Source organism: Agelaius tricolor, unplaced genomic scaffold (assembly GCF_023055355.1).
Source record: "Agelaius tricolor isolate 1412-34295 unplaced genomic scaffold, bAgeTri1.0.p SCAF_18, whole genome shotgun sequence".
Lineage (NCBI taxonomy): Eukaryota > Metazoa > Chordata > Aves > Passeriformes > Icteridae > Agelaius > Agelaius tricolor.
Window position 1 is genome coordinate 13,009,653 of NW_027269278.1, and position 72,089 is coordinate 13,081,741.

Below are 72,089 nucleotides of genomic sequence, written 5' to 3' on the forward strand. Positions count from 1 at the left end.
TGCAGAATGGGAGGAATTTCAGCTGTGTTATGTTAAGGTTCAAATTATATTCTCAGTGCCCTAAGAGGTAATCCAAGCTCTTTCACTCCACTGTGTAGAAACTACTGTCACACTCTCTGATCTTTATAAGGACAGGAGGCTCCTGAGATGGTACTTTCTGTCCATTTCAGAAGAACCCAACCATTCACATAAAAATAACCTAGAAAGAACCTCTTCTCACTGATTCTTTGAGCAGAACCCTTGAGGTCTTCAGCCACATCAAACTGGGGAACTTTGCAACCTCTGCTCAGAAGAGGGAATGGCTCTGTGTCCAAGGGCAGGGAGGTGAGTTAAAGAATCTCTTGACATCCTGAATTCAGAGAGTGTGAATTTAGAAGGTGTTTGGGGACAGGAATACAGATTACATTTATTGTAACACACTGCTTTGGAGATTATCTGTCATGTTTAAGACTGGGACATGCAGACATCAAAGCACACCTCCTGTTGCAGAAAAACAGACATTTGGAACTTCTGTTTCTCTTTGAAGGCAGAAGGCAACCAGCCTCACTTTCTTAACACAAGTGATACAGTGGACTGGAGACAGCTCAAATCTGATTTCAGAGCCACCCTTTGGTTTTCAATTTAGTTATGCTGTAAACCTGTAAGGTTTTCTGATTATTGATTGCCATGATTAAAATACAGTGACAGAGGCTCAGTGCTGAGACCTATTCCTAATAGTGAGATAGAAAAAAAATATTTGTGTGTTAAAAGGATAATATCATCAGCATCAAGAAGTAGTTTGTGATGCTTCATGTGCACTGTGGCCTAAGAACCTGAACTCTGATGGGCCCTGCAATTAGCCACCCACAGTGATATTTAGTCTTAGGGTAATGATGCAAAAGGATTTTTTTTTCCCCAGGAAGATGTTTTCTCAGCTATTTATACCAGTCAGGAGTTACTGGCTGAGTCAACCACTTGCAGTCTGACAGCAAATCCTGACAGACCAGGACTTTTCACAAGGTTTCATCCCAGAAGCATGACATAGGCTTATTTTGCAGTAAGAGAGGCTCAGGTATGTACCAGTGAGGTGATACTGGTCTGTTCCTAACCAGCTTTTAAAGGAGAATGAAAAATGAACAGGCTGGAAGGCACTCCTCACCTCCAGCCCCGGCTGCAAATCGATTCTCGATTACCATACCCAGAGAGAGCTTTGCTGTTCAGGTTACTGATGGTGATAAAGGAGGTCGTTAACAATGAGCCAGCACAAAGCAAGTCATTGTAAGAGTTGAAATGTTATCCTCTCTAAAGGAGCCATAATAATAATAATGCAATATTATCGAGCCTTTCTAGTCTGCTGGCATCTGTCATCTGTCTGCCTAAAACTGATAGGGAAGAGTGCATTTGAATTTATTCTGCAGGAAAGGAATGATAAAGCTTTATGGCTGCTCTCTTATTTTCCCTCTGCTTTGCTGCCTGTACCTGCCAACATCTGCGTTTTGTCACTTCTTTTGCTGTTATTTTTTAAAAATCTTACAATATGTGGGAACTCACTGCTGCACAGGACAATGCAGACCTGTTACTATGGATATAGTGGCAAAGGTGACACATCTGACCATAATTACACACAGATATTCTCTTACTGGAGGTAATGAAAGGAGTTGTCCTGCTTAGTGCCTCCTATTGATCTCCCTGTCCACAGCAGAAAGTCCCATTCCCGAAGGCCATGAAGGTGGGAAGTGTTCCTCCCACAATCACTCACAGGTGAGTGCTCTGTGCTGGAAGTGCCAGCAGCACCTCCTTTCCTGTACAAGGGGCAGCTTCCACAGATTTCAGCAAGAACCCTGGATGTCCAGCCTGTCAGAAGAAGCACAGGAAACACTGAGAAATAGCACAAATAGTTTTTCTGTCTGTGGTTACCTACCTGCACACCTGAATGGGCACCGCGGGTTTTCATAATGCTGGAACTTGAAATGACACTGCAAGATTGGATAAGCCCTGAAATGCAACAGCAATGCCATTAATACATCACACAGATAACAGAGGGTCTGGATGACTCGGGACACTGAGCACATCTAATCTCTAGGTCATTGGGGATTTAGATCTCAGTGACTCCCGAATCTAAAGCAGCACAAAATGTAGCTGTGACTGTTCCGTGCATGTTGATTTAAAAGGGACAAACTTCCTATCAATCTTTGCACCTACCTATCATGTATTTATTAATGATTTTTAATGAGGCATAATCTCTTAGTTTGTCGTTATAGACCTGCAATATTAGAAACATAAGTGAACTAATCATGAGAGAATATGATTAAAATCCTGATGCTTCACCCAGAAAGATATTGCCTGGATCTTTACAAAAGAAAGGGCTAGTTAATGTTAATGTATGCAAATACTTATCCAGCCATCTAATTTGATCTGCTTTGGAACTTAACAGAGCCTCCATCATCAGAACCTCTGAGTGACTTTTGTTTAATCAGCTTCCACTGCTTAATGAGTGGGGTGATTAACACACAAGCAGAGGATTTGATGTGCAGTATGTCCGGTGTTAGTGGAGGACAAGACTTAATAGGATTTCTCTTCTCTACTTTTCTCCCTTTCCCGAAATGTGAGGTTTGCCATATGTTAAGCACAGTCCCCAACCCACCATCAATTAGCTTGCTATGAGTAAGGAATTATGGGGCTCCTGTACCTATTAACCTACAGGAACACACCAGTCCAGGAATATGATCACAAATGACTATAAAATACATGAGTACTCCCCCTGCCATGATAACAACTGAAGAACCTTTGTGAGCTCTTACTAACAAACTCATGTCTATCCCAGTCAGATGTTTCTGAGTATGAATATCTGAACAAATTCACCCCATGTCTTCTGCAGGTATCTACTTATGTCTGAACAATTACAGCACAAAAGTACTGGATAGTAAAATACCACCATGTTTGCAGGAGTTCCTGCATGTAGCCCACTGCACACAAGTGCTCAGAAATCACCTGCATAATTATAATTTTATGGCCTACACAGAGCAACTCTTCCAAGTCATCAGGATGGGGACAGCTGGGTGGGTAGAGGATCCTGAGTTAAAATGAACTGATGTACCAGATGTTAAAGACATCTGTGAGTCAGGTCTGCTGTTCTTATGGAGACTAAATATTACACTTATCCCACCAGCTACAGAGTGAGCACAAGTAGTGTCGGGGCAAACAAACTCCCAGTTCAGGAACCAGCCATCAAATCATCTTCAAAATGACTCATTGCAGACTTCTAAAACAGTCTTGGTTTTGTAAGATCCAATCCAGAGCAGCACAAAATCCTGCAAACTGCCCCTCACAACAACTTCAGTTGCAAATCATCAGCTCATGTTCAGCACGTCTCAGCCTTGTGTCTAATTTTACAATAAATACAATGATTAATAGTTCTGTTTGCCAAAAAAATGCCTATACGACCACTTACTCATGTCCTCTAAATGTAAATTGGAGTTCTTCTTGTGTCAGCTAGCAAGTGAGGTGCTTCTTTGCAAGAACTCATGCTTGCTGAGCCAAACCTAACCTTTAAGAACTCCCCGTGGCTTCTAACAGGAAAAAGAAATTAAAAAATGCCCTGTCATCTTGTAAGAATTGAGGTTTTTTTGTTGAGTTATTCATACGTCCTGCTCTAGAGCAGAACACTTATGCCTTGACTTCAGTGCCTGCCAAGAGCAGGTAGCTGGCAGAGATGAGATTTAGTGCTATGAAGAACTGGGACTTGCTCTCTATTAATGGGAAGCAGGAAAATTAGATTTGCTATTTCTCCTCTCATGCAGTTTCAAGACCTTCCATGTTCCCTAACAGTGATCCTGAAAATCTGTAACTCAGAATGTCTGAAACTCTGGTACTTGAATGGAATGTTTTTATCAGGGTTATCCTATGTTATTTTTCAGTTTTCTTTGTACAAGTAGTACCTTTATTTTTCTTAAACTAAGTGGGGTTCCTGTGACCTTTGTATGTGATCCTAACAAGTCCTCTGATTATAATTACTGGGCTTGGTTAAAGCAAATACTTTTAAACAAAAGGTCTCTTAAACCCTTTTTCCCATGAGGTAATATCTGAATAACATGCTCTTTCCAAAGCCTGGAGGCAGCTGATTGCATTTCAAGAAACTCTCCAAATGAGTTTGTCATCTTCATTTCTTGAGGAAGAATTCACTCATACAAAATTATCTCTGCTCATGGATGCTTATCTTCCAAGACCTGGGCACAATTCACTTTGGACTGTGATCACCTTTCCTGGCAGGTTTGTGTCAACGCCTCTCCCACACCAGAGCCTTTTTGGAACTGCTCTCACTTTCACTGAAGAGCATATTTTGAAGCTGTGTTATTGTTACTGCTCATTTCCCCCTCCTACACGGCATGAAATCCTAACACGCAATCAAGCGACTAACCCCAGGACCACTATGTTTCATGTTCTCCTAATGCCTATCATTAAGAAGTATAAATGCCAGTGAGTTGTCTGGGTGCTTTATAAAATAAATATATCCATCTGTGGGGACAAATTATACCAGCTCTCCAAAAGGAGAGGCTGCACAGCAGGGACATTCACAAGGAAACTTTGGCCAAAACCAGCACGATGCTCTGAAATGCCCATGGAGGAAATATCTTTTATTCTACAGCAGGACTGAAATACCTCCCATGCAGTGAACTGCTCAATAATTCATTTATCTATCACATCTTGCAAAGGTACAGGACTGAGTTAAGTCTGCCAAGATTTTCAATAAAGGTGGTTAATATTAACCCAACACATTTCTTCCAAGCCCTATTGTACTCAACAACGAGAAATAACAGCTTGTCTGCTTCCTGTACAGTAGAAGCAAAGAAACAGCAGGGCCTTTAGAAGGAGAATGTGAATGCAAGCCAATCATCCTCCTTCTGGCTCCTGCTGGCTCTTGTCTCCAATTACAAAGGAATAATTCACTATCTGAGCTATTTCTACATTTCAAACTGGGCACTGAAGTATCAAAAGTTATTGTTAGCCCGCCATGCTCTTGAGAAGGGAAAAAAGGAGGAGATAATAGAAAGACATAAGTGACCCAAATCAGTGAGATATTCTTTATGGTTTATCACAAAGGAGTTTCCCAAGAGACCTTCATGCCATGCCCTGTGCCCACGCACTCACACAGCCCAGAAAGATAATAAGGAAGGGCAAACTGCATCAGTACGGACACTGGTTTCATTCGGGACATTTATTCCCCTAAAAAATATATTCCCTTTCTATCTCGGTGTGCATGGCCGTGCTTTCTCCTCTAGGTGACACTGTGCCTGCTTGGAATCCGGAGCTGGAATGCCGGGAGCCCTTCAGCGCTGGCAAAGTCATGTGGAAGAAAACTGCACCAGCACCTGCACACAGGAGTCTTGTCACCAATGGTTTCTGCACAATTCAGAGATGTTGCTTAAGGACTTGAAGCCCCTGAATCTCAATATCTCAGCAGCAGCCAATATTAAACCTGTGCAATTCAAGATGTGAGCAAGGTTGCAGAAAGGATTTGCATTTGTACATGTCTATATATATATACAGTTACCTCTTGCTTTGTCTCTCTGTTTACAAATATCCTGAGGTTTACAAATATCCAGGCTGCAAAGTAATCTGCAATTCCAGGCAAATCTATTTACCACCAGGTAAAATTCTGGGCAGGAGTGGGCTGGTAATATGACAAGCTGGATGAGTAAAACAAACCGGACTGGGACATTGCAGAGTCTAATCCCTGGGCTTTAAACTGCCTGCATGCATTCCCAGATCCTCTGGGGGAGAGAAATTTCACTGGGGAGAAAGGTTTTGGAAATTATGATTTCATCTGAGCTCCCCAGCACACCTCTGATTTCCCCAAGGTTACTCATGATTTATTGGGAAGTGATTTGGATCAGATTCAAACCTGTGACATTCAAATGTATAAATAGGGCAACCAGATTAAATAACAACAAAGCAGGAAGTAAATGCAATGACTCTAAGGGAATTAACAGAAATGCCACTACTTTTAGTTTTTGCCTCAAAGGCTAATAATTCCTAAATTTCTTTCCTGTTTCACCAGAAGAAGGATAAGTTTACGTGCTCCTATCCATAAAATGGCTCCAAAGGATCAAATAGAATTTGGGATGACAGATATCTAAGACAATGATAAAGAGATTTGGGGATATTTTCCAGTTGACATCACTGTGCCATTAGTCATTCTCTAATATGGAATATCTTGCAAACAAGACAGAACACAGGGCCAGCACAGGCAGGGAGGAGGGGGCTGACACAGGAGTTACTTGTCTTCAGAAATTTGGAAAGAGACTCCCCCAGAAGTGGGATGGAGAAGGTGAACTCTGAAGAAGGTTCCTTGGTGACTCATCACCCCCCCCAAAGAAAGAAAGGGACACCTTAAAATTGATTCCTTCCTTCTTTGTTTGTCTGGAAGATGGAAGAGGGAGATTTTTTAGCTTGCTCTGAACGTGTGCTGCCAGCTTCACACTGCAGTGTCAGAAGGCTGATACCAGCCCAGGTGTCTACAAATTGACTCACCGTTTTACTCTGTTTAATGAATAAACAAACTTTCCTCTGTAAGATTGAATTAATGTGGATTTATTTGTCTAGTTAGAGACAGTGCAGATGTTTTAATTTAGGCAGTTTGCACCATCAAAGTGGCTGGGCCGGCGGAGCCTTCGATTTCTGTCCATACACGTAGAATTCAGAGTGGCTGTTGCAGCCTTTTTGACCATGGGAAGGACAATTCAAGCTGAATAGCACCAAGGGAAAAGAAGTTAAGTGAAGTTTAACTAAAGTGCATGGAGTGGTTGCCATAGCAAAAGTGATGGAGCCTCTTTGCTTTAGCTGCTGAGAGCAGGACTGACAAATGCATGTGATACTACACTGTCAGGAACATTTCCGCAGCTGAGATGAGCATCTCCTCCAATTTCCACTTTCCTGATCAAAAAATGAATTGGGAGGGAAAGGGAGAATTGAGGAAGAAAACTTTCCCCTGCAGAAAAGGGACACCAGCTCTGCAGGCCCCAGGGGAGAAGGGAGAGGTTGTGGATTTTAGGGGGAGAAGTTACCAGGTGTTTCCCTCCAACTGACTCCCAAGTGCAATGATCCAGTTAAGAGCTCTTTATGTTGCCCCTAGAGTTGCTTGCCAATGGATGTGCTGACCCAACCTCTCTGTGATTCTATTTTTGGTTTCTTGCCCCAGCAGGATTTGGATTCCAGGACTGGACATTGCTGTTAGTTTACTATTTTCAGCTGAATACTGAGTTTTGGCCCATGAGGTCTAATTCCATTCTGATGTGTTTCTTCTGTCTTTAACTGATAACTTAATAGGGGACTTTGAATCACTTGCTCCTGCCCCATGGAAGAAAAAGATAGCATCAAAGAAAAATGGCTTATAACCTTTTACTGCTATGTTCAATTTTGATATTCCGTCACTTCCTCAAGAATTTTGTTTTCTCAGATCACATCCCATCAGAGAGTCTCATTTGTGGGTGAGTAATAGGTTGTTCTCTGTCCTCTCATCATCTGCCCACACAAACACTCCTGCTTGGATGCAGTGCCATACCATCCTCACACTGTGGGTGGATCTGCTGCAGCTTCTACAGATCTGTAGTAACTGGAAACAATCCAGAGCTGAGGTCTTGCCTGGGCAGTCCCAGCTGGTGAATCTGAGGAGTCTGGGGAGAGCACAGTGCAGGCAATGCAGGGGGAGGCACTCCTAAATCACCAAGAACCAGCTACAGGTAACTGTGCCACGTTGTATTCTTGCTAAACATGTAAGATGTATCTTACAAATTAATACCCATTTTATGTGTTCCCTTTATTCCTAATCAATATTGCAGATTGTTGCTGCCCTGGGAGAGATTTCCAGTAAACAAACAGACTATTTCCTCCTTCTCATGCTAAAGATGGTTTTCAAAGCTAGCACATTCTGGGCTCCTAGTGCTGTTCCCAATCTGGCATCTCCACTAAGAAATTTATTTTGGGGGAAAATAAGTTGCAAGACTGTCTGGAGACGGGTCTCTTGTAAACCCCACTCCTTACAAGTCACACATCTACTTTCCACCAGTCCTTGCCTCTTATCAACCTCTATTTGGCTGTATAACCAATTTTACCCTCTTAAATCTGCATCTGCTCTTCCACCCTGTTTCAGCACATCTCCACAGAAAGGCAGAAGCCAAGGTGGGTTTGAGCTTTACCCTTTCAAAGCCTTTCCTTACTCTCCACTGACTTTTCCCATGCCACTTTATTCTGTTTCTACAGCAGCCCTTGTGTTTCTTGCTTTTGCAGAGTTGCCTCCTTAGCACGGGGACACACACAGGGCCTCTCTCATCAGCACTTATGTGGTCTAAAACATTTAGCTCATCTGCCAGAAGACTTATTCAAATGTTCCACCCATCTGCTGTGGGTTGCTCTGGTGAAAGCCAAGCCAGCATTTTCCCTCTGTCCTGTCAGGCAGGGTGGCCAAAGCCCCTGGTTCCAGCAGCACACAGCAATGCTGTCCCTGCCATAAGGCACAACACCTGCCTGCTCCTTGGGAAGGTGTCAGCTCAGTCCTGTGCAGTGGCTGCTGGAGGAAGCACTCTGCTGACATTTGCCTTTGAGTGCTAAACGTTGGGGAAATCACGAGTGCAGCACAAGGGATTCAGAACAGCATCTTTCAGAGCTTCCTTCACCCTCAGATGCTTGGAGGGAGGCAATTATGGCAGCAGGTTTCCCAAGAGCTGGCTCAAGGGATGGGATCAGCCTCAAGGAAATGTGTGACCCATCTGGCAAACTGGGATCCCTTTTTCCTGGTTTTTATCATCTGATTCTCTGGAGAGCTGTGCAACTTGTTCTTGTGGCTCCCAGAGGGAACATCACAGTTTCCTTTAATTCCCTCTCCATCATCTGGTGCTGTTCAATCTCCCCACAGGTGATCTGTGTTATGTTCCTAAACCTGCATCTTTCCTCAGGGAGTTGGAGGCACTTTTTAAGATGTATAGCTGCCATAATCTGACCAGCCATAGCTTTATGTGTATCTATAATAGTTTATTCACAAAAGAATCCTTCTCCAGCTTGCTGTGAGTGTTGGACTAACAGCAAAATGTGAAATTTTCTATTATCTTCACTCAGCAGCTCTGCAATCCCTCCTGGTCATGGCTACTACATTGAGAAGTAAAGGTAGTTTGATGCTTATTTGTCCTAAGACTCATCTGCAACACAGATGTCCTTGAAAGGAACGGCAGCAAATCAGAAAGAGGATACAGGCTGTGGAGAGAGGCTACAGGGTGAAAACTTGGCCAGGGGAAGATGGATGAGTGCTATCTAAAACGAAACTGCAGCAAGGATGAGCAGCAAACAGAAATACCTTCAGCTCAGTGTCTGGGCAATCACTGTAAATCAACGGAGGCATCTCCCAGAGAAGGCTTAATCACAAAAAGCTGTGCTTGCTCATCTCACCTAATGTGGCTGATGGGTGTTTGCAGTCAAATCCCCATCACAATGATCCTGTTTAGAACCACGGTGCACGGAGGGGAGACCTGCTAACAGTCAGTTCATCTCCCCATTACCAGTGGAATTTACTTTAAGTAGCTCTAGGGATTACTGAGGTATTAAGGAAAGTGCTGTGACAGTGAACTGTATTGCCTGTGCAAGAGGATGGTAGTGTAGTGTTGTCCTCTGTGGAAATCACGATAAGGAGTCCAAGATGTTTATGAAAGAGGTTTTTTCCCTTTTTTTTTCGTGTGTGTATGATGCTGTTTTCTTTAGTTTTTTATGAGGGAAGAAAAAGATCCAGTGCCACTGTCTATATTAGGGATTTAGAAGTGCTTAAAAGCACTAGGAATGCCTTTAAAATGCAGACCTCATACTAGAGATAAAGCACCGACCCAGAGAAGAGATGCTCTGATGCCTAGATGCATTTGTTTGTTTATTTTCGAGGGGAGAAAAGAATGGTGTGTTTTACTGCTAAGCTATTAACCACCAAGATTGCCCAACGGCATCAGCAGGTTCATTCAAAATGCAAATGAGCTTCTCCGGCAGGCGTTCAGCTGTGCAGGCTCCACAGGCTGCTGCTGGGAACATGTGAAATTGGAGGGGTCTTCACGGGGCACAGCTGAACACTGGGGCTGAGCTCCCCCTCTGCCCCACACCCCGTTATCACCAAGGGGAATGGACGCTGCAGTGGCCCCCAGAGCTGCCCTCCAGGTTCGGAGAGTGGCTTTATTACAGAAGGCAGGGGCAATTATCTGAGTCCCTGTGCTGCTTCCCAGCGATCTCCTTGGGAAATACCACTTAGCCCTGCAAACAGCAAACGGGCATTTATTCATGGCCTTCCCACCCCTTTTGGGAAGAACCGTTCTCTTGAATGAATATTTGGAGGCTACTGGCTAAAAGTGAGCATAAACAATGAAAAACAATTGGACTGAGAAAGATTTTCTCTTTTTAATACTAAATTACTGTGTGCCCTGGGCTGACATGGAGGTGCACTCACCAGTGAGATCCCTGCCCAAACAGTACACTGGGAATAACAGCTGAAGGGATGCTTTTGCCTTGGGGTGATACTGCATCAGGGACATGTTAGAGACTTGCACTGTCACTTTTTAAAGTTCTGCCAGTCTTCCCATCCATAAAAGAAGGCTTGGGAGGAGCTCACCCACTTAACAGGAAAGTTGTGCTGTGGTGGATCATCCTGATCCCGCAGAGATGGCTGGTTCAAATCCAAGAATTCCATTGTGCTGCAGTTGTCAGGGTATTGTAAATGCAGGGTCACTGACGAGGGGAGAGAATGATGCATCTGACTCCATCTTAGCAGAAGGCTAATTTATTACCTTATGATACTATATTATATTAAAGAACACTATACTATACTAAAGAATACAGAAAGAATACTTACTGAATGCTAAAAAGATAATAATGAAAACTCATGACTCTTTCCAGAGTCCCAACACAGGAATCCAATGAAACAATCACCTGTGGGTAAACATTCTCCAAACACGATCCAGATGAGCACAACACAGGAGAAGCAAATGAGATAAGAGTTGTTTTCCTTTTCTCCGAGGCCTCTCGCTGCCTTTCAGCTTCCCAGGAGAAAAATCCTGGGCAAAGGGATTTTTTCAGAGAAAGTGAATGCCACATCAGGGTTCTGCCTCTTGGGTTTGTTTTGATGTGGAGCTAAAGACAATGCCATCACTGCTGCTCTGGAGTGTGGTGCTGGCAGAGCTGCTGACACGTGAGCAAGGGTTCAGCTGCAGCAGCACAGCACGCAGTGCTAGAGCTGGTTTGTGGAACAGAGACAAAAGAGACCAGAGAGATGGCTGTTAATACAACTGTAATTAAATGCTTATGTAAATGACCCTTGCCATGGGCTTCTGCTTGGTAAGGCCTGATTGGATTGCCCTTGAAAATCCCACTTGCTCACCAAACCAATGTGTAAGAGCACATTTTTGTGAGTTTGGAACAATGATTTCCCTGTGATGATGAAGATAATGATGATGATCATCATCACCATGAAAATGCAGTATTGCAAATGTCCTGGACAATGTTTGTCAGAGTTTCATGGAGCTTGACTGCACATGACTGTCCTTGTACAAGCACACACCTGTGACCCATGGCCTGAAGTCACAGATGTTTTTAAAAGAGAAGCAGTACCTGCACATTGAATTACTTTTTTAAAAGCATTAAATACAATTGTACTTTTCCATTTCCCTTTTAATATCATTGTACTTTTCCATTTCCGTTTTTTTTGTGTGTGTATGTGAAAATGGCTGCATTTATCAAAATGTGTTGAAGCCCGTTTAGATGAATTGTCCTGCTGAATAGGAAAAGGGTTTCTTGTCTAGAAACAAGCTTCCCAAGTGCACTGCATTTTGTATAAGTAGGGTTAAATAAATCAAAGAAAGCAGAAACACTGAAGAAGATCTTAATTTCTGCTTCTATATCAGTCTTTCCATTCCTTCTGCATATTATGGCTTGCATTCCAGCCTCCGGATAGGACTTGCATAGCCCCTATTAAACATAATCAAGCACTTGTAGAACTTATTTCCAAGTATCTAAAATGGAACCATGATTTGCATGTCATTAAAATAAAAAAGAACCACCATGAATCTTTTCCATCATTTTTCTACATGCTGTATCCAAAAGGAGCTTACCATGCACTTTTGAATAACACTGCCAGTTATCTTAAATGATACCATTTTTTAAAATTTAATATTTCTAATTAAATTACAAAAGAAAGCTGGTTTGGGGACATATTCAAAACTTGAAAAAGCACAAAACCAGAAGCTATATTGTCATTTATTAGCTCTGCTTCTTAAGAGTATAGGAAGCTGCCTGGGATGAAGTTATTTTGGTGGTCGATACTGTGCTGTGAAAGGTTACTGAAGCTCCACCATCCCCCATGCAATGATATAAAGATTTATTGGTGAAAAAGCCTTCTACAGATGATAGAAGAGTCTTAGCTTCAGCATTCAATACAAGCACATTGTATTCTTTTAAAAAATAAATAAGTACTTGTGATGTGACTGCCAAACCAGCTGATCTTATCTTATAACATCAGCCTTGGGATTTTGAAACCATTCTGGCTGTGCTTTATGTCTCTTCTTTGGTGGAATAAAAAAGAAAAATTGTAGGAGTGAAACTCATGGCAAAAGAAAAGAGAAGATGCAAGTTATGCACTTGCAAGGAAAGTTGTCTGCCACAGCAGGGCAAAATGTCCTCAATTACACTTGAAATCCACACAGAACTTCTGCTACTCCACATTTCTATTATGAGCCAAGTTCTCATTGAGTTCCTCATCCTGAATTTTGTGCTGATCCTAGGTAGGTGTCTAGACATTGCATCTCTTTATGCTGATGAACTTGTTGAAAATCCCTCTAACTTGCTTCTCTGTGATGGAATTATACAAGAAGATCCACGGGACATCCTGTGATGTGCACAGGACATCCCAGCTCCAGGGGGAATTTCCCCCAGCAGGACACCCATAGGAAAACCTACATCAATGTGTCTACACCCTCCTTCATCTCTGTTGGTCCAAGTAAGAAAGATTTTATTTATTTATTTCAAGAGACAATGAAGTCACCATTCGTTGGGGCATCTTTTCTTCCTTTTGGATAAATGCTTCTTTTTCACTGTTATTCATGGGGGAGCCCAAACTCTTCCCATAATGTAAGGACAGAACATGCAGCTGTGAGTTCCATGTATCCTTTCTGTGGCATTCCTGATTTCTGTGAGCCTGCAGGGGATGTAAAGGAGCCTCCTCTACCCAATCACTGCTGTTTGTGCCTCTCCTCCTTACCTGAACATCCACCTCTCTGGGTGTTGAGGTGAAAAGGAGAGAGGTTATAAACTTTTCTGCTTAGTTCTTTGCAAACTTCCCTGGGTAGTGAGGGAGCAGGGGAGCTTTCTGCCCGGAGCAGAGCAGAGGGAACCTAAGAAGGTACAGCTGTCCCAGTACCTCCATGAAATAAAAACCACAACACTTCTGGCTCCTTTAAAAGCAGGATACCTCAGTCCCTGCTGCTTACAGCAAGGCTGACATTTGATTTTATTAACAAACCACAGAAACTGGTGCAGAATTAATGGTGGGAGAGATTAGATTATTACAGCAAATTAGATTATTGCAGCAAATATGCTCTGGTGGTAGGAGCGTGGATCTGGAAAAGTGGGAGCTGGGCTCTGCTTGGCTGTACGGACTGGAATGGATTAATCCTCCTCACTGCTGTTTTCCTGCTCACATTTCCAAGCATGCTAACAGCCCCTCAGGAATGGATGTGCTGATCTTTATACATCAGATTTAGGAAGAGGCACTGAGATCTTGAGATAAGTAGGGAAGAGAGAGGGCTAATGACACGGAACCGAATTCCACTTGTATTTCTGGGCAGTAAGTGGATAGTTATAAAACCAGAATTATCTCCCTGTATTTCAGGCTGGCAGAAACTTCTGGGGGAGCACGTACAGGAACACATTGAGGAGGAGCTGCTGCCTGTGGCATTTGGCTGGGGAGCCTGAGCCCTTGCCGTGAAATCACCAGATGGCGCCAGTAGAAATAATGTTCAAATCTTCCTTTTTTTCTCTTTTTTCCTTGTTTTTTTTTTTTTTTTTTTTTTTCTTTTAAGCAATTAAAGCTGGAAGAAGGTTTATTTGTGAAATTGTGACTCAGTTCCTTCAGTGAGAAGTATTTGCATCAGTCAGAATTTGTTGAGTGTCTGAACAGAATAATTCCTCTAATTCAGGGCTTGTGTTGGGAGCCTGTGTGCACACCAGCCAAAGGAAAAACATCGTGTTGTGTAATAAATCACTGCATTAGGCAGTCAGCTTTGGCTGTTCCTGCTACCTTCACTCCAGTTTTAATCAATATTTGCAAGGATTTGTTAAGCTATATGGACAAATCCTGAGGCCTAGACTCAATTCCCATCAAAGCACCATGGTTATTATGAGAATGAGAAGGAGAATTAAGGAGAATGAGAAGTTTGCCTGAGTGACAACCTTATAATAAACCAAAAATTTTGAGATCTGAATTTACCACACTTCACCACTGCTCTACAAACAGATTGGCTTCCCCTTGCAACCCTTCTTGCAGAGAAGTTTGCTCATTTTGGAAGCTGGAGAAGTTCATTTTCAAGTAGGTTAAGCCAAAAGGTGCCAAAAATGCATTTTTCTCCTAGTCTATTATTGTATCTTACACTGTAAGTGAGAAGTAGCTTCACCAAGGAATTGATTTCCTGCAAAAGAGACTGAAGCCATGGCTGGGAGATGATTTTCATAACAGATGCAGCCCTTCAGCAGGGATTCTCAGCTTCTTTCACTGCTGGATAGAAGCATGTCTGGAGTTCAATCCTTCTATTTAAATATTTCATTAAGGGCAGGTATGTTTTCAACTCCCCTCTTAGGGCTCCAACCTTCAATTTCTAACTTATCAAAAAATCCACTTTCTTTTATTTTTAAGTGAGCTCCTCTATTATTTTCCACTTCACCTACCACTCCCAGAGACACACACCACTGAAAATCCCAATATCTGATCTGAAGATTATTTCACATCCTAGCACTCAAGCCATAGTTACAGCTATGTGGGAAATGCAAAAATTAAAACCAAACCCCTCTCCTGAATAGAAATTTAGCTACAGCAGTGATCCTTTTTTTGCCTTTCTCTAAGATTTGGAGACATCCATACAGGGTACTTTTCAGGATGTAACACTAAGAAATACCTCATTTTCATTCAACTACTGCACTCTTATATATATATACATATATATATATATATATATATATATATGTATACACATATATATTTATGTATCTCATACATATGTACATATGCAGAGCTCAAGAGGTCATTGTAATCTTACCTTTCAGGCTGGATAAACTGTTTGTTTACTCTTCCAACTTCACTTGGTTGGATGGCCCATCTGAAAATTCAGGAGAAAAATATCTCAGTTCAAGACAAGGCAAAGAGTTTTGTATTTTTTTTCAACAAAGTGAAAGGATTTTCACCTTTCAAGTCATTCCACATTGCAATGGAAGCCAAAACAAAATAGGAACCAAAGAAAGTACTCCAGAAATCTACTGTATTGTGGTCTCCTTATTTTTCACAGGCTCTTTTAAAGGTCTAATCTTAATTTTGTTCTGGAAATGAAACAAATACTACTCTTTTCCCCCCAGAAAGACTTTTTCACCTGTCTCTATTTCTCACACATTCGAGATGATTTCTCTGGAAAAGAGGAACAGAAATAATTGCCCTAACACAGACCCTTCACACGCTCAATCAGCATTTTGCTCTAGGCGTGACTTAAGTCTCAGGTAGGGATTAGGGGACATTTGTTACTCCTGCCTTCACCTCCCTCCTGTTAATTCACATTTCAAGAGAGCAGAAAAGTGCATTTCATGCTGTGGTCATTAGAATTCCGCTTTGCTGGGGCAGGAGCACTGGGCCATCCTTTTCCCCAAGAGGCCAATTCCTCTGGTGCCTGTCATGCCTCATTACTCTGAGCAGCACAGCTTATGCTAGAAAAACAGCAAGCAGGAGAAACTGCAGCAAAACCAGCAGCATCACTGCAAGGCTCCTGACCCACCAAAACAGCACAAAGATGATGTGAATAATGGCTTGCTTTCAGTTTTAACCAGCCCGGCTCGTTGCATTGATGCTTGTTTGGGTACTTTGGTTGCATTGTTAATTACCTGCTCATTTAAAAAGGGCTAATGATGAGAGAAACCCAGGCAATGAGCAGGGTCAGCCTCAGCTGTGTGTAGCCTACAACAGACTTTGTTAGACAGTCAAGAGCACAACTCACTGGGAATGTGCAGCTACAGGGTCGGGACTTCTGCATCAATAAAATTAATCCATTTTGCCTCATGGATTTTTGTGGAAACTCTTTAGTTTAGAAAAACAAAACTGATCCACATAGAAGTTTAAATAAAACCCTACATTTCATGCACGGCCTCAGCCCTAGGCCCCTCACTTTTAGGACAAGTAACCCCAGCCCTCATGTAAGCTGACTTGAGTGCAAATATGTGCAAAGCCATGAGCAATAACTTGTGCTCAGACTTTGCACAGACCAAAACACCTCCCCACCCACAGGAGCAGGGGCAGCATCAGCAGGGCAGGGACTGCATCCAGCATCCCACACCTCTGCCAGGAGAAGCCACAGCTCTTCCCACAGACAGGAATTACACAAGCCAGCTTAATAGAACCCCAGAGGAAGGACAGTGGGCTTTTCACAGCGGAGATTCTTGATTGGTTCTACTTAAAAAGTGACTTATAAACATTGAAAGAAAGGTGGCAAGGGGAAAAAAAGTTTTTCTTTCTTTTTGCCATTTGGTTTTGATCCAAGTTAGCATGGAGCTGGTGAAATGAACATTTCTCTGTCAGCAGTGTTTAGCCAGGCAGGTTGGAACTTGCTGAGCATCTGCAAGGGTCTGGAAGCCTCTCTTCACCCAGTTGTTGTAGCACCAGCTTTTCCAGAGCAGCAGAATCAGTACCCCCAAGCACTGGAGTCAGCTCCTGCAGCCACCAGAGCATCTGCAGGAACCCAGGAGGGGCTCAGTAAAAGTTCATCAGTTAAAACACATCAAACCACTCTTTTTGTTGATTTTTTTTTTTTATTAAACTGTTTTACCAGAAAAAACTATGAGCAGGTTTACCTTACCTCACACTGTACCTGGCAATTCCCTGCCTCCTCCCTCCACCTTGATGCCTTTCTCTCAGCTTTTTTTTACCTTTCTCCCTTAAAATCCTCTTGCCTGGAAATTTTCAAGTATCAGGAATCTGACCTGTCTTGTGTTTGTGCCCCGCTCCAGTCAATAATCACATTAGCACATCTGTGTGACAGAAATAATGGCTTTTGTCTCCCAAAGATGCAGAGTCTTGTTGCCAGGCAACTCCATCGTGAGGCACCGACCCAGCGAGGAGCGGGAGTGTGGGAGGACCGAGCCCGGCTGCAGGAGCTGCTGCTGGGAGCTATAATTGGGGAAAACTTGGAATATACTGTTTTCACCAGAGAGCCAGGATAGCACAGCACTGACAGGCTCAGAAACTTTCAATTAGGTGGCTGCAGGCTGTGGCTGGCTCTTCCCTTTTGTTCTAATGCTAGAGAAAAGCTTTGGCAGCGCTGCAGACTGGGCTGGCTGCTATCAGAGGAGCTCAGTCCACTGCAGTGGAAAGGTAAACAAGGTCACCCTGTCCAAATCCACACAGAGCACAGGCTGAACGTGCTCTGGGGGTTGATCCTCCTCAGGGACCAGGCTCTTTCCCAGTATTTCAGACTGGTAGAAACTTCCACCAGGGATTTCTGACAGCTCCACCGTCAGGGATTGCAGCAGCTCAGCTGCCCTGGCATTGTTTGTGTGCCCTTTCAGTCACAGCCTGGCAGCCTCAGCATGGTGTGGTTAGAAACAAGCATTTCACCAGATAACCAAGCCTTGATTTATGAAATATTACCCTGCTCATCTCAGAGAGAAAAGGGAGTCCCTAAAATAATACGGTTGGCTGTTGACATAGATGGGATGGGAATTCTTGACAGAGCCTAATTTTGTTCATCTCTGATTTACACTGGCTGGTCCAAGTCAGAGCTTGATGCAGACAAGCACTAAGGCACATATAGGTGCTGCCAGCACCCAGCCTCCTGCCAGGGCAGGACTGTGCTGCCCTAAAGCATTTTGGATTCAGTGCATGAAATACAGCCCCTGCCTGCTGAGAGCTCCTCTCACCTGTACAGTGCTACAGGACAAAGGTTTTGCCCATAAAACAGATGCACATACAGCATTCCTGATATAAAAATGCTGTTTCCTGAAGAAAACCTGTATTTTTACAGCTGGGATATAGCTCAGAACAGGAGCCTAATCTCCACCATCACTTCTGACTCTTTAAACTGGTACTTGGTAAATGCAGTTTCAGCCCTGGGATGTTCACAGCTCTCTCTGTTCTATATATGGGGTGCATATTCTATCTTGAAATGCATCCTTTTGGTCTCAGTTTCACTGGGGGGAAGTGGAAGTTTTGTGACCTAAATGACCTGGGATCAATAGCAATTGAGCTCTGAAATGTCACCATTGGATTCTCACTGCAGGACAGCAGCCAGGCACAAGGATCCCTGTGTGCACAGACATCCATCTAACAAGGGCTGCAGGAAAAAAAACTCAAGAGATTCCTTGAATAAATTATTTAGCATTTGTTATTCAACCTCCTCCTTTCCCACATAAGTCACTATATCTTCACCCACAACTGGGTAAAGAACCGTCTTTATAACCTGTCTGGTACTATAAAGTATCTTTGATACTTCCCACAGAGACATCTGTGGAGTATTTAGGATGGCAAGAGTACACAACCCCACGTCAGGACACTTTTGCTTCCACATGAATATTTGTTTAGCTGGTGCTCAGTGGCTGAATTGCTGAATATACCACATTTTTTACAAGCTGTCTCATCCTTTACAACAGCATTTATTTCTTTTTCTAGGCCCCATATTTTAAAAGGGAAACTATGCTGGGCTCAGCCAGAGCTGGAAAGCCAAGCCATGGATATTAGGCAAGTGTGAACAGTGCCATGTTAGATTCACATCTTGGAAAGCACAGTTGTGGCTAGCCATAAATTGGAATTTTTTTTCCTTCCTTTTGGCTTTCCTTGATTTATGATCTGAAATATAGGCAAGAAAGGAGGTAATATTCATTTAAAGGCACTATATATTAAAGGGTGAAGAGAAATTGTTTCCCATTTTATAAGGAGAAGAAAAGCAGGGATTGGGTCCAAGTCTCAAGGGAGGTGAGACACAGATTTTAGCTTAAAAAGTCAGATGGCACAGGTTGTCTAGGCTTTGCTGCCTGCTGGGAAAACACAAAGACATGAAAAAGCTGAGTGAAAACTGGGGAGCGTGTCAGGAAGCACAGGCAGAGAGAGCACTTCTTGGGCACAAAAGTTTGCAGGCCCTGAGACTTATCAGCCTCTCAGTGCTTCAGAAGAAGTAGCTGGAAAGGAAACCACAGGTATGGGTCAGGGAAACCACTCTGAAGACAGTCTTTGAAATACTACAAAATCTTTTAAAACTGTTTAAGGGAACAACTCTGTCCATGTCAACCACTATTTGCTCTTTCATCAGCCTGGGAAAAAAAAGAAAAATTATAGGCACCCAGAAAGCAAAGATGTGCAGTGAGTTGAAATCGCATGCCTCTAGGTCTCGTTATAATAGTGCTGTAGTTATTTGTTAGCATGAAATGCCTCTCCACTGCAAGGGGGGGCTTTGCTGCAGTACCTAATTTAATCTTTCAATGGATGTATATTCCCTTGAATACAGTGTATTTTGTTTGACAGCTCTTAAACGCTTGGATGAGTCCAAACATTGAGGAACTGGAGTACACACATTATTTTTCTGCAGATTCGTTTAGCAATTCAAGCTAACAGTCAGATTATTAATAACGAGCTAAATAATGCACTTTTCAAAGGCTTGATGGACATTTGAAATCTGGAAAAGAAAATACAACATTTGCTGCTCAGCTTCCCTCTGGAATAGCATTGAAAAGTACCCAGATATCCCTTTAGGAAAGGTTGTTTTTTTCTCAGGTTTTTACATCCATTGAGGAAACTGATTGCAAGGGGGAAATATGAAAGTGACATTAGTAACTTTCCTAACATATGTTTTGCAAAGGCACAGAGCTATTGTTACACCAGAATTTTGGCTGATAAAACAGCAAAAGCGTCCCAATCTCTTGGCTGAATTCCCCCCAAACCAGCAGCAGTTCTGCAGTATTTTGCAGATGCAAGAACTGATGACCAACCCATCCAGAAGTACCTAAATTAGCTTTACAGATTAACTTTAGAGCCCAGCTACTGCTGCCAGCCAGGCTGCAGAAGCAAATCCCTGTGGAAGTAAATTTTTGAGAATGTATCATCTCATAACTCAGCTTCTCTTGTTGGCAGAAGTTGTTCTTGGTCTGTCCTTTCTACTCCAGTGGCTCTTTGGAGAATCAAAGCCTTTAGCCCTACACCAGAATCCAGAAAAGGATTTCCCCAATGACTTCCGTGATTGCATCAGTTAAAATAGATTAAAAATAGTGGACAAGTCATTGAATTCCCAAACTGTTCTGCAAGACCAAAGCACACTCCAAGATTAAGGCAGGAGCCCTGGTTCTGAGTGGTTCAGTTGTGTTTGGGGCTTGCAGGGGCTGAGCAGGAGGGTCACTCACAGGAGGGTCACTCACAGTGTGCAGCACAGGGGCTTCACAGAGAGGCAGCACCCCTCAGATATTGAAAGGTGACAACAGGATCTGGGGAGTGGAAGAAAATAATCCTCTGCAATGAACAGTGGTATCCAACTGAGAATCCAGAATTATTAACATCCAGAGAGCTGCCAAGCTGAGAGGTGAGCCAATGAACACAGCAGCTCAGCAGTTCTGCTGCTGCTCCAAAAGGTCAGGTACAGCTGCTCTGCCAGGCACAGAACCCAGACATGCTCTGACTTAGCCCCTCCTGCACAGCCATGCCAGAGTGTCTGGGCTCCTTGGACATCTTCCTTTCCATCCAGGAACTCCCTCCAGCCAGAATGAGAAGATTTTTTATGTTTGTGCCATAGCTTGGACACAGAGGAGGCACATCAGAGATTCCTGGCTGGGGCCATGGCTTGTGCTGTGGGGAATGGGCACCAAGCCTGAAACCTCCTGGAGGTGTTGGGTTTGTGGCACGTGGAGACATCAGCTCTTTACCTGCCTGTGGTAGGTGAGGGCTTTCCATGGGATCTGTGAACAGGAGCAGCCCCACACACAGGGACACGGATCAGGGAATGCATTTCTGTTCCCACTAAAACCTTCACATCCTTGAAAATGTAAGGTCCAGTAATCTCCTAATTCCAGAATTTCCTAATCCCCTTTTGGCCAGAGATTCCAGTGCACACAGATCCCTTTACCTGTGTCTCTCCCATGCTAATACCTTTTACATCCACACTCGTGCCAGTGTGGCTCACAGGCACAACCTTCTCCAAAAAGCATCCTTGGCAAAGCAGCAAATCTTTTCCTCTTCCCCTCCCTGCCTTTTATTCTGTAGCTGTGTCAGGAATGTTTGCACCTGTCCTCTCACACTCAGCTGCTCTCTATTTTTGCTGAAGATATTTCCTTTTCAGTACAGGACACAAAAACCAGAGGGTTTCATTCAGTAGTGTCTGTGAGAAAAATATTCCTGTCTAAAACAAAGCTACCAGCAAAGCAGAGAGACAGGGAAAGTGAGAGTGTGCCTGCAGGGAAAGCAGCTTAAGGAGAAGTGTAGGAGGAATTCTGATTCTAGACTTGCAGCAGGTCTATTTTTCATAAAGATAACAATAATATGGTGTAATTAGGGCACAAAATCACACTAATTGCTGAGTGTTTGTCTGCAGGGTTCACTAGGAGAGAAGGAAACAAATGGGGCTGAATGGACCCTCCTGGGGTTGGCACTGAGATGAGTTTTCCCAAACCCATCCAAAGGATCTCACTGCTCAAAGTTAGATGTGTATATTGCAATTTCAAACCTTTTTATTTTCCCCCATTATAAATTCCCCTGGGCCAGGTGTGGGAGGGCTGGTGAAGGTGTACTGACCAGAGCAACAAAAACAAACCCATCTGGGACCCTGGAAAAGAAGAATACATAATCCATGTTGCTTCCAAAGCAAGACTGAACATTGAAAACCGGCATCTCTGCACCTCACATTAATATCATACAATTTCTTGTCCTCAGTGCTGGGGAGAGCCTTTGCTTTTCCATTGCTATAGGCTTTGCATCCTCCCAGAACCTCATGAACAATGCCATAAATGTCTTCTGCAGCCAGCGTGGCACAAGAGCCAGTTCCTGTGTTCAAAGGGAGAAGGATCCAGCTCACAGGACCTTCCCATACTGAGATGAGATCTCCTCCTGATTCACAGTGGTTGCTACTGGGCTGAGGAACTTTCCAGAGGGCCATAAAGCACAGACCTGCTGTGATCTCATTCAGCTACTGAACAACCAATTGCCACCAAATTGGATTTATTCCTCGTTGTTTCTTATCCTCTGCTGAAAATTACTTTTTCTTTAATTTTCTACAGTTTTCTTAGGTAAGAACACCAGTATCCCTCAAAGAAGAGTTCACAGTGCCAATTTCTAGCAAGTGTATACCTGAATTTCTGCTCAGATGATCTTCAGGGTTCTTTAACATGAACTGTATCAAAAATACCCACAGTCAAAGAACCTTTCTAGCTGAAGACACTACTGGGTAATCCCCTCCCTAGGGTTGTGGCTGTAAGCTTCATTCAGCTTTAGGTGGTGATTTTCCAGAGATTTTAATCTTTTTAAGGGTTTGTGCTACAGAATCACTGCAAAGTGCTTATGAGTCACAGCTGAAAAGGGAATTTGAGTGGAGCAGTAGAAGCTGGCAAACCTGCAGGCAAGGGATGCAGGCAAAAACCAGTAGCACAAACTCCTAGAGCGAGTGTGATGTGTTGGAAGGAAAGAGACTGCCCTGGTCGTCAGTCCTGGAGCAAAGAGCCTTTGTTTTAAACAGGAGAGGTTTTCCTGTGATATCCTGTGATAGCCCCTGTGATATCCTGTGATATCCTGTGATAGCCCCTCCAGGCTCTCCTCATGCCCAGCCACAGCTGCCTCTGAAGGATTTCTTCCCTGGGTAAAACCTTTTCCCCAGCCTGGGGCTGAGGGGTGCTGCTGGTGGCAGAGGTGTGTGTTATCACTCACAGATGTGCTCCCCCTCTGGATTGCTCAGATTTAGCTCCCAGCTCCCTGGGATGTTCTGGCACACCCACACACTGCCCTGCAGTACACAGAAAGGCCAGTAATAAATCAGGTTTTAGTGTCCAAACACCTAATGACTTGTCACTTGTCCTGAAGTCACCTTACTGTAGACCATGCAAGTTCCGAGGCTCGGAGACAAAACAAGAGGTAAAAGCAAAAAATGAATTTAAGAGATTTTCGTGTGTGTCATCCATGGAACCTGCCAAGATGCTGCCTTGCAGCTGGGATCCAGGCCACAAGCAAAAGCTCCACCTTGAATCCAGCTCTCCCTGGGGAGGAGGATGCTTTGTGCCTACCCTATTGTTATGCACCCAAACTCTCCGTGGCGATTGTATCACCCTCAAGATTCCTCCCCAAGTGAGTCACCATTTAATCAAGGGTCTCTTTTTAACACTCCCCACACAGAAGGGATGACTGCATCTGTCTCTTGATAATAGTGATGCTCTTTCAACATGACTGGGCAGAATTATATGCTAGCCAGAGCATCCTAATGAATGTTTCAGTATTTCATTGTAAGCAGACCTTTACCCACTGCAAATTAAATGTACTTTTCCAGCTGGGGGAGCAATATTTAAACCTCAGTGCATTCCTTTTTATATTAAACTGTAATTTATGTAAAATAGCAATGATTATTTGAGCAAGTTCAGAAAGAGGGATAAGGTGAGCTACTTGTGCTATTTGTGCTATTTGTTACAGGGTTTTGATTGTTATCAGGCAGAACAATTTGGGGCTAGGTGTGTTTGGGAGAGAAAATTCTCCAACCACACCTATGAGAGATACTGTAATGGAAGTTCACATTTTTGTTAAATTAAAAAGAGCTAAGAGATGTTTAAAACTTCAAATGTTGGTTTCTAAAAGATAGTACAAAATAAGTAAATAAATGCTATGCAATGATATTTATATAGAGAAGCAAGGGAAATGTAATGGAATACTTGTTCTCAGTGATGACCTGATGATCCATCTTAGCTTGCTTTCATGCATTCAGGAATCCACAGAAAAGCACAAAAACCCAAAAACAACAACAACAAAAAAGGCATGAAAGTTGTTTGGTTTAAACAAATTGTTTGGTAAGGATATTCTTCTTGCCAGCCAGTTGCTGCTGAAATTAAATTGGTGTCTATGTTTTGAGGCAGTTTCAGACTTGCTCTCACTCGCTGGTCTCAAAACTGTAAATCAATATTGTTACAATAGATCTCCAGGTCCTCACATCTTAACAGCAGCTGCATCATTACTGGCTGCTGAATTTGAAAGTTTCAGAAGGTTCTTCTCAGCCTAAAATCTGTCTTGTGTATGGATTCTGTGCTGCGAGAAGCTCTGCCCAGGTGGATTTGCAGAAAACAACCTTTTGCCATCACTTTAGAGATGATGAATGAAAGGAGGGAGAGATTAAGTGCCTTCCAGTGAGAGCAAATCTTTTGCAGAGCCAGCAGTGAACTCCTGTTATTTGATTCCCTGTGCAACACCTGGGCCCTGAGCTCATCCTGCTGTACTGACATTAATGAAATAACCCTAAATGGGACCACAACAGAACCACAAAATCCTCCTGGTTCAAAGGCCGCCTGCAGGTGAATGCAATGACCTCATCCTGGTGTCCCCTCCTCGTTGTCCATTTTGGTGAGTGCCCAAGTATTAATCAATTAATTATTTCTGAAGTGTAATCAGGGACTGGAGTTGTAATGAAATGGCAACCCAATAGAACAGGGGATGTTTGTCTGCCTGGCTGCCCCTTGGAGCCACTTTAACAATTATCTCTGCTGAGTGACCCCTTGATCCCTCACTGTTCAGCTGAAAGAGATGCATCCAAGTAGCAATTTCACCTTTTGCCTTCATTGTGTGGTATTATTCTAACTGTTTATTAAATTCCCAGCCTCTCCAGAGCTTGCACAATGGGAAAATCGTTACTTAAACCTGCAATTACTGTAATGAGAAGATATAATGAAGTTATCATTAAGGAAGATTAAATATTTTCTTATTTTCCCCTCCCCCTTTATTTATAATCATCTTTTTTTTTTCTCCTTCTCCTCAAACTGAAAAGAAAGAGCATTTCTAGTAGAGCCCACAAAGAAGAATCTGTGAAAAATCAGTAGCAGAAAGAACCACAAGGAAGGAATCTCATGTCAGTTCATCATGAGGTTTTCTGGAACAACACAATTCCTCATGGTTTTGTAAAGGCAGATCTCAAATTCTGTATCTTATTGTTATGTTATCATATGATTATATTCCCAGTGAAAGACAGGGGACATATAGCTGTAAAATGCATTGTTCTGGTATATTTATTGTATCTTTATTTGATTAAAAATCCTTTTTTCCTCACTTCTCTCTGAAGTACCTCTATAGGCAGAAAATATCCTCTCAAAAGCTGGAAGTGAATCACTGGAAAATCAGCCTTCATTTGAGACTAACCATCTAGAAACAGGGAGAAAACACTGAACACTTTGTCAAATGTGGAGAACACATTTCAGCACTGGAAGGACTCTTATGCTTGTGTAAGTTTGCAAAGGCTAAATAAACATGGCAGAAAGAACTAAAATAAGGCCCTTGTTCCCCAAACATTGGTAGCCTGTTGAAAAGCACGTTTTACAGCAGATGCTGAGCACTCTGCCCAGACACTGACATCAGTTAAAGAGATTTAGCAACCTCTGCACTTACACCTTCACAAACTCAGTCTGCTTCTACAGCTCAAAAAAAATCCATTACATGCCCAGGTACTTGAATAAGTGGTGAGCTAAACCCAATTGTCCTGCCAAAGGCACTCTGCTGACATTCTGAGTAAGATATTAGATTGTCTGGGATCTAGATCGCTCTACGGTAGCCAGACTAACACTGTGGAAAATATGTACAAGGTAGCAAAGATATCATCCAAAACATCTCCTCTCAGTTTCCAAACGTTGCTTGTGAGGATTTTTTCCCCAGGGTTGTGGATTTGACCTTCTCCTCCCTCTCAGTTCTACAGTGTGGAAGTAGAGACCCAGAATTCCAATGCATGAAAGGGCAACATGAGGACACAGCACCATCAGAGGGGTTTGAAGATAAATAGCAGCAATACTACAGCTGTATGAAACTGTCATAAGCAATATTCCCATTGGAAAAGCAGTTAAAATACTGACTTTACACTGAGCAATATCCTGGGAGAAGCCCCTGAATTATTCCTTGGGGTACCTTGCTGTTGCAGAGGCATGATGGATGTCCAGGCATTAGTGGTGCCATCTCAAGCCATCAGAAGTGTTGACACAGATGGAGCAGTTTGATTAAGTGTTCTTGCTCAGCTTTCTATATAAAACACTGTATTGGATAGAGAAGCAGAGCTCTCACCTTTGCTCCATCTTTATTTGTATTCTTAAAATGTAACAAAAAATGGAATAAAACCACTGGGAAGACAAGACTGATTGCAACACCACCCTCGTGCTTGCTGGAGGCACAACCTTCTTTTCTTGTCTGTAGATCCATCCAGTTCTAGGGGTCTCAATGTCTTTAAGTAACTGCCTTTTGATGTCTTCTCCATGTTTTAATTGCTCCTCTTGCAACAGATCCTGTGTCTGTGCATCCCCCAGCACAATGGGGGCTCGCTCACTTGTAGGTCTCCTAAATGGATGAATGGATCCTACTTTGAGGCTCCTACTGAACAGGGGAGGATGATCCCTCTCTTCTCTTCTTCTCTCTCCTCTACCCTTTCTGTGATACCCCAGGAGAACAGTCTGCTAATTAGGAGTGGCTGATGTTGATTCTTCATTTGCATCAGAAATTACCGAGGCCCTAAGGAAGAGGTTCTGAGTGACAGCTGATGTGCACAGCTTGGGGAGCTGTGGCATCACACAGGTCAGGGCACTGGTATCTGCCAGGGTCTGTTGTCTCTGACAGGGTTGTTGTGCCAGGTTTGTAGAGGATATTTGCTGCTAATAATTTAACTTTCAACAAGAGCGAGTCTCCCAAAACATAACAAATTAATAGGGCAATAGCTGTAATGAGGCTGTAAAATGAGACTCAACACCCTCACACAGGACTGCATTTTCTGGCTTCCCATTTTCAGGGATCTGATTAAACTTTGTTCTGATATCACCTGAATTAGGGAAAATCATGGGAAATTAGAGAAACAGGAATGCTGCAAGTGGATGTTCTGAGTTTTCTTCACCTGGAGAAGAACAAAGATGATATAAATGCTGGAAAGCACTACAGAATAATCACACCCTTCTAAAATAGAAATGATAACATATATTACATGCACATAAATGGAAAGACTAAAGACTTATTTGGTAAAATAAATTAGTCCTTGGCTCTGTTCCCTTGATCATAAATTACACAGGAAAGAAAAATCTTAATTTCAGTGAGTGTCTCAAAGTGCAGTGAACATATTTCAATAAAAATGCCAAAGAATTTGTTCTTTCACTACCCAGCAGCCTGGAATGAAATTCAGCACCTGAGTGTGGCTGACACAAGGACTGCTCAATTTAATAAATCAGGAGAGCCCAGCCTGACTCCAGATCCCAATCCAACCTCTAATGGACATCCTGAGGTGCAGAGACTGACTGAAATGCAGAGTATCTGTAGCAGACCAAGGAGAGGATTTTAATGACCTCTGGATGTGTTTGAGATCATGGATCAAGAAATACCAGGTGGGGTTTGAAGGAGGATGGAAAGTTAAAACCAAGTGAAGGATTGAGGTCTCTCTCAGCTATTTTGAGGTCTTGTGAAGCTCAGTGCTGTGCTGGGTGACAGCTGCTGACCCATGTTTGTCTCCAGTGCTGCTGTTTCTCTTCTCTGACCCCTCCCTGCAGCCACAGCTCATGTTTGGGAGGTTCAAGCACTCTCCTCAAGCTGCACTGACATCCCCCTGCAAAGCTGCTCCTGCATTCCTGTCTGCTTCACCTGACACAGGTCCCACTGCACTCCAGGGCTGTCACAGGTGTCACTTCTCCTCTTTGAATTCTGCCTTTACAATGCTTACCACAAAACCAAAGCACTAGTGAAAAGAGTGCAAACTTCTCCACTTTCTGTATTTCCAGTGAAATGGCTTGTGTGTCCCTAGAGGGGGGAAAAGATATTTGGATCTTTCTCTCAATTATTTTTCCAGTCTATTAAACTGTCTAAACTCTAGGTTCTCAAAAAAAAAAAGTAAAAATACATAAATAAAATGAAACCTAGAGAGAATAAATGAGAGTAAATGAGAGAATAAATGAGAATAAAATGGAGGGCTCTGCTCATCTCACCCAGAATCCTGGTTGATCATCCCCAGGAGAAAGACAGAGCAGACTGAGAGCAGAGAGGGTGTTACACCTTGGAACAGCAGCCCAGAGAGCCTGGGCTGTTTCTGCCCATGGAAATACTCCAGAGATGGCTTTGAAAGGCCCTGAGCTGTCCTTTTCCATGGCTGGAAAAAGTCTATTAACTCTGAAAGTAGATCTAACCCTGAGCTTGGCCCTGCTTTGAGTGAGGGCTGGATGAGCTAACCTGTGGGCGTCCTTTTCAATGTAAACTATTCTAGGATCCAATGAATCCAGGCAAGGCCATCAGCAAAGCAACTTTCTATTTCCCTGCTTCTATTTTCCTTCCACTTTGCTTGGTAAAGGAGGTTTGTCACTGGACAGCTCTCTCTTGTCCACCATGAGGAAGACCTTGACCAGCCCCTCAAGGAGCTACAATAGCAGTTGTATCCCTATGAAAAAGAAAGGAATTCCTCAGTCTGTGCACAGCTGATGTTATAAATGTGAACTGATCCAACAGAGCAATAAAAGGCAGTATCACAAGTGTATGCTCAGCTTTCCCCCTTTCTTCAGCTGCAGGAAAATATCCTGTAATCTCTGCTTGTGCAGAAGGATGAAAAATGCATCAGCCCTGAGAACAGCGTGCTGGTACCTACAGGAGCACATTAGGTATGAAAAGCCTGCACAGCATGAAGAGAAAACTCAGTTTCAGAGACTGCAGCATGGGTAGCTGTGCTGAGGTTTCTTGTAACAGGTTTGGCACATTTTGCAAAATAGATCATGGCTCCAGCACTCCCCTGAAAGTGCATCTGTCACAGCCCCCCCATGCCAATAAAGCTTTTCACTGGGTGTTGGTTAGAGCTGCATGCTTCCTGCAACAAGAAAAACGGAGTGTTTTAAGTAGTTTTTCACTTTCTTGTCATTTCAAAGAACAATTGGAACAAAATAATGATGAAGGGAATAACAATTTAAAAAAAGAGAGATCCAGAACTAGGTTGGCAAACATAATCACAAGGTACGTTAAAAAGTTAAACATAGCTCAGTGCTTTGAAAATCAAGCACCATGGGAAGCTGAGGATGTGTTGTCCCCTTGGCTTGATGTCACTTTCTAAAAGGAAGGCTGTAATTGAGTAATCAGCTTGCTGGTTGTCATGGAAATCGCTGCTGGCTGCTGCAGGGAACAGCCCCCAGGCTTTGTGTTTGTGGTGCTGAGGGCAGCACCCACCCAGGACAGCACCCACTGCTGCCCCAGGCACCCTGCACCCAGCAGCAGAGGGGAATAAATACAACTTGGGCACAGCAGGAGGATTCAATTCACAAACCCAATGCCTCCTCTTGCTGTCATTGGTGCCTTGGGCTGCACTGTTGGTCTTTTAGCAGATGGCAGTGCTACTGCAGTCTGGATTTTACATTAGTGGGGGGTTTGTGGGGTTAATTCCAAATATAAATGCAGTGTGGAAAGGTAAAAGCATGTACAGGATCCATACTGGGAAAGCTGTTTGTCAGTGGCCTTTATGTGGTGATTAAAGTCAGCTCCTGCTGATCAGCATTTAAACTTTTAACCGAGGGGTGGATCCACGAGCCATGGGGTGTGAGAGTGTGCATGAGGGAAGGAAAACAGGTTAAGTTGAGGTTTCTGAAATGCACAAAGGAAATTACTTCTATTATCCACTGTCAGAACTTCACCTGCTGTTTCTCCCGAGGAATCCTCTCATTGGGAGCTAGAGAAGGTTTTTGAAGAATGAAATGAATGTATTTTACTGAAAGAAAGGCACAAGAGACTAAACCACACAATAAATAAGAGGTCTGTTCAACTGAGAATAACTCAAAATATTCTATTTTGCTGGCTGCCCTCATTCCTACCTGTTTTGTTGGCATTTCCTTGCCACACCAACACAGAACCATCACAAGTGCAGTCCCAGACTTGTGGAAACATCTGCACTTCCCATCTACCAGCCAGGAGAAAAGATGTGGTACACCTTGCTGGCTGCAGTCCCAAAGGAGGAGCTGCACAAGGCACCCAGAGATGAAGACAGCATCAGTGCAATCACCACCTCAGCATCCTGTGCTTCCTGCCCAGTGCTTGGCAGGGGTCATAGGGGTGTGATATTCCCAGGGAGGAGCTCCTCAGGTCAATGGGACAATATTCCAGCTTCATTTCTCCATCCAAGCACCTGCTGAGGTTTTGGCCTTAGGTCCCCCAGTTGTAAACTGAACATCTTGATAGAAAACAGATAATTTATCTTGATAGGAGAACAGGTAATGCATTTAGATTTATGCTCCTTCAGGCAGTATATGATGGCTGTGACACAGGGAGAGAACCAAGGCAAAACCTGAAGTCCTTCACACACAGATGAGCCAAACTGTGATTGTAATTGCAAAATTATCATCCCACAAAAGCTGAAGTTTGTATCAAAAGGAACAAAACTTTTGATATTACCTGACCAAGCAGACAAGCAAGTAGAGATCAGCATTCATGCAGAAACCTCAAGTTCAGGTTTTCAATATTCTTTCCAGTCCTGCCACAGCTGGGAGGTTCATAAAGGAGGTCTGAAGCAAGCAACCAATGAAAGACTTTTGTCTCTCCAACAAATCAAAAGAATTCTCCCTAATATGTCTGATAACATCTCAGATTAATATTGTTTCATTTGTTTGCTGCCTTCTGCATACTCAAAACATGTTATTCTGGAAATGACTTCTCATTACTTGGCTGCTTGTATAAGAACCAGAGGAGACTGCACAATGCACTGTAGCTCTGCAGAATTCATGTAAATAATATTTTTGTTCCTCCTCTTTTTTAAGGGTAAAATGGTGTGTAAAAGCTCCCTGAGCCCAGAGACATCTGCCAGCACAGCATAAGGGAATGAACATTAAGGCTGATCAAATTTCTGTTCATCATAACTCTTGAAAGTGTCCTTTAAAAATCATTCTCTGCATACTGCAAAAATTGTTCCCCCATTTGTAATAATCACATTTCCCTTTGCTTCTCTAAGTTTAGCACAATTTGTTTTGCACTCTGCAGCAGAATATGCCATACTCAAGTCTATCTACCAAGCTGGAACAGTGAGAGCAATTTTAATTAATCACTGTAAGGTTCTCTTTTGCATGAAGGCAGCTCAGCTTCTTTGACCCACTAATTAAATAGTGGAATTTACAGTTTCTTGAAAATGTTGAAGAAGCAAAAGGTTAGTCAGATCTGAGCTGTATTTGAAATGGAAATTGAGTCACACTGGACTGTGGATAAAGTGACACGTTAAAAATACTTCTAGTTCAACAGACATCCACAAAGCCAAAGCCAACTGGAAATATGAATTCTTCCTGACAAAAATCATACAGTAGCAAGAGGCAATAGAGTAGATCTTTAGAGGTGAATTGGCCAAGATCCTTTAATCCCCACAGAAACTGCAGCCTCCACAGGAGCAGTTTGGTTTCTGCACTTCTGTGAGTGAAACAATCTCTTCCTCTTTGTTAAGAAATTAAATCCTGACATGTCTGGGCACTGCCCTGGAGAAGAAAAGGCAAATGATCAGCAGGGAAAAGCAAAGAATGTGTGTCCCCATGGCCCCAGCTGAGCTCTTGCACACAGAGTGTCTGCAGGAGAGTCACTGCACTTCTCATGCTGCAAATGAACCTGCACAGGTGCCTGAAGCACCCGGCTCTTATTCTAATTCAAAATACCTCTCCATGCAGAGGTAGGAAAAGTAAATATTTTATTGAAAAAGTGCCTGCTTATAATGTTAAATTCATTGATAAGGAGGCTCAGATTCCTTTACATTCTTTCTGTTACTTACTAGCATAAGAATCAGTTCAGTAAAGTTATTTCTTCTGGGAAGTAGTTATTTCTTCTGGGAAATTCTTGTGGGGTGCAGTAGAGAATTGTAGATATTCATCTTGTTCTTGTTCTGTCTTGTAAAACTGAATTAATTAACATGGACCTGCTGTGGATCCCCCAGACAAACAACCAGAACTCTGACTTGGTAAAGCACATTAATGGCAGCCATGCATCTCTCAGATCACCAGAGCTTGTTTGCATTTCCAAAGCATTAAACATCCCTGTAACAAGTGCAGCATCTGCACAAGGAGTGAGATGCTGCCTCTCTCCCAGCCCTGAGCTACTGACAGCACATCAGAAACATCCCAGGTCTTGGCTCAATCCAGGTGTTTGTGTTCAGCTGGGTTTGGGTGCAAAGGAGGATCAAGCAGATGTGCACACAGGGACTGCAAAGAACACAATTCTGATTTTGTCTTTCAGTTGGTTTCCTGAATCTTCAGGGCTTATATCAGTAAAAATATTCTTGATGAATAATATTCTTAATGACATTTTTTAATCGACCAAGATTTTGCACTTCTCTTTTTCCCCCCAAAGAAGCCAGGAGCATTCAAATGGTAGTTGAGAAACTCCATAGGAGCAAAAGTAATTTCTTCACAAAATGTAAATCATTGCCAGTAATTCATATTAATCTAGTTGTTTTCCACTTCCACAGACTGTCCATGCTTATTGAATTTATGTCTGTCCTAGCCTCAGGTATGTACCCTCCTACTCCTGGTATTCCCTCTTGCCATCCATGCATGCAGAACAGCTGCTCCAGGGCATGCACAAAGCTAATTTGGGCCAGTGTCCAGGCAGATCAAATGTGCAAATATTCAGCTTTGTAATACTTGGAGGCTCAAACTGCAGATGTATTGAGAAAATTCACTCAAGAAACTTGATTTTGTATTTGGATCGAAATGATTAGAGTGAAATTCTATTCTGCTAGATATTGTGATTAGATATTGTTTTCTAAAACCTTTCTTATATATAACTTCCCTAGACAGGGATGCTTCCAGGATTGCTTCAGCCAGTCATTATGCCTAGGACAAGTCTTTGGCCTCCTTAATCTTGGCATGACAATATTAACAACCCTTACAAAAACATTTATCCACATCTTAAGCCTCCTTGGCAGCATTAAATCATCTCCCATCCCACGTATACAAGCTGGCTGATGGATGTATGCAAATGCCTGGCAGTAGGGAAAGACATTTTAATATCCAGCCCCAGTAAATTACTGAGATTATTACAAGGGAAACAACATGATAAGTTGTTCTGTTGTTTGCTGTATATTCCCAGGATACAATGGTGATAGGCAGGCAGGGATGTTTGGGATACCTCTCCAGCTGGGAATCTCAGATATAAATAATGCCTGTGTTACCCAACTATTTGCTTTGTACCTTCCCAAAGCCTGTCAGCACTGCTCTCTTCCCAATTCTCCCATTTTCTAATTTCAGTGGGTAAAGGAGGAAACCTTTCCATTTCTACTTTATTCCTACAAACAGCTCCCAGCACAGACTGGTGGAGCAGTGGGGGTTTAACCCCTGTGATGGCCCTGGGCTGCTTGGGCTCTGCCTGAAACCCTCTGTGTGGTGAGTTTGGGAATAACATCAGTGTCCAGGAGTCTCTGCTGTGCTGACAAATCCATGTCCCAGGGCTGGGAAGTCAGACCCTGCTGCTTTGCTGCCTGGCAGGTTTGCTCCAGTGTTCCCCAGGAATCACTTCCTTTGCGGGAATTAAAGAAAATAAAAATATATATACATTGCCAGTAATTAATATTAAGCTACTTGTTTTCCACTTCCACAGAGTGTCCATATGTATATATATATATACACATACCAAAATATTACATATATATATATATAAATATATAATATTATATAAAAATATATAAACGTTATACAATATATTATATATGTTATACACATATAATATATATTATAATATTATATTGTATATATATTATATACAATATAATATTATAATATGTATTATATATGATATTATAGTTGTATATTATATTATAAAATATCATTTTAATATATTAGAAAATATAAGTTGTATATTATATTATAAAAATATATTTCACATGTGTACGATTAATAATAATAATAATAATAATAATAATAATAATAATAATAATAATAATAATAATAATAATAATAAACACCAATAAAAACCAAACAAACCCCAGGAAATGAATTAAACCGATTCCCGGCCGTATCTTTCCCAGGGGCAGCAGGTGGCGCTGAGGAATCCTCAGATCCATCCCGGGATCGGGGCTGGAGCGCTCCCCGCACCTTCAGCTGCCTCCGAGCCCTGCTGAACACGGGACAGAGCCGGGCAAATCTCAAACCCCACCTCGTAAAGCGGCTTCAGCTTTAGCTCCGTCTTGTTAAGACAATTGAGGAAAAAAACCACCAACATTCCTACAAAAGTTTGTGGTAGATTCTAGCAGCTTATGGAAAACTATGTAATTCTCCACTTGAAATATTTTGTACTTCTCCATAGAGGAAATACTTGCATGATGGAGCTGAAAGATACATTCCCAGGTTTGGAGCAGAGGGAGACAGGAGAATAAATTATCAATACCTTTATTATTGCTCTGTTTTATTATTATTATTATTATTATTATTATTATTATTATTATTGAACATTCAGTGGACATTTTTTTCCTAAATCACTCCAGTTACTTTTCTGCCATTATTTCTATTTAATTGTCTGCTTCCTGAACCAATATCTAAGCACTTCTGGGAAAAGATTTATGGATTTGAAGCAGGATTTTTGTTAGGTGGACCTGCCTTGTGAATAGAGACCTGTGCTCAGCAAAGCACAGAATGGATTGCAGAATGGCATTGCAAAAAGAGAGAAAAAGATTTTTTTTTTTTAAGCAAAAAGAAAAGGGAGACAGAAGGAGATTACATGCATATATTATTTACATAATTGACAGCTGACTCTGCTCTGCCCTTTAAGCAGATTAAGATCTTCCTCCTGCTCTTTATAAACAAACAAACAGACAAACAAATAAATAAATAAATTTAGTGGTACTGTTAGATATTGAACTAGGACTCTGGGGTTTTATTACACTTGTCTCCAAGAGTGCTTTATAAAGTTGAATAAAATTTCTTAAGGAGGAGATTGTTCTCTATCAGAACTTGGCCTCCTGCGCACAGTAACAGAAATATTTTGTATTTCTGCTGGTCTTGACAAGTCAAAGCTTTCTGCAGCCCTTAAGCAGAGCAGCAGAGGAGAGCTTTCCCTGCTGTGTGTGTTCAGAGCAGCAGAGCTGGCAGGGAGGGCTTTGCCAGCGCTAGTTCTGGGTGCCAGGCTGTGGCAGAGGGCAGGGCTGGGCGCTGTCAGAGGGGGATTCTCAGCAGAGCACGGGCACAGCACTGGCACTGCACCAGCCCAGAGCAGATGGCATCCCTGGCTGATCTCCCAAGCTTTGTCTACACAAACCTGAGCCCCTGGAGCTCTCTGAAACCTCCTGTGCTCGTGTTTTTGACAAATTGTATTCACCTCTTCACAACGGGACCTGTGGGCGATCTTGAACTGGCCTGGGGGTTTGGCATCAGTCAGGAGGTCCTGCCAAGGAGCAGAAATGGACAAGAAATGAAGCTGGTACCTGCAGCCCAGGCCACATGTGAGGTTTCCTTTGCCTGTCCCAGCTGCTGGCCCTACCTGTGGTGGCCCCAGCTGCAGCTGGGACAGTGTTTGCCTTCAGTGCTGCCACTGTCACCCTGATGCCAGGGCTCACTGTCAGTCTGAGAAATAGCTGGGGAAAGGCAGTTACAGTGTGTTAGATAATCCAAGAAAGGCTTAGATCAGGATGTGAGGAAGCCATCTGTGCCCAGACAGCTGTAACTGAGACCAGGCAGTTGGGTGGAGGAGAGAATGGCAAAATACCTTTGTGTGTAGTGGGGAGATATTGTTGCTAAACACTCCCTGGGCTGGGTGACACCTTTTAGGAATGTGCAAGCAGTTCTTCTGAAATAAGACATCCATAATTGTGGAAACCCAGGGCACTGGGAATGTTTCTGTGTCTGCTCTGGGGTGCCCTGACCCCCAGGGCAGCACTGACTCTGACCCTCATTCATGGAGAAAGTTTCCTAAACTTCAAGATAGACTGGAACCCACAAAAAGTGTGAAATAGATTACAGAGAACAGTGTGGGTGTATCACTTGGTGAGAAACTTAGGTTTTGAGATTTTTATCTCAAAATATGTTGTGGATGGAAGCAAGATGGAGGGCACAGGGGGTCGTCCTGGGTTTCTTCTTCATGCTTCTTCTTCCTTCTTCTTCTTGGGTTTGGGTGGCATTTTGTAATTGGGCAGAAAAGTCTGCATTGCAGGCTCTTTGGGATCAGTTATTGGGTTGAAAGGGAAAATAATCTAGGTGTCAGTTCTTAATTGGTACCACCACACATAATATACCTTGGACTCAGGAAAACCTTTAAGGACTTTTTCTTTGGGTAATCTTCCAAAGTCAAGCTCAAGAAAACAGGTTTCACTTTCTATATCCACTGATTCAAAGGGGGATTTTGAGCATCAGCTACAACCCCTGTTGGCTCACACTAAAAGCCTCAGGAAAGGTTTTCCCAAAGCACTTCCTATGCAATAGCCTGGAGTTGGATTGCTCTGTGGGAACCTGCTGAAATCTTGCTCTTTTCACTGGGGAATAGGGGTGGCTTTACAGGACATTTGCCTCACCTTGTAATATGAGATCTGTGACTCCTCTCTAACATCAATCAGCAGCTTAGCACTCAATAATAAAGGTAAAAATGCTGGTTTTGTACTTAGCACTCAATACTAAAGGTGAAAAACGCTGGTTTTGTACTCATGACAGCGTGTTAAACAATGTTTTAACCAGAAGTTTTATTGCCTTGCTGACCTCCCATCCTGTAAGAACAAGGGAGTCCAAGGCTGGAAACACATGGTTCAGGTTTCTGCTGTCAGTATTAATAAGATCAGGCATAAGGCAGTATCTGCATAAGAGCAGGAAGCAACAGACATGCAAAGCTGCTCATCCTTAAATTAGGGTGACAGGGTTTTCCCTTGTCACCAGAAAACTTAAAATTTCTTATTCACTGTCACTGTTTTCTGCAGTTATCTGGCTCCTGGGAAGTCTCTTCCACACACCCAGTTTGCTACCACCATCTCTGTGCTGCTCTCCAGCTTCTTCACAGCTCTTGGGACTTTCAGTTTGTGTCAGCCTGAGCTCTGGTGAGCAGCCCAGCTTCTCCCTGGGCTGTCTCCCTGAGCCCTGCTTCCTCCAGAAGAGGCTGAGAGAAAACTTTTCAGAAGTATTTACATTTCAGAAGTATTTACATTTCAGAAGTATTTACATTTCAGAAGTATTTACATGAGCTACAGGAAGGTCAGGGTGTGTTGAAGGTCAGCTTCTGCATAGTGCAGAGACAACCAATAATCAATTGAAACATGGAAGGAGAAGATCTTGAGTGTGGGACCTGCTGCAGGAAGTGAGACACAGAGAGCTGGTAGGTGAAGGTTTCTGGGATAAATCTTCCCCTGTGTTTTGTGCACAGAGCCCACAGCAGGTGCTGGAATCCATCTGTGGAGTCACTGGCCTGTGCCTGTCCCCAGTCTGCAGCAGCTCCTACCTGACTGAAACAGGGTACCACAGCCAGTGCTCAGGACACTCTCCTCAAGAGGAATTCTGTCTGTGGTGTTGAGGATATTTCTGCAGGCACTGCACTGACAGAACACACAGGGACCATGTAAGGTGGTTCTGCTTCCTTTAGCATTTGCTCATTTCCTGCACTTGGACTTGCACCATCTTTTTCCATTCGTGTTCTTGAGGTGCAATTTCCATTGACTTTTCGTTTCCTGTGAGTTTAACTACAGAGTAGCTCTCTTGGAAATTCCTCTGCAGATTGAGACTTTATATTCCCCTCTAGGTGTTTTAATTTTTAAATAAAAACAATTAATAGGTGAAACTCTTTCTTCCTTGATACTCCAGTCTCAATCTCAATCAAATATTTCCCACATATATAAGAAGTTATAATCTATTCCATTCCTATAACTTTCCACAGGTACTACAAGAAGAAAAATTTTCCTACTACTTCATATTCAGAATCTTCTTTATTTTTTTATTCTCAGAGGGATTTATCATATGAGTTCCATCATTAGTGTGCAGACAGATCAATTTACTTTGCTCATCATTTTCCATGTCAATTGTTTGACTTCAAAAAATAAAACACAGCAGCTGAGCACCAATAATTTTTAAATTTTGACCTTGTGCCTTTTGCATCTAAACTCTACCACTGGGTTTAATTGCAGGAATTTTTCACTCTCCTGTTTTGTGTTTCTATCTCAATCTTTACCTTTGTTTTTAATTTTTCTTTCTTTCTTTTCTCTTTCCCTTTTCCTCTTCTGGAGTAACATTTTAAGACTCATACTGCATTTGTTTGCACAAATGCAATAAAACAGGTTAAAAAATATATATCTTTATCTACCAACACAATAGTTTTATTTCCATCTATATTTCAAAAGAGCAAATTCATTTTCAGGCAGAAAATATCTACAATGCAATTTTCTTTTAGACTGTGGGTAACATGCTTCAGCCTGTGACAGCACTGTTAAAAAGATAAACCCATTCAGCAGCATTAATCTTTACCCTTCACACACAAAATAGGTTGGATTTATAAGTGCCAAGACACTGATGAAAACTGGAGCAAGAAAGGGAAGGAAGAGTGAAGAGAAACATTTGTCAGGGTAGCCAGAACTCAAAAATTATTAAATTATTTGAACGGTGACTTTCATGGAAAATAAAAAGCTGGACCTATTAACCCTCCCTGCAGCGAGGCTTCTCTTCCTGGGTCGCCCTTTTCCATCTCAAAGCCCTGGAGCTGCCCTGGGGTTTCAGGGTCTGTGCTCTGCTCCCTGCTCCAGGAGGGCTCAGCCCCTCCACAGCCCCCGGGGACAAAAGGGGAACCCCGGGGTTGTGCCACTGCCACAGAGGAAGGAATACACTGGAAGGAATTCTGCAGTTCTCTGGCTTTTCCCTCATCCCTTGGGCTTTATCCAAAGAGGCTCCAAGGCACAGGGGGGAGTGGCTGAGGTGAGGTGCTGGGATTTGGGTTGGAAAGAAGGAATTCAGTCTGTCCCTCTTCTTTTGACAAGAGAAAATTCCTCGAGTGTGCATCCAGGTCACCTGGACCCTCCAAGGGTCCCACCACAGCTACTGCTGTGGGAAAGGAGTAATGGGGATAAATCTCACAGACTCCATCTTCTTCAGGGTGGAAAAAACCCATCCTTTATTCAATAACTCCTTTTCATACAGTTTTACAGACCTCGTGTGGGACTCCAATTGGTCAGCAGTTGTCTTGCCAATTACTTTTCTTGGTTAGCAACAAGTTGTTATCCTGTATTGATTGGTCACTCAAACTCTCAGTATCTGCATACAGGGACAGTTGTTAGTGAGAGACAGTTTTCATTTTTCTATCTAACGAGTAAAACCAGTTTATACAGGTGCAAGTTGTTTTTTACCCAGGAATAGATTGTTATGGTAATGTACTGCTCACACCAGGATTGCTTGCACACGAGAACTTGCAAAAATGCTGGCTTTGGTAAGGCCAGCCACTGATTCCAGGAGAGGGGCTTGATTTTATGAAGCCTTTATGATTTTTCTACCTTACTGAAACAGGATACCACAGCACCAGGTCTGCAGCCTCTACAAAAGCCTCTAAACTTTGCCCTTCCTGAGTTTTCAAAAAGCTGTTACAATGCTAAGAGCACCTCAATAAAATAATACCATAAAAGTTTAGTCATCTTAAATATAAAAGTTGATTCCTTCACTCCTGTTATTCTTCTCCCCTTACCCCCCACCAAAAAATTGCTGTATTTCATTTTTATTTGTACTTTCTGAAGAGTAATGCATGTCCAAGAAAAGGATTAAATCTCTCAAAGTGAGGTAATAAAACTGAAGCCATAATGAAACTCACTGGATATGCAGGGAGATATTTCATTTAGGCATTGGAATAAAATTCTAGTTACAATCCTGGTCAGAATAATTCATGACCAAAATGCCTCATACTATTTTTAATTGTCCTTGTTTTTCAAATAAAAGTTATAGATGGTCTGGTAAATCATTGTCTGCTAAGCTTAGGTTGTGAATGGCTCAGTGAATCTCAAGGGGCACTTTCAATTTTTAGGGCAATTCATTTATTTATTTGTCTATACTAATAAAGCACATATTTAGAGATTTATATTCTTATTCTACTACTAAAAATGTATGAACCGTACAGAGTGGCAGCAAGGAACAACAAGAAGGAGCTTATACAGGAGCTCAGAACATTATTGCTATTTTTCTCCTACCAAGGTTTCAAAAAATGGAGCTTTTTCATAGAATTCTAGGGAAGAATAGTTATGTAATTGAGATCTATTCCTGCTTTTTGAAAAAAATATATAAAGGGCTTGATTAAACCAAGAACCAAAGAATCATGGCCCATTTAATTTGATTTGTTAGTAATAGTTGTAAATATGCTGTATTTAGTGACCTGACACAATACACTCATTGGGAAACTGCAACAAGGAAAAGACACAGCTTGCTCATTTCAGAGAAACACTAAAATACAATAGCAGAGACATAAACCAGAATGCAGTGGGAAAGCTATTCTGGCTTATAATGTACTTTTCAAACCAGCATTGTTACTTTCATTCTAGGAAATATTGTTCCCTCAAACCAGAAGGATTTGCAGCAGAAAGGGAGGTAATTGTTTTGTTATCAAAAACCAGAGTGTTTTTTCTCTCTACCTATGCTGAAAGAAACACCTTTCTACCAGAAGCTGTGATGGATGATCATGTAATTCTTTTTCTCTCCCCAACACCCAGAAAAACTCAATGGCTGATATTTTAGCAGCTTCATGAATTCTTTAAGTAACTTAACAGCATCTGCATTCCTCAGCTTTTATAACTCTGTGACTGAGAAGTAAACATAAATTTCCCAGATGTGCTTCAAGCATGACTCTCTGTCTCTACCATGGAACTACAGGGCAGAACAGCCCAAGATTTGATCAAATTTGCTGTGCAGCTGCACCTCCCCAAACTTTCCCAAGAACTTTTCATTGCTCTTCCTGTTCCCATAATTAGTTCTTTACCCACTAGCCAGTATTAATGCAAAGCACTCCCCAGCATTCATCCATCAGCCCTTGTTTCCCTGGGTCTGTTCCCACCAAGCCCAAGCCCAGATCTCCCAGCCAGGTGAATTAGTCCAGTGAGTGATGAGTTCAGGTGTTCATCAGTGAATTAGTCCAAGGCACCCCCAGACATCCAGCCAGCAGGTCCAAACAAGCCTTCACTCATTGCCCAGACACATAATCAGTTCCTCAGATGTCAGATCATGCATTTTCCTGTTGATTATTCTGTCCTTTGTCCATCAAATGTTTCTGAATGAGTTAATTATCTATGCCAGGTATGCACATAAACACCAATCACTACTAGAGTGTTTTAGCTGCTAAATTCCAGCCTGCCTGTTCTCATTTCTGTTGTCCTTTATCCAGTCCTTTCACAGACTAGAGGGATCTTGCTCCTTGGTTTACTTTTCAACTTATCCATCACACTTTTAAACATCCCATCAGTTTAGCTGCAGAATGAGAATTATGAGGCTTGGTGTTCTGCATGGCATTGATTTCACCCCCAGGCCTAACCAATGTGGACATTCTTCAGCACTAAACACAAATAATGCTAACTTTAATAAATTACAGACCTACTGCAGCATGCCAAGCCAAAGGAAGATGAGAAATCTGCCTCTGCAATTCAAATGTCTGAACCAGGAACACTGTTCGCTCTGCAAATACCAAAATATGATGTATATCTTATAAAGAGATCTAAAAAAAAAAAAAAAAAAGAAAAAAAGAAGAAGCCCGTGTTCTTGGTATTTGGTGTTACATAGACCAGTGCTCACCTACACAAACATGATTATTCTGGTGTAAGAAGGAAAGGAAAATGTGTACCATTGACCTGGCATGTGGAATATATCCATTTATTTGACTACATCTGAAAAAAAAAGGGAGAAAGAAAGAAAGAAGGAAGCCATCAAAGAGATGGCTGATGAATTAAGGTTTTCTATTTCTGCTCTTGCACAAGACATTTCTCTTGCAGCTGGACTGTTGCAGATTTGTCATAAAATCTTAGAGCAACTTCCAGGCAGTTGTGGTGAGGAGAGTACATTTGCTCTTCATTACCCAATTCAAATCCTGAATCGCTTCCTGCAGCTCTGATGGGCCATTGTTCACTGCCCTATTGTTGGGCAGGAGCTGCAGCTTGAGGATGAGAAACTCACAATGGGACTCTGAAGTTTTTCTCTTCATAACACAACTGGAAAAAAAAACAAAAACAAACCAACCCCCAAAGCCTCAAGTAATATAAAGTAAATAAATGCAAGCATCTGAGCAGACTGATCATTTCAGATGCTAAACATCTCACCAAACATCTGTTTGTCTCAGACTGTGAAGGAAAGCAGGGGGAGGTTTGCTCAGGAGTGGTTCTACTACTGAGTGGGGAAAGCAGCACAGCAGTGCAAAGCAAATGCAAATCTGCTGCTGCTGCTTGTCAAACTGAATCCAGCCCCTGTAATCTTATTTTTCAGCTTCTCTGAGGATAAATTCATCAAATGGACCAATCTTAGTGATGAAATAAAGATACAGGAACAATATCTGGTGTGCATAAGGATGTACCCAAAATTAATAGGTTTAGAATAGGATTTCTGCAGAGGGAAACAGGTCATATCCCAATTTAATACATTCTGTAAGAGAAGAATGCCCTTTTCAAGTAATGCCAAAATAAAAAATTTGAAAAGTAGGGAAAATCACGGCACAGCTATCTGCTTGCCAACATTTACTGACTGCAAATGTTTAAGTGTCTTTTTGTGGGTAAGCAAAAAAAAAAAAAAAAAACCAACAAAAAAACAAAAACAAAATCATTGAATCAAATACAGGAAAGTGGTTGATTTTCAAATACAGGAATCAAATACAGGAAAGTGATTGATTGCAGGTTCACATACACAAAACCCAAAGTATCTGCAGCTTACTGTTTTCCAAAGTCATATGAATGACAAAGCAAAAAAAAAAAAAAAGGAGTTTAGTTTATTCAGTTATACTTTTTCTTGTTGAGGAATAAGATGCTGAACTTAGCAAAAGGGGAAAAGTAATAGCCCCTTAAAAATAGCAGTGTTCAAAAACCAGCGAAATAGAAACTAAAGTGCAATATGTTTTCTAAGATAAAGGCAGTGAGAATATTTAAGACTATAAAAGAAAATAGAAATCCATGATGAAGAGGCTCACTGAGCTATCTCCAGCTCTATTATCAGTGGTGAATGATCAGGCAGATGCACTCCATGGCATCTGTTGTTGCAAATGGATTCCAGTGAGTTTTATAAAAATAAAAGATTCAGCCTGCCTGCATAACCTGCCAGTACCTTGTCTGACCTCAGTCTGAGTGTATTTGGCTATAAAGCCAGTTTTAACCTACAGGGTTTAAGTTGAGGCTAACTCACACAGCCATTCCTGAGCCTGGAGATGGCTGAGTTATTTTGCTGTTTATGTTTAGAAGATGGTGAAATGCCAAAACAGAGCTTTTACAGCTGCTGTGGCCTCAGCTCAGTGCCATCCTACACAGGTTTCAGATATTCCTGTGATGCTCAGGCAATTCAGTTTGCAGTGCATGCAGATTGCAGCAGGTCAGAACATCTGCTCATTTGACTTTTCACTTCAGTTACACAAAACCACCCATGCAGCTGCCACAGCCTAAAATTTCTTTGGGTTTTGCCTCAGCAGAACTTTCTTTCTGGTTAACACAGTAAATCTTCAACTTCCCATGAAGAGCAACATGTTTCTAAGGAAAATACCACTTACTGCTTCTCCAAACCTACAAAGTGGGGAATCATCTCTGGCCAGCGAGAAAAGATGGGGAGAGAGATTGGAAAAATTGAGTGGTCACCTGGAAATGACCAAAAGAGGCTCACAAGATCCCACAGTCCTTGTGTGACTTGATTTTACAGCTGTCAATGCCTTCCAAATGCCAGGCACCCTAAATAACTCTCCTACAGTATTAGGGACTGTGTTTGTACCTGCTCTGGTGACTCTTTGGAGTCCCTGCTGTGGTTCTGAAGGCAGGACAGCAGTGAATGAGGAGGATCATATCCATTGTCCCCTGGGCCTCAAGCCACACTACAGCAGCCCATGCACCCCTCAGGAAGATTTCAACAGACTTCCACTTCAGCCAGCAAAAGCTGAAGGTCAGCAGTTTAAAACACCTGAGAAATTTGTGAGATACAAGTTCACTGAGTAGAAATGCATCTGAAGAAAAAGCAAAATCCATGTTCCTGGTTTAGACAAGTGAGTAAAACACTCAGAACTGGCAGAGCCAGACCTGCTCAGCTGGTGGATCTACCTGGTTGTGCCAGCTCCTGGCTCTTTCTGCTCATTGTACATCCAACTACCCACTCCTGGGTTTTAAACTCTGTTCAAAATATACAAATAACCATAATTCATAATTCTCCAACTGAGAAATGCAAATGACATCAGCTGCCCAGTCAGCAGAGAAAGGAAAGGGGAAGGAAGGAAGGAAGGGAGGAAGGAAGGAAGGAAGGAAGGAAGGAAGGAAGGAAGGAAGGAAGGAAGGAAGGAAGGAAGGAAGGAAGGAAGGAAGGAAGGAAGGAAGGGAAGGAGGGAGGAAAAGAAGGAAAGAAGGAAAGAAGGAAAGAAGGAAAGGAAGGAAGGAAGGAAGGAAGGAAGGAAAGAAAGAAAGAAAGAAAGAAAGAAAGAAAGAAAGAAAGAAAGAAAGAAAGAAAGAAAGAAAGAAAGAAAGAAAAAGAAAAGAAAGAAAGGATCCCAAATCTTCAAATTTGGAACTTATAAACTATGGACCAAACTTATAAAAGTATGAAAACCCATGACCTGTCTTCCATTTTTGGATGTAACCCCTGAGGGGCTACATGTGTCCTAAATGTACCTGAAGGCCCTTCAATAAATAGAACTGCTTTTTATTCCCTTAATTTTGTTTGGCCTCTGCTTTTAGGTAGCCCAAAAAGGCATCAAGGCCCACATAGAGAATGGAGTGACCTGGGCATCCCCAGCAGAAATCTCTGTGTGGGACTGAGCCACCAGCACAGCTGAGCAGCCCCAGCAATACCTGCAAACTGTGGCTCTGTTTGTGCAGCCTGCAGCTGGAATCCCAGTGCAAGGAATTAAAAACCAATCAGCTTTATTGGCCTGTGGATGCCAGGGCAATTAGCACTCATTTCTGACAGCATATGCCCTTGCACGGCTCTGGCTCCATGTGCACACAAATCCCTGCTGCTCTGCTCAGTGGCTGCCTCTTCTTGGAGACCCTCTTTGAGCCCCCACTTCCACAGAAGCAAAGAAACAATGGGGTTAGAGCAACAGCATCCTCCAGCACTGCAAAGGAATATTAAAACACCCTGGCAATTAGTCCCCTTTGGATCCATAAACCCAGCAGCACTAAAAAACTTGTTTTGTTAGGTGGAGAACTAAATTTCAAAGACAGAAAGGGGCATTTGGGGTGAGGAATGCAGAGGATCCTTGTTTGCACTCTACAAGAGGTTTCCCTAATGCTTTAATTTAGTGTGTATATTTGGAAGTGCTTAATAGTTAAATTAAAGCCTAGATATTAGTTCTCTAGGAGGAGCTGTGTTTTTGTATCAGAGTTCTGCATTTATAATTGAGTAGGTCACATCAAAATAACATGTATTTAAATCAGAATATACTTCTAAATATACCTAACCTCCACACATAAAAACTCCCAGCAGGTGCCTTGTTAAACAATAAGGAACATAGGAGGTAGATTGCTGTTCTGAAGCCTTGGGTGAAAATGAACTCTAATTGTGTGCTTACATTTTTTCTAATCAATTGTAAGAATAAATCTCTCTCTCTGGTACAAAAAGAGACTTTTGCACTTTAAGCAAACAAGCTAAGCAGTAGGATTTCAAGATATCATCTGCCTTAATATTTAGGACCTAAATCTCAGTGTATTAATATTTGATTCTGTGAGCACCAAAGTATCTTTGAAAGCATAAACCTAGTCCCAAAGTCTTTAAATGCCTTTTTTCCCCCCCTTTTATGCACTGAATTCAAACACACAGGACTCAGGGATTATTCAGAAAGAAATCTCCACCTTCACTCTCCTGGAAAAAAAAAGAAGAAGATATAGTGGACATAATCTAAACATTACTGGGACTGGAAAATAAACAAGCTCCTTTGCATACCTTATGGAAAAGACAATACTGTGCTGTTAATTAAGAGCTTTTCTATTTACTTTAGCTTTCTTCCTCCTTTCAGTAGAGAACTTAATGAATCTGCAAGGTTTTTTCAAATGCTAACTATATTTAGTTAGTGGACTCTGAAAAGTCCACAGCCTCTGAATCCTCAGCTAACCCAGACCATAATTTGATCAGCAGCCTCAGGCAAGAGAGGCACACGCCCTTGTTTGTAAACAGCTTGGAGATTTTACTCCTTGGAATGCCAGTTTTGCTCTTGACTCCTCAGTACCAAGGCCTAACTGTGAATTTTGCTACATTTCAAACTCTCTTCTACTGAGCTATTGAAAATTTTGGTCATGCTAACCTAAAGCTGTAACTTAATATTACCTTTTTGCAAAGGAGAATTAGAAACGATGAGAATAAAAGGCTCAATTATCAACTCAAGAAATAGGTACTAAATTATCAACTCAAGAAAAAAGCTGCAGCTCTTTAGTTTAGTGATCTATTACTCAGCAAAGGAACAATAACAACTTACAAAAATGGCACCACCACCCTCCCAAATCACCTGTAAAAAGCTTTTGTTGGCCACAAAGCCTCTTACAGAAGGAAATTTAGTGTGGAAATTTGAGCTGGGAACCTGTGGCAACTTGGGAAATGTAGTTTTGCAACTGGGTACCCATCAGGTTGCAGGTGTTGTTTTCATCACTGGGGAATGAAAGGAAACACTTTTACCAGGAATTTACTTTTATTTACTTTCTAATCCTGAATGGCAGGTCTGTAAGTGGTCTCTTTTCAGATGTGACTTGACTGAGCCTTTTTCCAAGGGAAAGAAAATCTGAATTCCTAGGGAGGGGATTATGGGTAATCTGCTACTTTGAAAAGGAATGAGGGAACATTTTTCTGGTTTAATTTAATCAGGATTGTATCTGGAGCTCTCAGGAGGAAGAAGTGCTGCTCCTGGCATTTAGACAGGAAAGACAGATATTCTTTTTCATCAAATGAGGGTTTATAGATGAGATCTTTTGTAAGGGGTCTTCTTTGAGTGGGACAGCCTGTAGAATCAAGAAATCCAGTTGTGAACAGCTTTTAGGCCCACATAGAGGGAATAGTAAAAAGGCTAACAAGGAGTGAAAGAAGCTAGTGGGGTTTTGTTGGGTTAGGTTTGTTTGGTTTGGTTTGGTTTGGTTTTCTTTATTCTTGGTTGTTTGGTTCCAGGCTTTAGTTTGTTTGTTTATTTATTTTATTCTTTACTTTTTAAAGGTATTCAGAAATGTTTCTGAACAGACCCTAGGTGTTATCCCTGCTCATGCTTCCTCTGGATCCACACAGATCTCTTACAGGACAGGTGGGTGATGAGACTGTCCTTGTGTTTCCATCACTGTGCTGTTGGCCCAGCTCTGACCTTCACCTTTCCATTGCCACAGCCCACCCAGCAAACCTCTCTGCTGGGGCTGGAGGGGTCCCCACACCCCTGCCTCACCTGGGCATGCTTTGGGTGTTTCTGATGTTAATAATGTTGCATGAATTTGCCAGGTAACCTCAGGGTTCTCAGCAGAAGCAGAAGATTGTCACCTCTGGAAATGCTGTGCAGGGGCATTTTCTTTACTGAAATCTGACTGTAGTGGCTGTGCTGAAGAACAAGTAAGGATGAGGAATCTTGCCTCAAAACTTCTCCTCTCTTTTTGGGGATGTCGGAAAGGTTTGAACTCAAAGCAGCTCAGCTCATTCCCCTTGGAGTTTCAGTGTGATGATGATGATGATGGGCTACAGAGCCTGCAGTAGGGGAGATGTGAGACCAACTCCTCTCAGCTGCTTCTCTGCTCTGTCAGAGATGCTGGGCTGTGACAGCTCAGCTTTGAGGGTGCAACCCAGCATCCTCAAGGCCTGTGTGTCCTTGGGGCACAGGGGTGCAGGGGGGCTCCTTGCTGCTCACGAGGCCTCTCTTGTTCAGCCCAGTTTTTTAGCAGGAACCTCCTGGAGCTCTGAGCCTCTCAATTATTTTTTCCTCAGTCTTTTCTCAGCTTTTAAATTGTTGATGAATTATGAAAAAGAGCACAGGTATGGGGCATGCTTAAATCAAATGGTTGTCCCAATTCCACCCTCCCCTCCTGCAGCACTTTCTGGGAGGTGGGATGAGCAGCAGCACCCCGTAGTCTCATTTATTAGGAGGTACTAATGAGCACATTCAATCTAAAGTGAAGACCCTGTTGTGCATAGGTCAGCTTCATTTGAAATCTAAGGAGACCCAGGGAACTGATTTACTTCAAGATGTTAATTAGTTTTATTGAGAGCAACAGCAGTTTAAAAACACAACGGAAATACTTTTTCTATGAGTGTTTTGTGGAGGAGATAAAATCAGAGCTGGTAACTGGGAGGGAGAGAGGAGAGCAAAAAGATAACAATTTGATTGAAAAAGACAGAAAAATATTACCATGGGCTTTAGCAACTTATTATAATAGCCAATGATATCATCTTGATTTCACAGTGAAACTCAATTTTATGTGTCAGCAAAGCAATCTCAAACTGCTGAGCAGATGTCAGCTGCAGATCTGCCATGTCAGTGATCAGGAAAGATGTTTTCCATGAGCAGTAGCAGAGCCATTGCTAGCAATGTTATTTTTTCATATAGTGAATGTGGAGGGTTGCAAGACTTAAAAAGATGTAATCCCTAATCTCTGCAAAACATGGATTTTGTTCATTTATGTGTTTTTTATAAAGGATGTTTCTGCAGCAATCAGGAGATGAGATAGAAGCCCAGAGGAAGTGTTGGGTAAGGGGCTTTTGGAGAACACTTTAGGTAGGGGTGGTATTTCTGTTCATTACTTTCAAACTGAATTCCATGCAAATCTTCACAGCCTTTGTAGAGCCTGTGTTAATTCACAAAACTCTTCCCTGAAATACTCGCTCAGCCTCTTTAAAATGAATTTAGTTCTGCACCTGAGCATCCCATTTCAGCTTCCTCTGGGCTGGTGCTTGTGTAGCTCTTTACTGATCCACACAGTTCCTGGAAGCACAGTTTAACATCTCATGCATCAGAAATGGCTCCAGGAAGGAGTTTAACCCACCTCTCACTGTTACTAGTGGAATTTTGTTGCTGGAAGCCAGGGAAGGCTTTGGACAGGGAGCATGAGATGGGAGAGGGCTGCATTTTGAAAGAGCTAAAACCACTTCTGTTAAGAACCTGCAGGGTAAAGGGGGTGAAGGCAGAATTCAAACTGGGATTAGAGGATGTTAAACAGACAAACTGCCCCCTGTCACATGACTGTGTCTGAAGAGACTGCACACAGTCATGACATCAAGAGAGATTTCCAGGTGTACAATATTTGGCCAGACCTATTTTCTCTGTCTGTTTTCCCTGAAATAAGAGACTGGCTCAATAACCTCACATGTAACTTTTAGGGTTTTGTGGGGGTTTTTTTGGGTTTTTGGGGTTTTTTGTATTTTTTTTTTCTGTACAGTGCTTGACTTTCAATTCCATTTGTTCCACAGGGGTCAAATATTTTGAAGATTTCAAAATCTGTTACTCCTCGAGGGTGTTAAGATGGGACTAGTGATTAGGGTGAGCTCAGCTGTGCTGTATGCTGGCTCAGCTCTTGACACTGCCTGGAAATTTGAAGGCTGCTTGCAGTGCTGTTCTTTGGGTTTCAAAGCACAGGGGTTTTTCCTTTTTCCTAATTTTTCTTTTTACTTTTTAACTTTGGTTTAGCCCAGCACTTGCTTTGCACAGCAGAGTGTCCAGTCTCAAGACACTGAAGCAGACAGAACATTTCCAGCTCTGCTTTTGTCCACTGTCTCATCGGGACCAGAAATTTCACTCCCAGCATTGCAAAAGATTTCTCAGTACTTTAAGTACAGGTGAAATTAATCCCATTCTAAGGTTATGACTAGTGATTCTTTCATTATCTATATTCAGGTCTTCACCCTGGAGAGTGGAGACTAAAAGGAGAAATGTTGATCTTTAGATTCAATGCAATCAATGAAGAGCTGGAGCAGCCTTAATTCTGACAGGACAGTGTGCACAGTGAGAAGAGGAAAGAGGTCTCTGATATCTCATTATCTATATATAATGCAAATGAATATTTGAATGGGAAGAGATGAAGCTACATGATTTATTTCTCCTTTTTCCCATTGGGATGGATTTACAGTGATTGCTGTGAAAGGATCTGTAAGTGTCTGGGCATGTCAAATGAAGGTCAATGGGGAGAGTGGAGGAGTGCAGCCACCTGTGGGATTATCAGGTCATGAACAGTGGAAGAGGTGGAGTTGGAACTGCTGAAATTGATCTTTATGTCTGAGCTGTCAGTGCAGATTGAAGGCAGGTACCCTCAGAGAGGCCATGAGCAGCAGAATCCTCATGCTCTGCTCTCTTTGGCCAGAAGATGCAAGTTCTGGATGCAAACTGTTCAGCACTTCCCCACAGCAGAGCTTTGAGCAGAGCTTTGAGCAGGGCTGGGCAAAGTGGGAGGAGACTCTTTCCACTCCCCCCTCTGATCTTTGTCCACAGAGAGGAGTAGGAGGTGTAAGATCAAGATCAGATCCTGAAATTCATCTCTCTCTTGTTGCTACCCTGGGCCCAGAGGCAGAGGAAATCAAAGGGCACCGGTTCTCCAGCCCTGACTTGCAGCTGTGCCTGTCTAAAAGCATCATGCACATCTGGGAAACATTCTTCCCAGTGCCTCATCTTTTTCCTGCTGGTTATCAGATCCTGCTGGCTACAGAGTTCAAAGGGGATAGCACTGATCTTATCCAGTGATCCAGATTTGGTGGATTCTGAGGTGAGCACACGTGCTGTGTTGAGCTTCTGCATTCTGCTGGCCATTATTACCATTTACCAAATTACCATTTCTGGGAATCCTGCTGATTTCTGTGCTGTTTTGAGACAGAGAGGAGGGCTGGGAGGGAAAAGAGGGAGGTGGCACAAGCCCATGTTGTTGCCCCAAGGCAGCAACAGCTTCTTCTGAAAAATTGCTGCAGGATGTGGGTCCAGTCAGTCCTTGTTTATCTCCACAAAGGTGACAAAGTCCCAAGCCAGCCTAATACAGCAGTTTCCCTTGCAGTCATTAAATAATTAGTAACATACTTTAATTTGGATGAGTCAGGCTTTATCTTTCATCCAGTGGTTGTTATTGTGCTTTTACAATATACTGAATAGTCATTTACCACTTGATATCTTCTCCCTCTGAATATATTTGTGCATTGTCGTCGAGTCACTTCTGGGTGGCCTCAATAGAATTTGATAAGTTAAACAAATCTTTCTGCTGATGCTGATGGCACAGATTGGATTTGAAATATGATGGTATCACTCTAATCAGCCCACGAGGAAGAAAAAACAACTTTTTTTCAAAGACAGAGTCAAACATAGGATTGCACATCCAGTCCTTGCTCTATCATCAGGTATTCCAGGGAGGCTATGCGTGTCTAGACTTTTTATAGCTGCCCTTAAAAAAGCAGAAAAAAACCAAAAAACAAAACACTGCTTCCTGTGTTTTAACCTGAGGCTGGGGAAAAAATTGCTTTTCTTGACCCTGATGACATGTCTCACCCAAGTCAGCTGAGAGGTTATTTCATGGCAGATGAACTGTCCTCATTCTTAAATGTTCCTGTAAAGGATCCCGTGCCTTAATGCACTGCCTCAGTCAGATTTTCTAAATAGCAAACGCCCCCATCTCCTTCATTGGAAAGCTGACCTGTTCATGGCATTATATCTGAATTGCTGCACAGACCTGGACAGTCTCTCAAGGTTTTTCCATTTGAAATGCCTGAAATCTGATTTGGCAAATTTGTAGCATTGCAGCCCTGGCTAGAAAGGCAATCTCTTGTGAAGCTTGTGTAACCTCTCCTGGAATCTTTGTGCAACAGAACAAGTACCTTGTGCTTTTCTTAGAAGAAAAAGATGTGTTTTAGAAAATTTACTTCATTATTCTTTGCTGCTCACATTTGTTTGCGAGTTTTGTGAAAGGAAGGGGTCAATTAGAGCAGTTCTTATAATGTTACAGCTTTATTTTCCAATTTGAAGAGGTATCAGATGCCTGTTTTATGAGAACCAGAATTCATTTGTGATGTTTGCAACACAAAGACCCACCCTGGGTGATTTACAAATAAATGATGCCCTAAAAGAGAAAAGAAATTGCTTCCATGGGGTGTTGCTTTTCAATAGTTTTAAATAATTGCACGGAGTGAGGGCACTGTGCTGATTGCTGCAATGGATCAGCACTCACGTTGCAATAACCAAGCCTCAATTATAACTCCAATCTACAACCCACTTCAAATAATTGAAATATTTCCCTTGTCTGGAGTGGACTTTGCTGTGCAAACGAGCTCCATCCCGTCACCCTCTGCAGGGCAGGCAGAGCAGCTGGGCTTTCCTGCACTGATGTCAGCCCTGGCAGGTGACAGAGTGGGCTCCAGACCCGACAAGGGACAGGTGACAACAGGGGCTGCAGGCCTGGACACCTGGGGACTGCTGCAGGCAGTGTGCTCATTTCTCCCTGTCCCAGAGCATCCCAAACTTTCCTCAGCTGGCCGCTCATTCCAGTGGCAGTGACAACGCAACGTCAGGGAGAGAGGGAGGAGGCGGGAGAAACAGCTCTGGAGCTCGTTCAAATTTCCATGCCATAAAAAAATAAAGATGTACATATGACATAGAATTGCTTGATGTTTTGTGGGAATTGCATGGACTGAGTAAAAAGAAATATTCCAGGGTGAATTCCCAAGTGGATTACTGACTATGGCTGGAAGTGTAAGACCTGCAGCAAACGGCCCCATTCTTGTTTTCTCCTTGGTCCTTCTGATACATGGACTTACTGTAGCTTCAAACATCATGTACCTTTCCTTAGAGTTCCAGTTGATGGAAAAATCTGTTTCATACCCTTGATGGGATGTGTGTTACTCCAGTAGAAGGCTGAGAATGTGCAAGAAATCAATAGGATTCTGTTTTGCATAAAATTAACACTGTGGAATTCAGGTGACTGCCTTCTGTACACAATTTAATTATTGGAAGCTCAGCCCCCTTTGAAACAGAGCCCAGGACAGGAGTTTGTCTGTAAATGAATGAGGGCTCCATTACAGTGTAATGCACTGGAAAAGACTCCAATAAAATCAGCTTGCTCACATAAATTCTCTCTTAGAGGAGTTCCTGTAAGTGAGGAGCACTGGAAATTCTCTTCCAGTAAACTTTGAATTGAGTGTTGAGTACTGAGTATAAAGTACCATCAGGATATTCTTCTTCTCCCTATTGGATCTCCCTTCCCAATCACTCAAAGGAACTGGCAGTTTTGATTTACTTTGCAGAAAACTGGTGTTCTCTATGTAAATGAAAAAACCCACAGAAAATAAGGAAATGTACCAGTACAGTCAGGAGAAAATGTCATTAACTCTAATATTGTTTCAGTTTCTTTCCATTATTTCATTAGAGAAATTAATGTGCTATTTCAAGTAAATGTTCAGAGTCAAGCAGGGAATCACATTTCAGTTAACATTATCCAAAGAATGAGACTATTCTTTGTCTGTACTTTTATTTTTATTTTTTTTTTCAAGAACTCCACCAGGGCTTGGAGGTTCCTGTAGGATTTTTTTTTTTTTTGCCTTACTTGCTTTAGGATTTAATAACCAAATTCTTGTTTTCCTCATCTCTCTGTTTTTACATACTAACCTCTCAATATTTACTATCTATTTGTATACACTTTGAAATTAAAAATTCAATGAAAACACTACTCAGGCATGTGAGTAATTAAAAAAAATAGGAGGAAAATTCCAGCATAGAAAGTTGTGAATCTCCAGCATACTGGAGACATTTACTACATGGGTTGCTTTTTAAAATTCCATTAATGGTGCTGGGGCTTTGCCTCCCTCCACCTGTAATTCTATTTATACAGTCCCAGATGTTCTTAACACCTTTCTGTTCTACTTTCCTGGCATAATATAGGAAATAAAACGTGTGGCTATTAAGGGATACCCCAGCCTGGAATTATGGTGCTGTTCCCCACTCACCTAAGAGCACACACACATATTTTAGGTGTTGATCCTGATTAGAGATTTCCAGCACAAAAAGCTGTTGTCCAAGTGTAAATGATGCCTTTGTGATCCAGAGAATCACAAATGCAGAACGTGTCTCCTTTTAGTGTAATGATTAAAGCTCAAAATATTCCAGAGACTTGCAAATGAAGAACACCAAAAACAAATGCTGCCCATTTTTAGCTGAATCGTTGAATTCCCTTGGGTTTGCAGAAGCAGAATACAAATTTCTGAAATACTCAGCTCTTCTTCCATTAGCTTTTTTGCTTTTCCCATTTTCTCCAAATAGAAGAGGCGGAGGCACATGACAACTTTTAGAATATATGTTTAGAATATGTCTCTTGGAGCAATTTAGCTGAAGCCTGGGCAGAAATGCATTTTCTCTGAAGGATTGAAATTATGAGTTAAGTGAAAGAATTTGGATCAATATGAGATGAATGCTTGGTTTGTGCCTCCTTTTGCTGTGTTTTGTTTTCCTAATAAGAATAAATCAGAGCTCACAAAATGACTGACTGGTGCAGGAGCAAGAACGAGCTTAGGGTTTGGGGGAAAGGCTCCAGTTCCCTGCTGTGGTTTTACCCTCTTGACAAAATCATACCCTCAGCCTTTGCAGGTTTGGGTTTCTCTTTTGCCAGGCGTCAATAACAATTTCCAGGTGTGGTGAGGAAAGGCACAGTGTGGATCCTTGCATGTTTGGCTGTGTGCAAGCTGAAAGGTGGCGGAAATTCCATCGTGTGTGCATTCTCTCTCCTGAGAGCATCCTTCACTTCCTGTCCTGCTCTCTCCAGTGGCTGAGTGTCCCTGTGCTTTATCTCCTCTCTGCCCATGGAAACTCAGCTGTTTTCCACGCCAGGCTCTTGCCAATGCAGGCACTCCAAAGCCTTCTCTGCCCTGCACAGGCAGCATTGCTTTCCATTGACACTTCAAACAGCTTCATAAACTGTTTGTTTCTCACCACAAGACCCCTTCTCCCTTCTTAAAGCTTCACTAAAGCATTTTATGTGCTTGCATTTCCAGACTCCTGACTTGATGGAAAAGGAGGGAGGCAAAGCATTGCTGTAGCAAACTGTTTAAAGTGAATTTTTCAATTTCCCTGCAAATGCTTGCATTGGCTACCTGAAAGGAAGCTCAAAAAATAAAAAAATCTTTTTCCTTTATCCCCTTTCTTCCTTCTCCAGTAAAGAGGAGGAAAAGGAAAAAGTAAGTATAAAATTCTAATTTTCTTTCTCAGATTTCATGCGCCTGCCAAAATTTCTAGAAGTGTCTTTACATTTCTGAGCCTTTTTGATATTTGAAAATCCTTATCACAAATCTCAAAACCAAGAGAGAACTTAAGGACTTTTGACATGAACAGTGAAGAGATAAAAATAAAAATATAAAACAAAAAATAAATATATGATGAAAGAAATTAAATATATGATAAAATCGTAACAAACCCTGTGTGCAGGCAGGATTTTGAGTTACTTTCAGGGCTTCAGGCAGACCCCTGCACAGCTCAGAGTGGAAAACTCTGAAGGAAAAGCCCAGATGAGCTTGTGCCTGAGTTATTGCATCTGGATTAGAGCCTGGCACTGTGCTGGGATGGTAATTCATTCACACTTGTAGTTCAGAAGTTAAAATACAATAATCAAAGGTAATGCACTGAGAAAATAGGGGTTAAAGATTTTATTTTTAGTATAATGTCACTTAATGCCAGAAAGTCTTTCATCCTGGTGAACAAACCTCTATCATTTATCTGCATTCCGTGGTATGTTCAGCAATGATTTTAATTGCACAGAACAACTAAAACTGTTCTGGAACCAGGTCCTAGAAAATAAAAACATTTTCTTTCTCAAAGCACCTTTGCTGCAAACTCTGGTTTTGAGGTTTTTTTTTTTAACAGAAGTCCCAATCCTGGGACCAGATTGAATCCACCAGGGCAGCATCACCAGCTCTGCTGCCAGCTCCTCTTGCTCTTCTCAGGCTGGAGTCTGGGAGCCTGCTCTGGCTTCCCTCCCATCTGTGCTTTTTTGGGGTTGGGAGAGGGTGGGGTGGGCTGGAGTGTCCTGTGAGATAGGGAAAAGCCAGGAATGTGCTCATCTGCATTTCTTTCAGCTGTTTGCTGAGGCTCAATGGGAGGTCAGAAGTTATCTGGTATTAGCTCCACACTCTGCTTGTATCAGAATTTTGAGCACTGTTGGCTTGGCAGTTTTCAATTGCACTGTGTGTGCATTTTGGAGGTTTAACACTTATGAGAAGCTGTGATTAGGGAGGGCATTTTAAATGTAAGATGCAGCAGAAAAATTCTGTTGTTCTGGAGGCAGAAGAGAAGTGCTCTGACTTCAAACCTGGGCTGATACCAGGTGACAGGGTAACAAGATCCCTCCTTTGCACAATTTCATTGTGAATTCTCAGAAAACACATTTCATTCCCCAAAGCTCTGAGAAGATCTGCAAAAACCTGCAGCTGGAGAAGCAGTTTGGTGCTGCTGCTGTGATTGCAGCCTCTGAGGGGGCTGAGCAGGATGACCCTCTCTCCTTCTCCTCTCCACTGGATCTCAGCTTTGCCCAGTTCATTATTTCTGGAGCTGCTGCCCCAGAAAATGCATTAATGATGATGTTTCCAGCTGCTGCAGGATAACAAATTAATAAAAGTCAGAAGTAGTGAATCTAAAGGAGCTGACTTGAGAAAAATCCCAACTTTTTAAACTTTGTGTTCATGGTTGGCGGGGTAACGTTTGACAATGTTTTCTCAGTTTTATGGTTATATGTATCTGGGGACTGGAGAAAGGCTTGATTTGTGTTTTCCCCAGGTCCCTTACAATGGCTGTAATACCTCATCATCCCTGGGCCTTTGCAGGTTTTAGAGAACAGCTTCTGTAAGAAATGCCCTGGGCTTCTAGGAATGGCTCATGCAGTAAAGACTTGTCGGAAATGTGCTGGCAAGAGGCACTTGCTGTGTAAAGCCAGTGGATGAGGAGCTATAGTCCTCTGCAGCAAATATCCCCTTGTGTGTGAAATCAGCTTAAATTCAGCCTGCCCTGACCCATCTGTGCATGGCCAGCCCATACAAATGACATACAACCAGTGCATTTCCTACTGTGGGAAGAGCAGTTCCTAATATTTGTGTAAAGCTGGAAGCTTCTGCTTGTTTGGTTTTCTTTTCCCCTGAAACAAAAAAGGTGAAAAAGAAGAAAAAAATAAGAAAAAGGAAGATGAAGAAGAAACCTTTAATGTGAATCACCACAGGGCTGACACTGACTCTTGTTTTTCTTGAAAATGCAGATTGTACATTGATTTTCTTTTCATTACAGGTATTAGTTAATATATGTAACAACTTACAGCTGATTAAGCTGCAATCACCATGCCTCTGTTTAACAGAAGAGGTAAGAGGCATGTTTTTACACCAAAACCTTCCCTCCTTAGGTGGGGCACAGATGATCCCAGCCAGGGAGAGAGAATCCTAGAAGGGAGCTGCTTCAGCTCTCTGTGTCATAAAGAACAAGCCAGAAGGAAAGAAGAACTTTATTTTTGTTCAAATTTACTGGCCCTTAGGACATAGAACGCAAAGTACTTAACTATTCCTTGAGGTGGAAGAAAAACATCCCAGAACTAGAAAATAAAATGGTTTTTTTGTTCATTTAATACTTGGTACTGGTTTGGAATCTGGCCCTAGACTGGGTAAACTTCTCACCTGGGAGTATTTGATTTGAACTGCTGGACACTGAGGATGGACCTCAAATCTATTTAGGTCCCCAAAGTAGGAAGGTTCTCCTTCTCACAGAATTGAAAAGGATTTGAATCCTTGACTACATCCAACACCATCCTGGCCTGGGTAGAGGATTTCTTGTTTCAGGAGATCACTGATGGCACAGCAGGAGTGAGAGACTGGCCCCATGAGAAGCTAGGGGGAAGGTGGGGAAGGTAGGAGTAAATGCAGAAGGTAGATGTAAGGCCACAACATTAATTTACTTCAGCTAATTGATTTCCTAAGATGCATTTCAGTTTTAAAAGGATTTATGCAAGAGCAGAAACTACAAAAGGTGGTTAATTATATGGCCTCAAAACAGATGGAGACAGGGAGGGAGCAGGGAGTGGAGAGGAAAGGAAGAGGTGGCATTGCAGCAGCTCTAGGTCAGACTGTCTCCCCAGGAGAGAGCCTGCAAGCTTGGAACCCTGTAGTACAAGTCTTGGTTGCACATCTCTGTGAATAATGCACTAAAAATAGGAATCTGCCATTGCCTTCCCTCTGAGACATCAGTTCCTAATTCCCTGTAGAAGCCCATGCCTTTCACTGTGGGAACTGATTGTTCAATCACAAGTGCCACATGAAATACCAAGAGTTTGTGTCACCAGCATCTGAGAGAAGACAGACTCATAGAGGTTGGAGGAATTAATTCTCCATTTTCCTCCAAGAAAATTGGTTTGGGATTTTATGATTATTTTTAAATAATATGAATGAAAATCTGAGGTAAAACATTTAATGCTGACTTTGGCTTGGATGTCAAGGCATACTGAAGGTTCTGCTTTAGCTGAGAGTGTGTGTGTGTTAAAAGGTTCTTCTGTGCTGCTTTTATAACTCTCTCAAAGAAATTAAGCTTTGCTGGCACACTAATTGCTGCATGTCTGTGAAGTCTAATAGGTGTGGGTTTCCTTCCCTGCCTGGGAGATCCCTTTCCATGCTGAAAACTGCCAAGAGCTGCTGCATGCAGGACACCACATTTGCCTTTTCCCTTTGCTGCCATCCCCAGCATCTCTCAGTCTGCAATTGGAGCTTTGAGGAGGAAAAGGTTTTTTTTTCCTTAACCCTGAAAGAGTTGAAGGCCATCAAACTCCTCTTGATCAGAGCAGCACTTTCAGTTTTTGTCCCAGATGTGTGATAAATCCCTGTGGACTTAACCCTGATTCCAAATTGCCATACAGAGAGCACAGAGCACTTCTCAGACATCCTCTAAATCCATCCCCCTTGATCATTGCTGACTCAAGAGTCTGATATTTCACTGTCATCTCTACTTGAGACGATTAAGTCTCTCAATCTTTAGTCTAAAGGAACTGATATGAACTACCCTGACAGGACAAAGTCTTCCCTCTTCATCTCTCCAGCTTTTCAAAAGATGCCTGAAATGAACTGATAAATGGGATTTCAGATGATGGAAGAGGCCAGTCAGCAGAGCCTGCCATGCCAGACTCCCTCATTTTCAAGGGTTGCAAAGATGCTGACTTCTGGCAAAGTTTTACAGACCTTGGATGACTAAGCAAGCTTCATTAACTCAGATTTGACTAATTGCTTTTTTAATGAAAACAAATAGAAACAGAAGAACTCAGAGCCAGCAAGCCAAATGCTGTGAATAGGATATGGAAGAATTGCTTGAAAGCCAGATTTGGGGCCTGTGCAGAAGCCTGGTTTATTTGCTGCTGTTCACATCTTCCCTCCTACTGCATTTTTGTCTCTACTGAAGGCCATAATGTGTATCATAATTTTCCTTATGCTGTCAGCAGCTATTCCTTTGTTATCCACTGGTTGCACCCTTTTTGCTTTTCTTCTTTCTTTTATTTAGACCATTTCAGTAAAAAGAAGGCAACAGAAAAATCTTAACCCTTCCTCTGAGCAACGCCCTGCTGGAATTTGCAGAAAATCTGGAGGGTAGGAATGAGATAGTCAGTATAATCTAGCTGTGACCTGATTTTTTCTTCACCAGTAGTCCTCAAACACTAGCAAAATCATCTATATATTCTTCACTCACCTCCCCTTTTTACCATCCCTAATTTGCTCCAAACATGAACTATCAGTCTAGGAGTTTCCAGGAGACCTGAATTTAGTTTTGATTTAGTCACTGATTTAACAAAAAGTATTCCTTATTGGATAGTTTCCTTCCTGATGTGTTTCTTTGTCTTGTAAAATTTAATCAATAGGTTTAGTGGGGCTGGGGATTTGTTACCTTTCACTGCCCAGTTTTTATCCAGTCCTCTGCTGAGGCCCTTGTTCCACCCCCAGCCTCAAGGGCTCCAGTAATACAACTCAAAAAAAAGGGTGAGTGTGTTCATCTGGTAATTTATTCATGATGAATAATTTGCCATTGTCTCACACACCAACTTGACTATCAGGAGTGCTCAGATGGTTTTGTAATGAGCTTGTTTGAAAGGTGCTTTATTTAAAGACAATTCTTCACAGGCAAGCATTGCTCGCAGTGGGAAAATAAAAAATAAACACAGCACTTAACATCACCCTTATCTTATTATTCATCTTACCCTGGGCAGCAGAAGCCTCCCTGGTTTGCTCTTTGCCCTTGTGCCCTGCATGACCAATGATTTCACTTTTCCTTACATGTGTGGGAAGGATTTCAGCTGAGAAACTGCTGGTTGTTGGTTTTACAGTATCCCACTAACCTCAGAGAAATGCTGTGAGGTGCTGCTCAAGGAAGGCCTTTTTTGTTAAATTATGTGTCCAGTTCATGTTAATGAGGGGCCTGGTGGAGATGGCTCCAAGTGTGTTTGGCAGCTGCCCCAGACCACAGCACCCCAATTCCTGCTGGAGCTGAAATACCCAGGTGTGACCTCAGCACCCATATCTGTAAGGGGAGAGGAGATTTTATTTCTAAAGGCAATTTCCAGGCTGTGGAGGTCTCTGTGGGCGTTTTTGCCTTGTCTGGGATGAATGATTTGGAGGAAGGCTCTCCCATCCTGCCTCATAATTGCTCCATGTGTGACTCCATCCCAGGGAGGATTTCCAGGGTCCTCCAGACCCCCTTGGCTCCTTCTCCAGCTGCTGGGGAGCAGGCACCAAGGCAATGCTTGCCTTTATCATTATTACACATCCTAAATAATTCCAGGTCCTCCTCTCTTGCTTAACTCTTTAAGCCTTCTGATGAGCCTCACTTATAAGAACAAGCCTGTTTTTTCTAGGCAATCCAGGAGTGTCGTGTCTACCCCTACATTTCCAAAAGTGGGGCTTTTTTGCATTTCCAAAAGTTAAAGTTAAGAAGACACTCTGAGATGAACTTTGGCAGTTTGATTTCGTGGGAATTAAGCCTCTGAATGCATATTAAGCATCAGGAAATCAGTCCTTAAGCATTAAATAACAATAGCCAAATTCTTAATTTTCATTTTAAGCTGAGAAACAGAGCTGCTGCTTTCCCAGCTCAAGACACAATTTCTTTTAAAATGTTCTCACGGGCTTGTGGGAGAAAACAGGCACAAATCACTTTATGTATTTTGGCAATTCCCTTATTTTTGGAGGCAGTTCTTATACTGTGTGAAATGCTAGCATTTTAATTTAGTGTTAGTATTTACTATTAGTATCGGGGGTTTTAGTTTGTTTTTCATTTTGTTTGTCTTTTTTTTTTTTACTTTTTGGGGTTTTATGGGTTTTTTTTTTTGTTTTTTTTTTTTTTAATAGTGCTCTCCCTGAATCACAGCTCTCCATGGATGCTCTTTTCCTGTCTCTGTTCTGTTACCAGCAAAGCGAAGCTGTTGCTCTGCCTTGTTTTGGAGCCTTTCATCTGCTGTGCACCTCTCTGCACACTTCTGTGTTTTGCTCCTCATAATCAAGCCCAACAGCTGCCAAGCCAGTCGAGGGGGGAAAATGCTTCCTTTTGACACCAACGTGTTGAACCATTTGTTCAAAGCTGCAGCTCCTTTAATCACGTATGCTGCACCTTAACAGAGAGCCTTGTTGAAATTATTTCTGCTGGCATAGCCCAGCACTCAAGATGTTGCAGAGTGAATCATGATGGAACCTCTCCTAGGCTCAAGATAATTTATTAAAAGCTGAGCTCGTTTGGAGGTGAAACATTTGCAACAAGCTCTAATTTAAATCCTGTGATGATGTTGCCAGCTTTAAGCACTGTGTAGTGAAGGATAAAGGGAATAACTTGTAATTGTCATGGGAGGCACATCAGTAGGAGCAGAGAGAAGTGGCCCTTATGGACTGGAATGGGATTCCAGTGCTGTTTCTTGTGCCCATGTCTATTGTAAAATCAGGGCCCCCTGACTCAGGGAATGATTGGCATCTGACTCCATTGATTCGGAATGCTGAACAATTGCTTTATGATACTAAATTAAAGATACGTACTATACTACAAAGAATACTAAAGAAAACTCATGACTGTCTGCCAGGACACAGCTTTTTCCAATTGGCCAAGGAAACAAAACAATCCTCAGCAGAATCTAATTGCCAAATCACTTCAGGTAAACAATCATCCTAACACATTCAACATGTGTAAAACAACAGGCACAGCAAGTAGAGATAAGAATTGTTTTTCTCTTTTTCTCTCTGTGCTTCTTTAGGAAAAAGCCCTGAGAGAGAGAATTATGTCTCTCTGTTCAGAGAAGGTAAATGCCACACACATCAACTACCTTAAAAAGCTGAAAATTACATACATTCATCCCAAATTCATGCTAGAAACCTATAAACTCATTCATGGTAGAAAATTCTAGCAAAACTAGATTTCTGAGTCACATGGTAGCAAGTGAAAATGGAGTGAGGTGAATGCAGGGCAGTTTATATTAGAAAGGAAAATTTATTAAGTAACAGTGGAAACAGCATGCAATTGTATAAAGCAGTGGTGGATTTAAGATGTATATTCGTGTTGTATCCTGTTATTCACAGAGAGCAACAAAATGGCCCTCAGGAGGAAAGAAGAGAAAAAAAATTCAATTAAATGGTTCTATGGGGTTTTTTTACCTCTACTGCAACAGTGTATTTTACCTGTTTTTAACTTCTGGAAATGGTAAACAACCTGAGATGAAGCTTTATCATAAAGCTGAACTGCAGGAGAGAATTCATGTCCCAACTGTTGTTTGACAATTGAAAATGAAATTTTGTTAGGAAAAATGCCAGTCAACCTTCTCTGTACGGGATGCTGCTAAATTCCCCCGTGCTCATATGATAAAAGCAATTGCAGTTGTGTTTAATTGCAAAATACAAGAGTGCAAAAGGTTGCCTGAGGAAGTAAGGCTGCTGCACATGAAGAGAAGGCCAAGGAAATACTGATTTAGACAGCTCAAAATTAAAATATTTGCCACTTCCCACTTAGCCAGTTCCCAGCTGGCTTGAAGTGAGTCACATTCCTTCTGATCAAAGCCTCCAAGCTAACGGTGCTACTCAGGATGTCATCTTCCCCTCCTCCAAATAAAAACAATCAATTATTGAAAAGAATGAAAAGTTATACCAAAAACGAAACAGTGAAATGGCAAAGTGCCAGACAGGGAGAAGGATTGGTTTCATTTTGCTTTTTTGTTCCCATAAGACACATCAAATGACACTCCCACCACAACATACACCCCTAATAATGGCAATAATAGCAGCAATACATCTTATTGCATACACTACCTGTAAGCAGATGACATTCCTGGAGTTCCTCAGTGATTTAAAAGCTCCTGCAAGATTAAAACAAGGGACAATTAAATGGAATTCAATACAGAAATAAAATCAGCGTGCCATAAAGGAAATAACTTGCAATGAAAAAAAAAATCCAACACGTGTAATAATAGTGATACATGATTCTATTCAGGGTTTGTAGCTGTTTGTGGATTTGCCACCCAAATCAGTGGTAATCATGCAACAAGGTGCATGTCAGCTCTGATCCTGCTTTCCACTTGAAAATATAAACAAATGGAAAATTGTTCCAGGTGTGGGGATGTGCCTGTCAGGGAGATGAATGTTAATTTTAAATGCCTCATGCAATTACAACTCAGGGACTCCCTCAATTTCCACAGCCCTGGTTCTGCAGCCAGTGCTGGGAGGAAAGGGGAAGGAGGGCAGCAGATTTGCACCTGATTTGCTCCAGCACTTGAAGATGAGGAGTTTTAGTCACCTCCCAGGCTGGGAACAGGAACTGCTCAACTCAACAACATCCAAAGGCCACTGAGATGCAAAGCAGCACCAAAATCCAGGTGGGTCCCTACTTGTTTATTTCTAAGAAATGCCCCCACCCTGGGCAATTGCTGACTTGAGAAAATTTAGATATGCTGTTCTGGAGGCAGGGAGTCTGGAGAATTGCCTTAAAGCCAGAGTAAAGTAGGGTAGTCACTCTTACAGCATTGAAAAGCTCTACAGTTAGTATTGCAGCATTCATAAGAAACATAAAGCTCTTGGATTTTTAGCTTACAGGCAAATTATTATCTTCCTTGTGCTGGAAGTTGATGATAATTGCGGGCATGGTTTGGAATTATTTTTCTCTTTTTTTTTTTCAGTGGAAGAAACTATTTTTTAAATTATTTTCTCACATAGGTCATTACCATTCCCTTTCTCTCAAGCAGACAGGTTAACTGGTCTAAGGTGACCTGTTTGCAATTAGTGCAAATACTCATCCATGCTTAATTGCACTTTTAGAACCTCACATTAGTAATTGACTATGACACCTCTTCTAGGTCTTCCTACTAATTCTCAGGCTTTCATTAAAAAAATAAAACACTCATGCTTGGCTTACAACTTGGAAAATGCTTGTAAATGAGCACTACAGGAATATCAGCTGGAGAAATTAGTATCTACACAGTACTCACTTGTAGAAATCTGTGCTCTTTTAAAACTAAACAAAAACAAATAAAAAACCAGCCAAAGAGAACCTCTCTGGGAGCTGGCTTGGTCCCCGTGGGTTTGAAATATGTGTGTTTCCCTGGGTTCTAGCTGCTTGTTTTGGTGCGGGCTCCTGCAGGGAGGAGCAGGAGATGAGCCCTGGGTGCACTCCCAGGCTGGGCTCAGGAGCTGCAGGGTGAGGAGGAGGAGGAGGAGTGAGGATAAGTGGGCTCAGGAGCAGCAGAATTCCTCCCAGCTGTGCCTGGGACTGCAGCCCCTCGCATCTGCTGGAAAATTCAACCCCACAATTTACATTTGGGACAATCTCCCGTGCAGCTCAGCAGGTTTTCTCTTATTTGAGGCAGGAATGAAGGCCCAGCTCCCTGGGAGCACCAAAAGGGAAACTTGCTTATATTTCTTTTTCTTTTCTCTCCCTTTCCCTGAAAGACAATTCATTTGAATTTTCCAACCAAAGCCAAATCCAGCAGAGAGAAGAGATACTAAGCACAGTCCTATAAAGGAAGTTCTGGCAGATAGAAAGAGTGAAAAAAATATTGAAGCACCTGATGTTTTATCATATTTTTTATCTCCTTTTTATTAATTACTAGGAAGAGTTACAATTGTCATCACATTGTGTTCCCCAAATTCCCTCAACCCAATCATGATATTCCATCAAAAGCCCCTGAATCTCATAGTAGGTGTAAGTCTGATTTCTTCCTCATCATGTAATGTCACCAAATCTTTCTGTCATTATCATAGTGGTGATGAACTCATTTCACCAGGTGAGGAAAGCACATCTGAATTTTGGGTGTATGAAAGCTTCTTCTCTTACTTCTTTTCCTCGTGGATCATTTATTTCCCATGGAAATCACAAGTTCTTAAGTATTGCAAGGCAGGAGCAGCATCCAGAGCAGCAGCCAGTGTAGCAGGTCTCCAAAAATAGATTGCTGCATGTTCTGAGAGAGGCACAATCTGTCAGTGAGTGCAGCTGATGTTCTGGGGACACTCTGAGCTTTGGTGGGTTGGGGATGCACTGAAGTAGGGACAAACCCAGCCAAGCTCATTTTTGGTGGCAATGGCAGAATTTTGGGTGATAATGGCAGATCAGACAGGACAGGTGAAACGCCTGTGTTAACCCACGCTTTGGGAAACATTTTGAAGCCTGTCCAGTGTCTGTTTCCTCTGCTGGAGTTTTGGGACTGCTGTAGCTCTGAGAGCTGCAGGTGCTGCTCCCATCGCAGAGCAGAACAGACTTTGCTGCTCTGTGCCATGCTCCTCTTTAAGTGCCTCAGCAATTCCATTTTGCCATAATGAGATGGGTACCGTGCATCTATCTGATGTCAACTGATTGCAGAAAAAGCATTCAGTGGAAGTTTAATTAGCATGTAACTGATAAGTCCAATTACTCTCTAATGATTTGGAAATTACATGAGCTACGTATTCCGTGATTGTGGCCTCATATAAAACATGAAACTTGTGAGGAAATTTCAGCTACTTAATGAACACTTAAAAAAACTTATTCTGTGTTTAATCAGATATCAATTAGTTGGAAAAGGGAAATCTTAAATTAACGTGTATTAGCAGTGTTAATTGGCAGCAGCCTTTGCATTGAGGCAAGTGCAGCCTGGCAGCCCATTTCCACCACGGTGTGTGACACAGCACAGGGTGTGCAGCCCATACAGTGCCTCTTACTGAGCCATAACTTTGTAAGAAACTCAATTATTCCCTTATGCTGGGGGTGGATCTGATGCATAATTAATTCTGGCTTGTTTTAGAAAATGCCTACGTAATTAGCAATGCATGAAATACATTATCCCTGGCATATTTTAAAAATCTTGGTAGATCCTCCTTGAAACTGGCCCTTGCTCTTTAATTAACAGACAACCTATTGCAATCTGAAATTTGTGATGTTGCCATTTTGGCAGCATTTGAAGTGATGTTCATTATGGTTGCCATGGAGCACACTTCATTTCATTTATGATCACATCTTCTTATTGATGGGAAGAATATCTTGGGGACAGCACCCACAATGTTACTTCAGAAATGCTGGTTTATATTTAAATGTGTGCTCTGGAAATCAGAGTAATGTGTGCAGCAGGAGTATTTTTGCTGCATGCCTCTGGTATTGAATGGTTATTTCCCAATGAATGTGCAAGAATTTATCTAATCCTTCCGGTGCCAGAGGTTGGAATTTTGGGAAGGTGTGGAAGCCTGGCCTTCAAAGGAGTTAGCAGACAAAAAAAGTTGTCTGAGAGAAATAAAGTTACAAAGGTTAGGTGCTTTCAGTGAACTGGCATCTGAAGGAATTTGACTCTTTTCCCATTAAGCCCTGCAGGGATCCTGGATGGATTGGTCATTCCAGTTAGATCCTTAATTGCCTAAATCTAGAAGTTGTTAATAATCACCAGCATGCTCAGAACTGTCCAAACAGAACTATAACCTGGATATAAGACAGCCTAAAATGCCTTTTCTTAAATAAGTTGGTAAAAACCACAAAAAACAGAAAAAAATCATGAGTGTTGAACATTGTCATAGAAGTAATAAAAAAAATTATTTTTTTTTTTTAGCTTGAACTCTTGAAAATTATTTCATTTGGTTCTGCTTATTAAAGTGACATATGACTCCTACTCTTTCCAGTCCACCAAAACACTATGAAAGTATAAAACCCCCAAATATTCTACATGTATCCATGTATCTACATGTATGAAAGGAGGAGGGAAGGGAAGGGTTACAGACCTATGGTTTCTCTCTTTGCTCATAGCCAAAGGTTTTTTTATTCTCTAGATATATTTGGGTACCAGATGGCAGATTGATTTCCAACTTGCCAGGCAGATTAACTGAAGATCCTAAATCCGTTTGGGGGCCTGATGATCCTGCTTAGCAAAGATGACAATGATCTCACCCAAAGTTAGGCTTTTGGTACTTGAGAAAATGAAACTGATTTGTAAGTCCAAGTGTGAACTCAAATTTAAAGCTTTGCTCTGAGAAAGGGCTGAAAAGGAGACAAAACAACGACCCCCACTGAAATATTTCACTTGGTTTTCTGTGACAAAGATTCTGGTCTGGATTCCAGCAATACCAAGTGTCTCCCTCTTTGCCTTCCCTCTCTGAGCTTCCCAGAGAAGTGTATTTATCTTTTTTTCCTCTGCTAATGTTGCCCTGAATTAATTTTTGACTCAGTGATCACAGCTGTTGAATAGTGCCGGACACTTGGAAGGTGTTGGGCTGATATTGGGTGAGATCAATCAGGATATTGGAAGTGTTCTAGAAAACAAAATAATTCCAGCTGGCTTTCTGGCTGCTGCAGCCCAGCAGAATCACTCCATGAAGTCAGCTGGGGGTGCTGAGAACGTTCAGATGCATTTCTGTCCTGCTGGGTGGCATTGGCCTTAATGGAGCAAGGCTGTGGTCACAAAGTGCTGCCTAAAGGTGCCTGTAATAACCACTTTTGCTGAAAATAATTCAGAGCTATGCACAGAACTGGCATAAAAAAGGCCACTGGGAACATCAGGTTTACACAGGAAGGGATCCTCTCATTGGTTTGATCTGATAGGCCAGAGGAGATAAAGCTGTTTTGTGAGCTTGGTTATTTTCAATTTTTTTTTTTTTTTATTTCTCTGGTAAAATTTTCCAGGATGTTGAAATGGAATAGAAACAAATGGAAAAAAAAATCAGGTCAAAGTCAGTTTTTTCCAAAGTGGAAGTAAGTATAGGTATGTTGTAAGTAATCTTTAGCTCAACACAGACTGACCAAAAAAACCAACCAACCAAAATGTATTGGAATGGATTTTTGCAGTCGGAACACCTTATGGAGTGCAGATTTGTGTGTGTTTGTGCTCCATCTCCAGACTCCCTGGGTCTTGTTGGACTTCAAGAAACAGGACAGGGACTGAACAGCCTAAGGAGGCTTTAGAGCCTCTGTGTCCTTCCCCAAGCCTGGCCCTGGTGTGGCACTTTGAGAGGCTGAGAAGGGACCTTGCTGCACTTGCAGGGTGAGCTGTGAGCTGCCAGCCCAGCCTGCAGGGCTGGCTTTTCCTGACAAAGCCCTGTCCCCTCTGGGCAAGTCACAGGGTACTGCAGAAGCCTGGAGGAAGCAGCATTTCTCCCCCTTGTCGTCACAGAAACCAAGGCAAAGTGGTGAAAGATGTGAGTGTGGCTTTAATGAGTTGCAAACATGGCACAATGATTCAATGTGAGCCAGAAATTAGTCAGGCTGAGTAGCAAAATGACAATTTCTTTCAAAAACACCACAAAAGCATACTGTAATTTTGTATAATTACTGATCAGCTGCCACTGATTTATGCCTCTCATTTGCCATCAAAGGACCAAGTAGAATTTAGCCCAAGCACCAACTGGATGCCTTTCTGACAGAGGCTACCAAATTGTTATCCTGCATGCACCTGGGCTTCAGGATCATAGTGGCTTCTGCCATGAGAAATTCCAACCTAAGAGCACCAATTTCTCCTGAAAAGGAAAATTTTTTTCTCCAGTGTAGCACAGTTTGTCCTTTGCTAACATACTGACTCATATTGGTCCTGTTGTAAGGACAAGGAGTCAGATTAGTCCCACCTCAAACTGGCATTTTTCTGAAGAGTCTCAGCTGGCCCCCAGTATTTGTGGGCTCCTGTCACTAAAAATAGGTAAGATGTCTTCACAGGTTGCCTAATGCATTGTGAACATAAATCTGTTCATTCCTGGCTGCTGTCACAGGCACTGACTTTTTTAGCCAAACTTCCTGCTGCTTTTGTGACTGCTGGTTGAATCAGCACTACCTGCAGTGTGTTTTGGGTATTGGGGATGTGCTGCAAGGACCAGGATGGGGCTCCTGTCCAGCTGCTGATCAGTGCTGGCTCCTGCCCTGCCTGGGCTGTGCTGCTGCAGCAGCTTCCAGCTGGAGCAGGACTGTGGGTCAGTACAGGAATGTCCATTCCCTGACCAAAATAAAACTCCTACCTGGCATTGCTCTGGTCAAACATGTTTGTCAATGAGAATTAGAGTAACAGGTTCAGAGCCTGACTTTCTAGTTGTTTTGTGGGGTAATTTAAATCAACATTGCTGTGTGACAAATAGTAATTTCTGTCATCTGACACAACATTCTGTTGGGAAAATTCCCTGCTCTGAGGAGCATAAAATGTGAAATGAGAGCAGCAAAATCCTAGTTTTCCTTTCTGCTTGCTCTCTTGACAATGAAAGGAGACCAAAACCTCAAAAGAGATGACAGTGTGAGTTTTGACACACCACCTTGTACTTTAGGTGCCACTGGGCTGTGTGTCTGTGTGTGTACAGGCACTGGAGCTCTGTGAGGGCCACTATGTGTGAAGAAAGTGCTTGCATGCTCTTCTTCTCCTTTCTGGTTGAGATAGTGGAGTTTTGAATTGATTCTTATGAGGGCAGAATTTAAATAAAGTGGAAAAGGCAGCAATTCCACAGTGCAGGCTATTGATTTATAGTTTCCCTTTTGAGCACAAAGTGGTAGGTTACAGGGCAGAGAAGTGCTAAGAGAAAAGGCAAAAGGATGAAAAAGGGTTAGAGAGAAAGGAGGTTGAAAAGAGCAGATATAGACAAGGGAGAGACACTACAGAAAATGGGGCTTGCAGGGAAAGGGCACCTCCAAAAATATTTGGGAAATTGTGTGAGCTGGGTAACAAAAACAAGGGAACCATCAATCTAAGCAGAGGGTAGGCAAGGCGAACAAGAGATGGGGTAAAAAAATAGAGTAGGAGCTGAACCATTTCTTCTCAGTGGTGAAATCTAACCCTTCTCTGCTTGCCTGGGCTGTTCTCCATACAGGGCTGGGGTTCTGCAGCACCACTGGTGGAGGCTGCACCTGCTTGGCATCACTTGGGTGCCCTGGACTGCTCAGCTGGACCAGTCATGGCTCCTGCCAGTTCTCCTGCTGAATATTCCCAAAAAGTCCTTTCTGCTGAATATTCCTAATAAGTCCTTTCTGCTGAATATTCCTAATAAGTCTTTTCCAGGGCCTGGAAAGTTAAAACTGTAAGGGCCATTAAAGAAACAATCTTGTTACAGTATAGGCACAATTGACTAATTAATAAAAAGGACTGAAAGATAAAAACAACAGCTTAATATATGTATTTAGACCTTTAGTCCAGGGTCTCATCTTTGGAAACACAGCACTTGTGGGATTTCTTTGGCTAGAAGACAATGGAGGGCCAGAGTTAAGCCAGATGAACTTTCTCTCAAGGCGGATGGGAAGTTGGGGAGGCGGGGAATGATTCATCATTCCGAATTCTCAGAATAGATTTGCTAAATTTACAAATTCCATGTTGCTTCTGATTCTCTTCTCCAGCCTTGACTGGCAGCAGCTGTTCCCTTTGTTCTACTTTACTCCCTTCATGATTTTCCCATCGGAATGTACCTGTTTGTGTGCTGTGAGGTTCTGAATTGCTTTGGGAGATGACGACAGGAAAGGGAATCAATCTTTGCATAGGGAAGGAAAGGAAAAGAATATTTTTTTGCTTTTTCTATTTTCCACTGCCCATTTTCTGTAATTATTCTAGCAAAGATTGTTTGCAGGCATAATTCTGGAAAGAACAAAGTTTTGATGAATGCAGGATATTTGGACAAAGCAAACTTGCATCTCTTTGAGAAGCTTCTTTGAGACATCTTTGCCCTTTTGCAAACACAAAGCCACAGAGTTCTGTGACCTTGTTGGTCAATCAAGCAAAACAAATTGAATTTGAAGTAATTAATACTTGCCACAATGTGCTTGGGAATATGCTAACAACCAAGAGCTATTTGCAACAAATTAGTTCAATTAATTAAACAGACAAAGATTAAAGTATTGAGATAATTTTTTCCTGTTGTCCAGGTCTAATAATAAATGTCAGTGACAGGTTTCTTTTGGCTGTTGCACTGCTGGTACCTTCATTGATAGGTCTTGACTCTTCAAGTAAGCAAAAAAAGCATAAAATGTAGCATTATCACAGGATTTTTATTCTGGCTTGATTATAAATTTTGAGAACAATCTCCTGTCTCGAACTTCTATGTTTTGCAAAGAACGAGAATTAACTAGTGTCCAATGATTGGAGATCTAGCAGCCAGAAAGATGAGAAGAACTGAGGCTGCCCAGCTTCTAGAGAAAGAGAGTGAACAAAGATGACTCCAAAAAAAAGCGTGGAGGAGGA

General features: G+C 42.1%; 1 long non-coding RNA gene across 1 annotated transcript; it reads right to left on the reverse strand.

Annotated features, from left to right (window-relative positions):
* Positions 1–1,836: 1,836 nt before the first annotated feature.
* On the reverse strand, positions 1,837–31,043 carry LOC139597901 (uncharacterized). Its single transcript, XR_011681775.1, has 3 exons — positions 30,830–31,043; positions 15,303–15,362; positions 1,837–1,974 (listed from the first exon to the last, which is right to left on the reverse strand). It is a non-coding gene; the product is annotated as an uncharacterized lncRNA (long non-coding RNA).
* Between the last annotated feature and the right edge of the window lie 41,046 nt (positions 31,044–72,089).